The sequence below is a fragment of the Artibeus jamaicensis genome, unplaced genomic scaffold, assembly GCF_021234435.1.
Source record: "Artibeus jamaicensis isolate MK-2021 breed Jamaican fruit bat unplaced genomic scaffold, CSHL_Jam_final contig_471, whole genome shotgun sequence".
NCBI lineage: Eukaryota > Metazoa > Chordata > Mammalia > Chiroptera > Phyllostomidae > Artibeus > Artibeus jamaicensis.
Window position 1 is genome coordinate 5,981,284 of NW_026521850.1, and position 70,115 is coordinate 6,051,398.

The 70,115-nt window shown below is 51.2% G+C and overlaps 2 protein-coding genes and 1 pseudogene across 7 annotated transcripts; 1 reads left to right on the top strand and 2 right to left on the bottom strand.

Moving 5' to 3' along the window:
* Positions 1-412: 412 nt before the first annotated feature.
* Positions 413-35,407, bottom strand: SLC25A25 (solute carrier family 25 member 25). 6 transcript variants are annotated; one of them, XM_037154157.2, is made up of 11 exons: positions 35,059-35,407; positions 8,121-8,247; positions 7,945-8,032; positions 7,243-7,278; positions 6,903-7,014; positions 5,499-5,657; positions 3,904-4,056; positions 3,471-3,578; positions 3,208-3,375; positions 2,566-2,716; positions 413-2,459 (listed from the first exon to the last, which is right to left on the bottom strand). In XM_037154157.2, exons 1-11 carry the CDS (start codon positions 35,311-35,313, stop codon positions 2,275-2,277), a joined length of 1,542 nt encoding a protein of 513 aa, XP_037010052.2. In that variant the 5' UTR covers positions 35,314-35,407; the 3' UTR covers positions 413-2,274. The 6 variants fall into 6 exon arrangements, with proteins under 6 accessions (XP_037010052.2, XP_037010188.2, XP_037010319.2 ...); XM_037154293.2 differs by lacking the exon at positions 35,059-35,407 and adding an exon at positions 16,158-16,754; XM_037154424.2 differs by lacking the exon at positions 35,059-35,407 and adding an exon at positions 10,488-10,771.
* Positions 35,408-35,458: 51 nt separating this feature from the next.
* Positions 35,459-41,141, top strand: NAIF1 (nuclear apoptosis inducing factor 1). Its single transcript, XM_037154600.2, has 2 exons — positions 35,459-37,011; positions 38,696-41,141. The coding sequence occupies exons 1-2, from the start codon at positions 36,501-36,503 to the stop codon at positions 39,166-39,168; spliced, it is 984 nt and encodes a 327-aa protein (XP_037010495.1). The 5' UTR covers positions 35,459-36,500; the 3' UTR covers positions 39,169-41,141.
* Positions 41,142-50,062: 8,921 nt separating this feature from the next.
* Positions 50,063-51,429, bottom strand: LOC119065288 (ferritin light chain-like; annotated as a pseudogene).
* Positions 51,430-70,115: the final 18,686 nt, after the last annotated feature.

Here is a 70,115-nt window from a genome sequence, read left to right on the forward strand (position 1 = left end):
TTATTCTTTGGGTATTGGGCACTGTTAGGGCTGCAAACACAGCCCCGGGTGACAGGCAGAAAGTAAATAAAGCCAGGTGGGGCTCCAACATCCCTTAGCAAGAGGGGCAGGAGCAACTGGGAGGCTGGGGAGGGCAGCTGCAGCCGCTCCAAGCAGGAGGGAGTGACTAGCTCTGCCTGAGAGGCTGAACCAGAGGGGAGCTGAGAGGCACCACCTGACTCAGCAATTGGAGGGCATGGCAGCCTGGGGAGTGCACCCCAAACACAACGGACACACATTCAACAGATGGAGCGTCTCCCAGAAACACAGAGGGGGTGGCTTTCTTGTTTTCTGTGATGAGAAAACTGGGTTCATTTTCCATGTGAACACCCACACCAACTAAGTCCAGATCAGACAAATCACGGCTCTGCCATCAGCTTTGAAACAACTTTATTAGAAGGCTATTTTCAATGACAACTTCCAATTCTGTCTTAATTTGCTTTTTCACCAATTCCAGTTATAAGTCTATTTATTTATATAGAACAGTGAATTTTGCATTGATCTTTGCATCCCATTTAAATCGTTCGCAGCGGGCCATTCTGGTGGGATGGAAAGTGCGAGGTGAGGCTGCAAACTGGCCGCATTACTGAGCAGGGCAGCAGGTGGGGGGAAGCCGGGAGGGAGGAGCCCCCTTGGGCCAGGGGCGGGGCCGGGGTAGGCAGCTGGCCACCCTCTCCTCTGACCCCCATCTCAAACTCACAGTGATAGGCACCTTGCTGCCCTGTCATTCAGAAACGGGGAAATACAGAAATCCTTCTGGTCGGAAAAAGGGTTTGGACTTCTGTCTTCCATGGAACTGAGACCTCACCCACGCCTCCTGCCCCCAATCCAACCCTCAGACCCTAAGGCTTCCTGGCTGCACGACCCCACCCCCCAGCCTGCCCTTCTCTCGTGTGGGCAGTGGCTGAAGGTCGCTCCCACAGCCTCCCTTTCTCTCTTTGCCCTACCTCTCAGGTGTTGGGTGGTACCAGTTATGGTGCCACAATCAACCATGAACATAAATATGAGTAAAAAATGAACTTGAAAATGACAGGCTATTAAACAAATCTATAAAAATAGTTAGGACATAACTCTGTTCAAATAAATACGAAATAAATAGGCTCCACGCAGCGCGGTAGGTGCATCAGTGGAATGTGAGGCTGGTCCCACTTTGCCCCATTTGGGATCAGACATGAATCCCCAGGGGCATCGGAAACAGACTTTAATGCAGTCGGCCGAGCTGTCTACTTGCTGTCTTCCCTCTGAAGCACAGAACTTGCACACCTGTCCCGCTGGTCTTTCTGAACAGAGCCTCTTTCTCAACAATGCACAGTTAAGGCCGTCCATCCCTTTTCCTTCTCTCACTGGGGCCATGTGGACGCAGGGCAGAAACTGGCCTTCCGGCCACACCACCATGGTGCCCCACAGCCTTCATGCCACCACAGGGACAGAGCTGGTTCTGAGCTAATGCCAGTCCTGCAAGAGTCCGGGGCCAGCTCCGAGCACCAGGGGACCCCAAGCAGCACGGGGCAGAAGCCTCCGGGTTTCAGGACCAGCACGCACCTCTCTGGAAGCCATGCGCCTGGGCACCAGGCAGCCAATGGTGGGGCTGGGTTTTGCCCCTGCATGCACACACGCATCGGTGCCCAGGTGAGGGTGAGCACACAGCCAGACTCCTCCCTGTTCCCTGTGCAACCTAGCCACAGGCGATGCTGTCAGGGCGGTGACGTCAGGTGGAAGCATCTGTCCCCTTTCGTGGACTGAGGGGAGAGGAGTGAGGCGGGTCACAGGAGTGGGCTGGTAGCCCTCCTTCTCCCATTTGAAAACAGCAGTGAGGAAGAAGCGAAGTGGGCATGGTGAAGATGCCCGGCAGGCCAGAGGGCGAGAGCCCTCGGCCGAGGGTCTGGGCGGGAGGAAACGGTGGAAGAACTAAGCTGGCCTCCAAGCCCTGCTGTTTGGCAGGCGCTGTAGGAAACATCCTGTCCCTACTGTGCATAAGCCTGTGTCCTGCTGACCCCTGGGCCTGAGGAGTACCCTCAGGTGTCCCCTGGGGCGGATGCAAGGGTCGGCCACAGTCAGCAGGACCAACCCAGGGGGCCTGCCGGCCCCCCCACCCCGCACGGGCACTTCCCAGTGTTCTCACAGCTCGGCTTCAGTCAGCTTAGTGTCGGCGCATTCACAGAATGAGATGGCTCCACCTCCTGGGCCACAGGCCCAGGATCGCGAGTCTGTCGGGCAGGGCCGGCCTCCCTCCTGTCACCGAGACTGCACGCCCAGCGTGACCTTCAGGTTCTCGTACACCACGTAGCTGATGCTCACAGCTGGGATCACCTTCATGAAATTGGGCGCCAGCCCCCGGTACAGGCCGAAGGCTCCCTCGGTCCGCAGGATGTGTCTGAAGAGGCTGCTCATGGTCACCTCCGGAGCGCCCTCAATGGAGGCTGCGAGGAGAGAGGTCGCCCGTCAGGGGCCTTACAGCAGCTCCTCCCCGGATCCCAACCTGCCCGGGGAGGCGGGCCCCTGGGACCGGCTTAGGACCGGCCTTACCTTGGGCCTGCATCCGGGTCCTGACCAGAGCCAGTGGGTAGCTGGCCAGCTGGCCACAGGTGCTGGACATGGTGCCACAGGCCAGGAGCACAAACACTCCAGGGTCTGCGCTGTTCACTGCATAACGCTGCAGCCAGGCATTCTTGAGTGTCTGTGAGGGGAAAGGGCACAGGGGTGAGCCAAAGTGCCTGTGAGCCCCGGGGTGGGGGTGGGGGGCAGGAAGAGGTTGGGGGGTTGGCGGAGACCCAGTCATTGGATCCGCATCACATGGCACCGGCATCCTGAAGCCACTGTAACCCGATTCTCTTGGCCTGGGCTGGCTGAGCTCCTGGCCCGCCTGCCCTTTTTTTCTGCTGTCACTAGGGATTCGTAGGCAGGACAGGAAATGGAGATGAGGCAGGGAGAGCACCCCTCCCCCCCAGGGCTCTGGAGATCTGCCTGCCAAGCCTCTAGGGGGCAAAACCTGGGGGCAGCCAGGGGCAGGAGACCCTTGTCATAAACGGATGAATCTGAAGGAGACATTCCCTGGTGCTGGTTCCTTGTCCCAGCCATCGCCAGTGGTCTATAGGCGAGTACGTGGTGAGGAGGGGGTTTCTGAATCTCTTCTGGCAGTTCAGGGGCCTGAGCCTTGCAGGGTCTCACCTCGTAGACAGCGAGGTCGATCCCAGCGTAGGGGATGATCCCCAGCATGTTGGGGACATAGCCTTTGTAGAAGGCGGCCACCCCTTCTCTGGCCAGGATCTTCCGGGCACAGTCCAGCATGCCTGAGTACTGGCCTGTCTTGCGTAGGGCCATCCGGGTCTTCAGAACCTGCAGAACCCAACCGAAGCGACAGAAGCATGAGCACAGCCCACCTCTCTCCCTCAAGTCCACGCACACTGCCCAGGACCAAAGGGGCCCCTCACCTCCATCGGGTAGATGCTGCTCTGCGCGATGGCCCCCGCCAAGGACCCTGCCACAAGTCTCTCGTGAATCCTCAGAGTCTCCTGGTCACTCCCGACAAGACGCTTGATCTACAACAGGAAGCCAACAGACTGATGCACCCTGGAGACCTGCACCCCCGCCCCGCCCCTCCTCACAGAGCCGGCAGGGTTAGCTGAGACACGGTGTCCCTGGCCCATCTGATGTTTTCCAGGAGTGGAAGGAACTGGCCCACAGTGCAAACGTCAGCAGAGCTGGGGTCAGACCCAGGCCTCCCGAGTGCCCCCCAGCCTGCTGCCCTTTGGGCATGATGACCGACTCCAGGTTCTGGGGCATCCTCGGGGCAGAGACCTGGGCCCAGGGGACGCTCAGCAGGTAGCAGCCAACTGACAACTCCCTGGGGAACCGGCTCCTCACCTGCTCATAGGCCATGAATTTGATGGCTGACTCAGGGGCAATTTTGAGGACATTGATGCCGTTGCCACGCCAGAGTGACTTGGTCCCACCCTCTCGGATCATCTGGGTGAAGCCTCCCACGATGCACATGCTGTTGCTGCGGGAGGCGTGGACCTGGGGAGGCGAGGACGAGGGTCAGAAAGGACTCGGGGCCACGGGGCTGCCGCCACCCGACCAGAGCCTTTTCTCACTGTCAGCCCCCAAGGATGACAGACAGGCTCTTCCCTGAGACAAATACGGCCACTGCAGGGCCGGCTAGGTCTCACCAGGCGCCTACTGTGTGCCAACACCATGCTAAACGCCTCCGCAATGAATACTTTTTTAAATGAGAAGAATGGAGCTCTTTATCATGGAAAAGTTTCAAACACGCATGACAGCACAGAGAATTATACAATAAGCGCCCATGGACCCGTGATCAGCTTCCACCGTCATGACGCCAGAGCCAAGCCATGTCCCCATGCCGCCCCACCCCCAGTGGGTTACTTTAAAGCATATGGCAGGACAGCCCTGGCTGGTGTGGCTCAGTGGACTGAGTGCAGGCCTGTGAACTAAAAGGCCACAGGTTCAATTCCCACTCAGGACACAGGCCTGGGTTACAGACCAGGTCCCCAGTTGGGGGCGCGCAAGAGGCAACTGATCCATCTATCTCCCTCCCTTCCCCTCTCTCTAAAAATAAATAAAAAATCTTTTTAAAAAGTAAACGAATAGAGTATACAGCAGGACTGTCATTTCATACAAGCCAAATACTTTCAATGTCCACAGCATCCCTAGGAATGTGGTAAAGAAAACAAAGAGAAGAGGGAGGTGATGTGCTACCAGCCCCTTTGGCTCAGAGGAATGAATTCCTGGGGGTCAAGTGACTTGTCCAAGGTCACACAACAGTGACTGCAGGCTGGGGAGGGTCAGATTCCGGGCAGAGAGCTCTTCTCCTTGAACTGCTCCACTTCCAAGGGGAGGTCACAATACCCTCAACAGGCTTCAGAACAAGGCAGGCGCAGGAGGGCAAAGGGGAAGGGGAGGATGACATCATTTCTGAGCAGGAAAGTGCCAGAACAAACAAGGGGACAAAGGGCATCTGGCCACTGTTCAGGAGGTGCTGAAGTCCAATGGCGCATACTTGCTCGGGGTGATTTTGCAACCCTGCCCCTGACGTTGGTCTAGCTTATCTCCGTCCTGTGGACATGGAGTCAGACATGTAGCCATGACAATGGTGCCCAGGCCAGGCGAGCATGTGCTCACAACGTTCCCCGTGTGTGAGGGAAGTGCGTATGGAAGGGTTCCTGCCACACCCTGTTCTCACCGCTTCACCTGTGCACTGTGTGGCCCTGTGATGTGACCCCTGACTTAAAGGCTCAGATAAAACTACGTCAGCTATGTGCAAAAGGTGACCCAGGCCTGGACCTCCCGTTGCCCTTGTCTGGCAGGAATTCCCATCCCATTTATTGGGGCAGGAAAATATGGGCCCAAAGCAGGGCCTTAGACAAGGGCGGGAGACCAACCCACGGAAGAGCCTCAGGGTGGAAACCAGGAGGTGCGGGGCCTGTTCTCCCACGTACCTGCATGAGCACTTTGAGTCGGTCCAGGGGCGCTGTGCAGGTTCTGGATACAGCCCCAGCCCCACCTCCGGCCACCAGGTGTCTCCACCACATCCCCGTCTGTCTCTCCTCCACTGTGAACTCATCAGGGACTGTCAGATTCTCACCCACATCAAAGATCTGTGAGGAAGACCAACCAGGATCAAACAAACAGGTCCTGGTGCCTGTGGCAAAGCTGGTGGTGGACAGCAAGGTCCATAATGTTTCGCTGTCTAGAATGGCCGACACCCTGAGGGGCCACCCAGAAGGCGAAAATGCCAGGTGGCTGGGACAGCGATACACCTGCCCCCACCTTGCACTCTGAAGGTGGCAAAGCTCTGTTCCCTGCCCATGGCCTTGGAGAGGCCCAGGCAAGGAATGTGAGAGCGCAGCTGGAAGGAAGCAGTTACAAAACCCCGTGAGACAGCCTGCCCATGGCTGCCAGGGAGCTCCTGCAAGAACAGCTTGCATGGGGATTTCGGCGGAGGGGCGCCAGGCTGGCTGCACTGAAGTGATCTAGCCACGGGTAAAATCCTCCTGAAACCCGCTGTGTAACCAGACCATGCTGGCGGAACATTATGTAACTCCTCAGCTGCGTATCGCTCTCTCTTCTGAGTGGCACCCTGCCTGGCCAGATAGTGCCAGCTCTGCTCCAGCCTGGGACTGTAGGACAGACCCACAGGTCAGCGGTCCATATACTTTCACCTGACAAAGGTGCCAGGTGTCCCTGGAGGGTGAGGCCCTGGCCTGGGAGCTGCAGGAGACAGACCAGGAGGGCCCCTCGGCCTAAGTGGATCCCACTGAAACTGGGGGTGTTCGGCAAAGACCAGCAGGGAGGGCTGCACCCTGCGTGAAGGGGGCTCGAGGGCAGGGAGGCAACAGGGCCCCTGCTGGTGAGGGTGCTGATCTGTATTTCTCAGTGATAGCTTTGATGAAGTGAGGGAGCAGGGATGCAGGGAGGGAACGTGTCCCTTTGCCGTGGAGAGGAATGGCACACAAAATGGGTTGGTCGGGGGAGGACTCTGACAGCAAGTGCCATTTGTTCCCCGGAGAGAGCCCCTGGCTCTGCTCGCACTGGCTTGAGAGGGGGTCTGAAGTGAGCCTTGAAGGACGGGCAGCCTGTGCGGATGGGCGGACACGTCTGGTGGAGGGACCACGTGTTCGGGGACTGGTCAGACTGTTCAGATGGGCCGGAGCATGGGAGACAGAGGGGGCACGCGGAGGGCTCTGTGGGGCTGGTAGAAGAGTGGACAGTGTCGCTGTCAGGGGGGTGGGAAGCAAGCAGGGACCCCTACCCTGGGGATGGGGACTGATGCTAGACAAAGGGGACCCCATGAAACCGAGGCGGGGAGAAACCGCCTCGGGCCGTGGGAACGCGGGGCTCACCGTGGAATGCTTCCAGTACAGGATGATCTCGGGGATGTTTTCCACGGGGTGCAGAAGGTGGTAGTCTCTCCACTCGTTCCAGTCAATGGTCATCGTGCCGTTCTTGTCCATGCTGCAAGAGGGGTGCACGGTTGCCCACGTGGGAACAGGCCCCGCCCGTCAGCCGCACTGCCCTCCTCCCGGTGAGCCCAGGGCGGGCCTGTGGCCGCCGAGGAGAGAAAGCAGGCTGGCTCCACAGGTCACTTTGCACAAAGATGGCATACACGGCCCACGAGAACCCCTTCTCATCAGGCACAGAGGTGAGGGGGGAGGCAGTCACCAGGGTGACGGGGATACTTACTAGGTGACAGGGCCCCAGAAGTGGCCCGTCCGTATTCTGACAGACAGACAAAGGAGGATGCAGAGGAGAGAGGAGAAACAACACAAATAAGTGCTCCAAGCAGACGTGAGCGAGGCAGCCGCACGGCCCAGCACAAGGACGCACCCCACAGCAGCCGGGGAGTGGGCACAGGAGGCTGCTGGCCAGCACCGGCCAGCCCCGGGTCACAGTGATGTGGACAGGCTCGGCCAGGAAGGGAAGCTGCTCTGGGGGCTATTCTGTGCAGCTCCCCGGCATGGCACAGCCATGCCGCCCCCAGGACCACCGCTCCCCTTCGACCTGCCTTTTGGGGTAGCACACCGGACTACCGTGTCATGTCTGCCTTAGGGGAGGGCTGCCTCGGGAGTCCCTTCCCCTTCACAGCCAGGTAAAGAAGGCTGTTCCTCGCTCACCTTTCACCTACTTGAAACCTCCCCCCTCCCCACTACCCTGGTCTCTTTCAGGGTCACTGGTGCCTGGGCACACTTCCAGGTGACTACTGGTTCTTCTGATGAGAGCTGGAACCTGGGGAGTGGTTACTTATTCATCCCTTCAAACTACCAGAAGCCAAAGTTCAGACAACAGGATCAGTAACACAGAGAATGACACCAGAGTTAGTGCAAGGACGCTTCTTTCGTCACACTGTTTCATTACACCAGTTACAGAGACAGGCTAAGCACGCACCTCTTGAGAATTTTTTCTGCCTGTTGCTCTGATATCTTGACCCCCAGGTCCCGCAGGGACTGCATGATCTCCTGAGCATCGATGCGCCCTGCAAGGACAAAGGCTGTGAGCTGCCAGCCAGGCCCAGGCAGTGCCCGAGGCCGGGCCAGCTGGGGCCCCCCCGAGGTGGTGCTCACCATCATTCTTTTTGTCCAAACTCTTGAACACCAGCCTCAGTTTCTTCTCATGATCTTGGAGATAATGGACGAACTCTTCAAAGTCTAGTTGCCCATCGAGGTCTTTATCACCAGCTTGTACAATTTTCTATGAAACAAAAGTAAAGTCTTGTCCTTTAGCTCACGCACGAGCCTGTCCCTTGGGGGACCCTGTTCCCAGGAAACAATTGTGCTAACCTGTGAACAGAGCCCTCGTGACCCAAGAGGCTTCCCCTGCTCTAGTCCCTAAGCCACCACTCAAATCCCCAAGGGCTGGCCAGAACCCAAGCACAAGCCCACCTTTGCTTTCCTCACAAGCAAAGAGAAGAAGGTGCTCCCCGCCCCCACCCCCACCCCAGGAGCCATGGCAGGCTGGGTGAGTTTTCATTCCAATAGTTCTAAAGACCAGCTCCGTGTACCGCCGGAGTCAGCTGCTTGGCTCCCCTGCAGCTGTGCGCCTGGCCCCGGGCCGCAGCCCACATGCTCTCTGCCCAAATGTGTGGCGAGCCCCAGAGCCCAGATTCCCCCTGGAACGCTGCAGCTTTCTCTTTTCATCCCCACACGTGGCGGTGCCCCAGACCAGTCAGGTGGCTGGGGAGAAGGTGTGGGGCAGAGCTGGCCCCTGCCAATGCCTGCGCGGCAGAAATACAGCCAGAGAGAACTCGAGGCTGGAGAAGCAGTGAGAGCCACAGGGAGCTATTTCGGAGCATGTGCCTGACGGGGGAGGCTGGTGACATAACCAACCTGAGCTCCCTCAGCCAGGCACCGAGTGGCAGGGGAGCTCTGCTTAGTTCGGTGCCCTGAGAGGCCAGAAGAGACCTTGCGGCTCTAGGTTCTAACCTGGGTCCTGCTAAATGTACTATGGCTAGCGATCCGCTGAATCCTCACGATCAAGCTGTAGGGACCCAGGCACCATCACTTCCCCACTTTACAGAGAAGGAAACAGAAGCTCGGAGAGGTTAAGCGATTTATCCCAGGTCACATAGCTAGGGAAGTGGTGGGCGGGATTCAAGCCAGGCTTGTTGGACTCCAGGGCCACCTCCCTAGAGATCCTGCTGCCACCTGAAAGGTTAATCTCAAGAAGGTGGGGGACATGCATGAGTCACTCCAACCCAGCAACACCCCGAAAACAGGAACAGAAATCTCCTAAGGAAGATGATTGTAATCTTCCTGTGACCAAATCTCTTGGTGAGAATCCATTCACTATCTGCAAACCAATATGGGTTTCAAGTCTCAGACCAGTGGGCTTGGAAACTGACAGACTGCCGGCTCTCCAGTGATTACCATCAGGTGCTCTTGGGGCCACCTGACTGCTCTCTGTGATTGCTCAGCCACCAAGGGTGCTTGGAGGAGGCCTGGGCAGACACCGTGTCACCTAACATGATCTCAAGAGCAATGCAGTGGGTGTGGCCGGAATGTGAGACCAATGCTGGTATTTTACCTACTATCCGAAGTTATGCTAACTTCCTGAGACATCTGCGCTCTAGATTTGTGGCAGGAGCGGAAACAGACTCTCCTGCTGTTTAGGGAGGAGGTGAATGGCAGGAACAAAGCTCTTTGGCATCAACACAAACCACGAGCCCCTTTGGGGTGGGCGTGCTGTGATAGAGGCGTGCTCAGGACAGCTTATTTCAAAATCATCTCCCACTCCTTGCTTCTACTTCAGAACGACTGGACCTATTTCTGTCTCCTTCCCTTGATACACAAATCAGCACCCCCTGCACACCATCTGCTCTGTGCCCCCACGGACCCTTAGGTATGGCATGGAACCAGATTAACAGAGAAGCTGGGATAAGCCCTTTTTAGGAGGCAAGCAACCTCCACAGGTCTTTCCCTGTCTTTAAAATGGTAATGATTTCTGCTGCCTCTCTGTTCCAAAGGAGCATCTGGGAGGCTTCCCATACCTCTGAGTGCTGGTTTGGTTCACCCAGGGCTCAGCCAGGCCAGCTCCAGCCTCTGCAGCTCCGGTCCCAACTCCTGAGCCTCCAATGAGAAGCCTCTCCCCTGCTGTGTCCTCCTGGTATCCTCCCTCCAGCTCGGAGCAACACCCCACAGCAGCTGGATTGTACCCCCTTCTCAGGAAACCCTCTCCCTCCCCCAACAAGAGGATTCCTTTCCATCTCTCCCACAAGCGGCTTCCCTATAATTCAAGACTTGGAAGTCACACGAAAGTCAGTCATTCCTGTGAAGTAGACCTTTTGCCAGCTATAGCCACATGACAACCGAGAAAAAACGCTCCCATATCACAGGTGACCCCCTACCCACACTCATCCATTAACTTCACCATCACTGCTGAAATACCCGCTGCCTTTCCAGGCGCAGCCTGGCCAGCCAGGGCCCTGTACACACCTGCTTCCACTGGCGGAAGGTGGAGAACTCCTGGGAGGGGATAAAGACGCTGAGCTTGAAGATGGACTTCAGCTCGGAGGGAAGGCCCTTGGACTCAAAGTACTGGAACTCGGTCTGGGCCTCCCCGATGAGCGGCACGTACAGGCACAGGCAGAGCATGCTGACGCGAGAGCCGCACCGGCGGCAGCGGGAGCGGTTCGGGCAGCGGGAGCGGCTGGCAGCGTGGAGAATGGGGAATGCTGCTGGCCAGCAAGCTGCACAAGATATGCCGGGGCACGGCTGTCATTGGCTGCTCAGGCCCCGCCCTCTACTTAATTGAAAAACTCGCTCTAAGTCCAGCCAACAGCCAATGAGCACAAAGCCCTAGATTGCTCAAGAGAGAGACGCGTAAGGATCAGATCTGCCGTCACGCTCCCACTCCCTCCCGGGGTGGAGGGGGTGGGGGGCGGGTTTAACTCTAACAAGAAAGGCAGAGCTAGCCGCCTGCCCTGCCTCGGTACCATGTCCAAACAAACCTTCACCCTCAAGCTGCCAACCGCGCCAAATGAACAAATAGACATTTTCCACAAGGTCCCCAAACACGTCACACAATGCGGCGAGTTTCTCCCCTTCGTCAGTCATTCCCGACAGAAAAAGAAGTGGATGCAGAGGCCGAATCGATGCCCCCTAACAACGGCCCAGTTTAGCTGTGAGAGTAGAAGTGTGCGTGTGGGGGGGGGGCGTGGGGGACGGCCGTGTCCCCAGCCACCCGTGAAGTGGCCACACCGCGCCCTCCTCAATCGCAGCGGCGGGCCGAGCCCTGGATTCAGGCTGCTGTGTCTCCACGGCCTTCTTGGCACAGCTCCCACCGGCTCCCGTGACCCTTTCCAGGCCACTCCACGCGCAAGCATTTCGGAAGCCACCTACTCCCCTGCAGGCTTCCCAGGGGATCCCACAGCACCGAGGAGCTGACGTGTCGGGGCAGGGGTGAGGACAGGTTAGGCTAAAAGGTCGCTGTGCTAAGGGACACGCTGGCAGTACCCACCTGGGGCCAGCAGCCTTCCAGCCTGCACCTGCACGCATGGACGTGTGACGCTTTACATCAACTGAAATGAAAAGTTCAGTTCCTTGGTGGCATAGCCACAGCCCAATGCTCCACAGCTGCAGGCACTCAGCATGGCCACCATCACAGAAAGCTCCAGAACGACCCTTTGAGGTGAGGCTGAGAGGAAATCTCAGGTCCTGCAAAGCCGAGACCTGATCTTCGCTTCGGGGCGATCCCAGGGGAGAAGCCTGCATCTCTACCTCATCCCCTCCCCACAGGAAGTGGCAGAGACTCCTGCTGCGGAGGAAGAGAGGAAGAGAGACGTCACGGCGACGGGAAGGAAGGCGGCGGCACCACTTCCTAATACAGACCGATGCGCACCGGCCGGAGGACCCGAATGGACGGCCACCCTGGGGGGACCAACCAAAGGGGAATTTCTTACCACACTAAAAAGCTCTTCGTGAAGAGCTTGAAAACAGGATTTTAAAAATAAGATGCTGAGGCTTACGCAGCATAGCATGAAGCAGATTTAAAAAATTCGTAGAACATTCCTGCCTCTCTAAAAGGGATGGATCCCTGGTGATGCGTCCCTGTAAACTGACCTTGGGCTTCACTGGGGTGGGTCCAGAGGCCACGCAGACAGAGTCCCACTTAAACCCCAGGACACTGAGCTGTCTGATCCAGAATGTTCTGTTTTGGGGCTATTTTTATCTCTATAGCTGCGATCCTTGAAGGCAGGAGGCTACTGTTTCCAGCGCTGGTACCTCCTGGTGCAGAAGGAGCCCTTACCTTGACCATGGAAGGTGCTGGCTATAAACAGCTTCTGAATGAATGAATTGGGCCTGGCAGGCCTCTGAGACCCCGATTTCACCAACCTCAACAAGATACTAAATTATTATTATTATTTTCATTTTAAAGGAGGTTCACATGAATAAATTCCTTTGTTAAATTATTCACATTTGCTTCTGAAACAAAAATAAATTACTGAGAGCTTTGATCATTTCAGTGATGGCTGCAGTCATTCCAAACAGCAAATATTTTGACCAAATAAGAAGTCAACTGGAGCTGTTCATTTCCTAATACACTGTATTTTTCAAATAATTTTGGTTACTGTACCCCTGAGTTTTTTTCTTTTTGTACCACTGAGTTTCATGATATATTTACAAGACAAATCTGAGAACAGATTTGAAAACAAAACTGAATAAAAGGGAAACCTGTATTCAACATATAAGGAAAAATTACTAAAACACGAATCCACTAAAAAGAGCAATTATTTTCTATAAAAAATAGAATGGAATTTCCCTGATTATAACAAAGCTCATTACTTTACAGACCAACGGTCTCAGGAAATGTTCTCTGAAAAATTCTGCGTGTGCCTGCCAAGGTGTTATTTTTCAATGCCAACACTAATCCAATTCTGACGTTAATTTTTAACCGCAGTTATAACTTAATGGTACTATGCAGCTGTAATCAAGTCCAACGGAACACTGTCCCGGGACAAACGCAAACTGGTGTTTAATGACCCACCGCCCTGAGTTCCAGTCGCCCCACAGCTCCATTTTCACGGACACACCGGGGATTCTTCCTTCCAAGGTGAGCCGATCTCCAGGCGCCAGTATCCAAACTACACGCTTTCTCCCTGGAATTATCCAGGGCCTGGCTCTCACGACACCAGCCACTTAAAACACCACCCAAACCCGACACAGCCTAAAGGAGATTTCAGAATTCGCTTCCAAAGAGCTGCTGTCAGGTGACACTGAGCACTGAGGGGGGCAGCACCCCAGATTGGAAGGTGGCAGGAGTGCGGGAGAGGCAGAACCCGAGCAAGTCGAAGCTCAGCCTCAGTTAAAAAACAATCACCAACAACTGTATCTGGGTCGCTGCCTCTGAGCGAACACAAGGAAAACAAACCCGGAAGACTAATGATGCAGGGCCGGAGTCCGTTCTGCTGCTTTGCGCCAGCGCAGGCGCTTTAAGGTCCCGCGGACCTCGCTGTCTCTCCCCCTCCTCTCCTCTCCCCTTCTCTGCGCTCTAATTCTAATTTTGTGACCCAGATCTATTTTCGTTTCCTCTCCGTAGCAATTAGCATTCAGGAATAATGACAGCAACTTCAGATCCCTCCAAATTTAGTGGCATCAGGTTTCATCAGCTTGGTACTGGTCCTCCCAGAGCATCTTCTCATCCTCAAATTGGCCAATGGCACCACAAGTTTTCCTCGTTCTACCACTCTGCTTCACGCCTGCAAAACAGGTGCTTCCGGTAGGTGCCAGAATATGGTGAGTAAGGCCAGGGCAGGTAGACTACCTTAGGGAGTGTAGCAGTAGGTCATAAAGTATTCCCCCCCTCCTCTGCAATGTCTCAGAGCAAGCCAAAATATTAATATTCAAAGGAGCCTTGCCAGCGTCAGGTAGCTCTAGCCCCACCCACCCACACAGCTCTCGAGAACCTCATTTGCTGCTGGGGCCACAGTGTCATTTGACCATCAGGTTGCCATGACAGCCCAGGGTAGCCTGTTTCCAATGAAACCTGCCTACATTTGGCAATCAGACAAACAATAAACAAAATTTTCTGGTCTTCCGAGAAGATAGCCCCTGAGGATCTGAATGCCTGGCTGCCGCTAAGGGTACCTCCCCCTCCAGACTAAGGGCTTTCTTCACCAGCAGATTAACTGTCAGAGGAAGATAAAGGGGAAACTGGAACAGTTCCTAGAAAAAAAGCTCACAGCCACCTGACTCACTAGCAGACATATTTAGACAGAGGAAGTGAGAGCCAAACAGAGTCGTGCAGCTGGGAAACTGAGAAGCCTGAGAACCAACGTGAACTTCTCTCTGAGGCCCCTGTAGTGTTTGGGGAGCCTCTTCCTGAGAAAAAGGGTAAGGCTGGGCCCCAGGGACCAGCGGTCACAAACCCAGAAGCCCACCTTCAACAGTAGCTGCTCCGGGAAAGGGCACAGGCTGCAGTTGTCCCTGCTGTTCCAAGACTCCCTTTATCTGCTTTTCACGAGTCCACACTGCCCAGGAGTGTTTGCCTTCTTGCTTCAAACCAAACCAACTGATCCGCCCCCCTCTTGGGGCCCCCCCCCCCCGCCCAGCCAGCTGACCCATCTCCCTGCTCACTCAGTGAAAGGTGTGGGTCTCAGGTTCAGCCCCCCCCCCCTTTCAATCTTGATTCTAAGGAACAACAGACCAGGAACTAAGCTGTTCTGAACAGAAAGTTCTGATGTGAGGCCACCCCGGGGAAGGGCTGGCAAGAGGTGCCTGTGAGTCTGGAAGACGGAGCAGTTAATTATTCAAATCATAAGTAGGTGACTTCAGAAGGGAGCCAGCCAACCCCTCAACTCCTTGGCCACAAGGCAAGCTAATCTGGAGATAAAAGTTCCTCTCGAGAGACTGTACCAGCTCGGTTTTTAAGTTCATCTGAAATAATGAAAAGGTAGGAAGTAGTACCCCTCGGAGCACATCTCAAGCACAATACAGACCCAGAGACCCTGCCGACCAGAACGAGCTCATTACAGACTAAGGGGTCTCCTCAGTGCTCCATCTTAAAAGACAGCAAAAGTAGTTGCATCAAAGGTCCCTCCCACTTAGCCAAGGAAAAACGAACATTTATCTCTTAAACGTAGCAATTCAACTCAACGGACATTTTTTAGGAATCTACACCTGGACACAGGGTCAAATCTCCTTTTCTAGTTGCATTTTAGTCCTGAGAAAGAAGAAGAGATTCAAAGGAACCAAAGCTCAGGAAGTGAACAAGGTCACTCCTACTGCAGGCCGGGGAAAACTCAGCCCCACAGCCTCCCTGTTCTGATCCTGGGAACTCGACCGGTCCCAATGCAAACTGCTTTCTCAAGGGAAAGCGAGGCCACTCAGGGTGCAGCCCCAGACAGACCAGGGTGAAATCCCACCACCAGCCCTCCTTAGCTGTTTAACCCTGGGCAAATGACTTACCCCGTCTGCACCTCAGCTTCCTCACCTATGAAGTGGGGGTGCCACCACTCCCCCCCGCTCTTGGGTGGATCAGACGATAACCCACGCTCAGGACACGAGATGGGTGGGAGGCCCTGGCACTCAGAAGAACCGCAGACCCAAGAGAGGCAAGGGCCTCTGCACCCCAAAACTCCAGCCTCTCCTCTGATCACCCCCTTCCTTCCAGACCCAAAGGCCCTCTGCCCCACAAGGCGAGGGGTCTGACCTTTGGGAGGCAGGACAGTCTGGCCCTGCCCAGCTCTGGGCTGTTGGCTTCAACTTTGAAAGTCTATTTTGTTGCCTGCTTAGCTCGGCCCTCGCTGAATTATTCAGATACGCTAAGGCATAAGACAGACCGTAGTGTTTGTCCCTTACTTTCCGATGGCGTTCTAGGGCCAAACTGACAAATCAAAGGCAGATCTTCCATTGCTTTCAACCTTCCTTCCCCAATGGCCACACTGAAGTGGTCATAATAGGGTAGTAAAGCTTTTACAGGAGCCACAGGAAGATGCTGGGCTGAAGATTTCCATTTCCTTATTGTCTAACTCTTCTTCCCCGCCCCCGACACCAAACTGATTTATTTACAGCTCCACTCTTCCTCCCCACACTCCAGTTTTTTCCCCAGGAAAATGTTCCTAGACCGGCCCCTCAACTCAGAGGCCCTCTTGAGGTTGCCGTTACCTTAGGAAACTGCTCTGCAGGTCCGACCACCAGCAAAATGGTGGGTCTCTTTTCTGTGGTCTCAGCCCTGCCGTCCCGTTTCCCCAAAAAGCTCGACATCTGGTCTCCCTGAGGAGGAGCCGGGGTGCCTCTGACTTCGTTACTGCTCCCCTCTCTGGAGCCTTGGCACCCAGCCCTGGGGAAAAAGCTAGACAGAACATGCCACAGCATCTGCAGCATCACGGCTTCCTCCCAACGTCGCTGACGGTGACCGGTCACTTTGGAGGAGGAATGTCACCACAAGGCCAAGGGTCGCTGGCTACACAGCTGCGGGGAGGGCTAGCCTGGGGAGCTGGAGGGCCGGGAGCTCGGCATGCGGCGGCTGTCTCCTGCTCTTTCAGGTCTGCTAGCACTGCCCTCGTGCCTGGCCTGAGAAACAGCTCCCTCTCCGAGAGGCCCTGCCGGCTTGCTGGCTGCGAGAGGGGAGCTGCTGGAGCTTCTTCAATAAAAACTCACTTCTGGAGGTGGACGGTTAACAAATGTTTGGCTTTTTTAAAAAAGGAAAAAGCAGTCACCCAACAGACCTCTCCCGGAGGCAGAAGCAACTTCGAGCTCCCAATTATTCAACTGTCTTCGCTGAACTAATGACTATCACACGAGCGAGAACCCGAGCATCCAGCCTGCATTCTCACTGCAGCAGGGCGCGTCCAATCACCTCTGCCGACACTACCAAGTTCATTATCCCAACCAGCAACATTCCTCCAATCACAGGCAGCCGATTCCCAGCCCGCAGCCCGGCACTTCTGCAGGGAGGTGCCCATGGCAACCTCCAGCTGAGCTTCTTGGCTTGCCAAATGCAGCCGGCGCTCGCACGCTCGAAGGAGCCCAACTTTCTCCTCTGTGCCTGCGTTGTTTCTGGGATGGCATTCACCATCGAGTTTTACATGACCAAGAGTCCCTGGCAGCGTTTCCTAGGACACCTAGCAACACTTCCCTTGTTCCAGGATCCCATTCTCCCTCACCATGTGTAACACAACACACGCCGTATCATAGCTACTTCTCCCGTCTCCCCCACACACGGAGAGCCGCTGGGGGACAGGGACCGAGTGACAGATTTTTCTACCTCCAGCACCCGGCACCAAGCACAGATTAAGTCTGCAGGCTAAAGTGAGCAAGTGACCATGAATACAAGGGAATTGCTCAATTGTTTCTTATTTTACTAGCAGACACATTTACTAGCAGGGACCCAAACTGTCATCCCTCACAAAGGTGACCTTTTGATGCAGTGTTCATAACCATTATTTTAAAAACGCAAACGTATAAAAAGTTTAGCAAACTGCGGAAAAGTATTATGCTTCTTCCATATGCTGCTATGAGTGTGCACATCAGTAAAACCTCTCCAAAGAGCAATTTAGTCACATCTACCAACATTTTAAAAGCACAAACCCACCCTCACTGGTACGGCTCAGTGGATAGAGTGCCAGCCTGAGAACCGGAAGGTCCCCAATTTGATCCCCAGTCAGGGCACATGCCTGGGTTGTGGACCAGGTCCCCAGTTGGGAGCTTGCTAGAGGCAACTGATCCAGGTATCCCTCACACATTGAGGTTTCTCTCCCTCTTTCTCTCTCCCGTCCCATCTCTCTAAAAAGAAATAATGTCTTTTTTTAAAAAAAAAGCACAAACCCTTTGACATGGCAGTTCCACGATAAATAATTTATCCTGTAGATACATTTGCAAACTTGAGAAGCTACACACACATACACCCGATACATGTGTGATCACATATAAGGGCATTTTTTGCAGCCTTGCTTCTAATAGCCCAAGTTTGGAAACAACGTGGAGTGCTCTAACGGGGCAGTGGGGACATAAACAATGGCACACGCATACAGTGGAACCCCACACAGCTGTTCAAAAGAATTAGGCAGCTCTGCACCTACTTCGTGAAAAATCATATAAATGAAGCAGCTTCATAATGGAGGCGGGGCTGCCACCCCAGGGGACTGCCTTGCCAGTCTCACTCCTGAAACCTCAGACTGTTAAAACCGGGCAAATCAACCTTTGGACTGGGCCTAAAGCATCGCTGTATTCCAAACTACTACTTGTTATGACTACCTAACCGAAAATTAAAGACCTCTTTAGAATTAGCGTGTAAGCTTATCTGCAGGTCTAGAAATTCCTTCCTGGGCTTATTAGCACCCATAGAAATGCCTTCCTTCTATTCACGTAATCATACTCCTTCCCTTTCTCATAAATATCCTTTGCTTTTACCTTCTAATCGGATCACTATTTGGGTTTCTGCCTGAATTAGTGCTTCCAAATAGCTGTTGTTTTTTTTTTAATCTCAAATAAACTCTTGGCGCCTATCATTTTTAAGTTCCACTCTAAAGGAATGATTTGAAAATACCTTGCTAAATGGAAGAAAACAAGGTGCAGAAGAAGGCGGGTAGGATGCTGCCATTCATTTCTGAGCTTGTACACGTGAAGGGTGTCTCTGGAAGGACGCACTAAAAGTGAAGAGAGGGTTTGGGGCAGGGAGGAAACTTGGGGGTTTGAGGGGAGAAAGGCAGGCGGAAGATTTACTTTCACTGAACATCCTCATATCATGAATCAAGCATGTATGACCAGGCACACACACACACACACACACACACACAACATGGCACAGCAAAGTGGCCCAGATAAGAATGACCTTATCTAAATGCAGTTGTGGCCCTGGCTGGTTTGGCTCAGTGGGTTGAAAGGTTGCTGGTTAGAGTCCCGGTCAGGGCACGTGCCTGGGTTGTGGGCCAGGTCCCCAGTTGGGGGCGTGTGCGAAACAATCAATTGATGTCTCTCTCCCTCCCCTTCTCCTTTCTCCCTCTCTAAAAAGAAATGAAATTTAAAAATAATTAAATAAAATAAAAGCAGTTTTGTATGTTGATTAAATGTATAGTCTTTGGAACCAGACCCCAGGTTCAGGTTCAAGTCCTGGTCATGACTTACTAGCTGTGTGATCTCAGTCAAGTTACTTTACCTCTCTGTGCAAAATGGAAATAGTAACAGAACCATAATGTTACTTCACAGAGTAGGTTAAAGACTAAATTAGATAATATGTAAAGCTCTCAGAGCAGTATATACAGCATTCAATAAGTGAACAAAAAAGGGGCTCTGTAATAAACCTGACAATCTCAGTGACCAAAAGTAACCCCACCAACAGTCTGAACGTAAAAATTCCTAACTGGAACATGCCATGGTGGGTAGTCACGCCCAGACCTATAGCTTCCCAAGGAAAGATCAGTCTTAAGCTTAAGTGAGCTCTATCCATTGTTCTTATACATCCAGGATAACACGCCTTTGAAATGTTAGAGTAATTTTCTCTTCCCGACCCCCTGGCGGCAAACGCTGGCACCAGAGCACAGACCACAGAACCCCTCATTGTTATCTGGCTGCCTGCGCAACATCTCTGTGTGCCCTAGGTGTGAATCATTAACTATCCTGTCCCACTGATGGAAAAGAAGCATCTGTTTCATCATTTTGCTTTTTACCCAACCCTAGAGATTCCCCTGCTTTGCTTTCTCCTGCCTCCTTAACCGACCCCCAGTGTTTTTCGTGTAACCCTCTCTAGGTCTTAGTCTTTGACTCCAGTGCATAAGATAAGCTGCAAAGCTGCAATTCTCTGAAGCATTTTCTCAATCCATTTAACACTTGCTTCTGGTCATGTCCTAAAAAATTTGGCTTAAATAAACTCTTATAAAACTTTTCTACAGGTTTTGGACATTCATAACTGTTAGTGATTTTATTATCATTATCTAGAAAATGACTGTGAGTTCATGCAACCGATTTGTTTGTTTTGTTTCCTTTGTTTTTTAAAAAATATTTTATTTTTAGAGAGAGGGGAAGGGAAGGAGAAAGAGAGGGAGAGAAACATCAATGTGTGATTGCCTCTCATGTGCCCCATACTGGGACCTGGCCTGCAACCCAGGCATGTGCCCTGACTAGGAATTGAACCAGTGACCCTTTGCTTCACAGGCCCGTGCTCAACCCACTGAGCTACACCAGCCAGGTGTTTCCTTTGTTTTTAAACTGGGCGCTGCCCCCAGTGACCTTTTATGTGTAGCCTGCCCTCAATCTGGTCATCTTTTCAGTTCCTTTCTTCTTCCATTTATGAGCATCTCTGTGTACCCAGGTCACTGGCTCCTTTAACAAAGGAAACCCGGAGGGATCAGAAAGCATAGTCAGCAACAAGGGGGCTGCTTTGCAAATAAGGAGTTTTAATCCTGTTAAAGAGAAAAATTCCAGCTCCAAAACAGTGTCTCTCGTGCTAAAAGCCCACAACACTAAACCTAGATTTAATACCTGATCTAATTGCTGTTTAAACCTCTCCCACAAACACAATCGTAGCCAACCAGTCTGGAATTTTCTGGTCAAGCACCAGTAGGGTTCTGTCACCTGCGCCTTTTCCGTGGTGCCCCTATAGGAAGAAGAGGCAGGAGACAATCTGCGTGGTAAAACCCTTGCCATCCACCCCTCGAAGATGTCCTGGTCTAAAAATTATCCTTCCTTTTCCTTTGTTAATAGTTCCCTTGCCTCCTACCCTCCTTCCTTTAAAAAACTTCCATTTTGGCCCTGGCTGGTGTGGCTCAGTGGACTGAGTACCGACCTGTGAACCAAAGGAATGAGGGTTCAATTTCCAGTCAGGGCACATGCCTGGGCTGCAGGCCAGGTCCCCAGTAGAGGACGCGCGAGAGGCAACCACAGGGAGAGAAGTTGGTGTTTCTCTCCCTCTCCTCCCTCCCTTCCCCTCTCTAAAAATAAACAAATAAAAACTAACCCCCCCCCACAAAACCCAAACAAACCACAAACTTTAAAAACCTTCCATTTTGTACAACCCCCTGGAGAGCCCTTCTAGTTGCTAGATGGGACACAAAATTGCTTAATAAAGCTAGTTAGATCTCCAAATTTACTCAGCTGAATTTTTGTTTTTTAACAATACTGAGAAGAGCCGGTCTAGAGCCAAAAACCCGAACTAACAAGTAACCCTTTCACGAAGACAAATCATGTTTTTATGCACCAAAAGTCCCGCAGAATGGAGAAGACAGGGATGTCTTGGGCCTGTACACATCACAGAACTGAGTTATGAATTTGGGGGGTTCCAGCCAAGATGGCGTTACAGGGACCGATTCACCTTCCTGCCAATGACAATTAAACGTCCAGACCAAATACACGAAATGATGGTTTACGAGACACTGGACGACTTCAGGTGACAAAGGACAGTGACTCGTGGGGGAGGTATACAAATGAGCTGAGCCCACAACTGCCCCAGCTTCCTGGCTGGGGTTTCCAGCCTACAGGAGAGAGGGAGGGTACTGAGGCGGAGCCCAAAAGTTCCCCCAAGTTGAAGAGGCAGAGGCAGGGGCGGGGCCAGGGGGCAGGGGGCTGGGGTTTCCAGGGCCCCGTACTGAGCAGGAGGGAGCTGTAGAGAGGTGTGGGTTCTGTAGTCCGGCTCAGGCACCCCGGAGCCATAGCACATGCATGTGAGGAAACAGCCTGAGGGTGGGAAAAGAACCAGGCATCCTGACACAAAGGCCAGGTCCTGTTCCCACCGCCAGCCAGAGTAGAAACCCCTTCATAGAGCAAGGTTCAGAAAGGGCACTCAGAAGGCTTAGCCTCAGCAGCGAGACAAAACTAGCCGCACACTAAATGCTGCTCTTGCCTAACAAAACTTTCAAAAGCCCTAAAAAGCTCAAACTATTTCCAAATAAATGCATCCCAGAATGAAGCTCAAGAACATTTATAGAAACACAAAAATACCCAGGAACCAAAAAGATCCAATAAAAAATTAACAGGAATGAACCTGGGCCAGTGTGGATCACTTGGTGGGAGCATCTTCCCCCAAACCAAAAGGTCTCCGATTCAACTCCCAGTCAGGCACGTACAGCACTTAGGTTGCAGGTTTGGTTCCAGTTGGGGAGCATAAGAGAGGCGACCAGTTGATGTTTTTATCTCACATTGATGTTTCTCTTCCCCCTTCCCAGCGGGAACCCATTCCAACTCACCCAGAGGAGCTGCCCAGGTGTAAGTGGCCCCAGGGCATCTTAAACAACCAGGCGGAAAGCTGTCTCAGGTCTACCACCAGTTTCACTGCTTACTCCCCACCTGTCTTAGAATTATTTTCAGAACACGTACTGTCAAAGGGACAACCATCTTTTTTTTTTATATTGAGAAATGAAGCCGGATTTTATTTGACAGAGAGCCAGACTGACTTGAAAATGAAGGCTGGCTGGGCCAGTCAGGCTCCACGGAGGACATTTTCATATACATTGAATGAGTCAAAACTGCAAACTAAGGTTTTGAGCAAAACCAAAACCAGAACCAAAACTGACAAAAAACATCTAAAGCAGATGTACCATATGCCAGTAATTATATCTCTGCAGCTCTTAAACTTATGATACAAATTTGTGGATGCCAACTTGAATATGTCCAAGAAGGTACCTGTTTTCTAGATTCTTTTAGGACGGTATAGAGACAAGAGTCTGAAGGATCTCTTATAACCATATATGGCAGCGATTTACTATTTCAGAGGCACAGCTGCAGCAGGTAACTACGCCCCCCCCCACCCCGCCCCGACATGAATCAGCGGATGCTATGAGCCGTCCCTTGCAGCCCTACTCCAGCTGGGTTTCAGGGTGGAAGGGAGGACTATGCAACCTCCTTCTGCCCGTGACTCAGCCCCAATTAGAATGGAGAGGAGTCAAGCACTTGGGTCATTTGGCACATAGGAAACCAAGGCAGAGAAGATAACTGCCATGATAAGAAAAGGTGAAATCCCTTTAACCTTTTTCTTCCTGGTTTGTTTCCTCCCCTCCCCATACATTTATTATAGAGAGAGAGAGGAAGGGAGAGGGAAAGAGAGAGAAACATCAACCCATTGCCCCACTGATCCACGTACCCACCGGTGGACTCAAACTTGTGCTCTGACCAGGGGTAAAACCTGAATGTGAGCACATCGGGATGACACTCTCGCGACAGGCCCTGAAATCCTCTTTTTAAAAAAAAGATATATTTTATTGATTATGTCACTACAGTTGTCCTATTCCTCCCTTCATTCCTCTCCACCCTGCACACCACTCCCCCACCATTCCCCCCCTTTCGTTTATGTCCATGTGTTACAAGTTCTTTAGATTCTATATTTTCCACACTATTCTTGCCCTCCCCCTGTCTATTTTCTACCTACCATCTATGCTACTTATTTTCTGTACCTTCTCCCCCCTTCTCCTCCTCCCACTCCCCTGTTGCTAACCCTCCATGTGATCTCCATTTCTATGGTTCTGCTCCTGATCTAGCTGTCCTCTTAGTTTGCTTTTGTTTTAGGTGTGGTTGTTAATAACCATAAGTTTGCTGTCCTTTCACTGTTCATATTTTTTATCTTCTTTTTCTTAGATAAGTCCCTTTAACATTTCATATAATAAGGGCTTGGTGATGATGAACTCCTTGAACTTGACCTTATCTGAGAAGCACTTCATCTGCCCTTCCATTCTAAATGAAAGCTTTGTTGGATAGAGCAATCTTGGTTGTAGGTCTTTGGATTTCATGACTTGGAATACTTCTTTCCAGACCCTTCTTGCCTGTAAGGTCTCTTTTGAGAAATCCGCTGACAGTCTGATGGGAACTCCTTTGTAGGTGACTGTCCCCTTATCTCTTGCTGCTTTTAGGATTCTCTCCTTCATTTTAATCTTGACTAATGTAATTATGATGTGCCTTGGTGTGTTCCTTCTTGGGTCCAACTTCTTTGGGATTCTCTGAGCTTCCTAGATTTCCTGGAAGTCTATTGCCTTTGCCAGATTGGGGAAGTTCTCCTTTCATATTTGTTCAAATAAGTTTTCCACTGGTGGCTGTTTCTCTTCCCCTTCTGGTACCCCTATAATTCGGATTTTGGAGTGTTTAAAGATGTCCTGGAGGTTTCTAAGCCTCTCCTCATTTTTTTGAATTCTTGTTTCTTCATTCTTTTCTGTTTGGTCATTTTTTTCTTCCTTTTGGTCCACTCCCTTGATTTGAGTCCCAGTTTCCTTTCCATCACTATTGGTTTCCTGTGCATTTCCCTTCATTTCAATTAGTTTAGCCTTCATTTGTTCCTCTAATTTGTGACTAAAATCAACCAATTCTGTAAGCATCCTGATCACCAGTGTTTTGAACTGTGCATCTGAAAGGTTAGCTATCTCTTGGTTGCTTAGATTTATTGGCGCTGGGGCTTTGAGCTGTTCTTAAGCCATAATGTTTTGGTCTGTTCACACCTGTTACGTATAAGGGGCAGAGCCCTAGGTGTTCACCAGAACGGGGCAACTCAGTCCCTGGGTTGTGACGCTGAATGTAGGGGTAGGGTCAGAGAGGGGCAATGGCATTTGTTCTGCTCTATCTCAGATTTCGGTCCCCTCTGCTGCTTCCCAGAAGCAAACCGGGCCCCCCTGGTGCCGGCTCCCCGGTGTGTGGGCCTCTCCAATGAACTCTCTGTGAGCCTTGGAGCCTCTCCCAGCACCTCGACTTCGAAAGTTTTTCCAATTGGTGCTTTCAGGCTCTAATTCCCACCACTGGGGCCCTAGCTGCATGGTCTGTCTCACTGCTCATTCCTTCGCCTGGTTTATCTGCACGAGAATGTGTGACTGAGGTCAGCCAGCCACGTTGCACCCTCACTGGGTGGGACCGTTGCCACCCCACACCTGGGATCCACCAGCCACTGCTTGTGCTCTTTCCTGCCCAACCCCGCTCCGCCACTGACTCCGCCCCTCTTACCGGTCTGGCTGAATGGTTCGTTGTTGTCGGACTTCCTTACAGTTCAATTTCCTGTGTTTTGGCTGCATTTTTGTTACTAAACTTTGTTGTCTTTAAACTTGGTTGAGCAAGGAGGTACAGTGTTTCCATCTACGCCTCCATCTTGGCCGGAAGTTGTCCTGAAATCCTCTTAATCTATTTCTGTTTTAGGAATTAAAACCAGACATTCTAGCTTTGGCACAAACTCCCTGAAGAAAACTCCTGTGAATGTGGAAGAGAAAAAGAAGTGTGTTACAGAGAAAACGGTCTCTTGGATGGCTTCTGTTTACTCCTGGTGAAAAGCCAGTCCCAGCAAGGTCCAAAGTTCAAGGTCAATGCCTACTAACAAAGATGTCTTTTTCTTTTATCTAAAAAAAAATTAGAAGTGTACAAAATTAACCTAGCTTTAGCTGGGTTAAGTGCAAGATTTTGAGTTGTAACATGTAAAGCAAAGTTTTGCAGAAGCAAGAGACGACCTAGAAACACGGTAAAATCTCTTCTTCTTCTGCTTTTATAAGAGCACGATCCTCCCTCAGATCACACACGTGCCAAGTGTGAGAGGCAGGGGAAGAATATGGTGTTGAGGCTGGCGTGGAAAACCCAGTCACCTGAAATGATCAGAGAAGTTTCAACCGATCCCAAATTGACCGGTGGGAACCACGCCGCCCACCCACGTTCTGCTTGCTTACTGCGGCTGCTTTATCTCACTCGAGTCTTCCCTTCTCCTACGGGAAAAGGCAAACCAGCAGACTTACTGAAGCAACACTAAATGTTTTGTTTCTTACAAGTGATTTCAGAATCATACGCTAAAACTGAGACAGCCCAAATGAGTGCAAACTCTCAGCAGCGACTTGCTCTGCACTAAAGGACAGTAGAGACAAGGTCGGGACAGGGGTAGGGGACCCACCCCACAGTGTCCTTCAGGGTGTGAAGGGCAGCCGGGAGCTGTAAGTGTATGAATCACTGGTTTAAACCAAGCCAGCTCTTAGGAACAAGTCAGGAAAGGCTTTTTTTAGCTATAAAACTATTTACCAGATACTATCTTTACTTTTTCTATACATTAAAGAGACTCTAGCACAAAGAATATACTCAAGATGTGAATAAAAAAGGGAGCCCTGGCTGGTGTGGCTCAGTGGCTTGAGTGCGGGCCTGTGAACCAAAGAGTTGCCAGTTTGGTTCCCAGTCAGGGCAGGTGCCTGGGCTGCAGGCCAGGTCCCCAGTGGGGGGTGTGCTACAGGCAACCACACAGTGATGTTTCTCTTCCTCTCTTTCTCCCTCCTTTCCCCTGTCTAAAATAAATAAATAAAATCTTTTTTTTAAAGGAAAAAACGTTTATTGTGTCTATGAATGCACCACTAAGGGGTGTAATGGTGATGTAATTTAATCTCGGGCAGTAAAACACGGAAACTGGACTGTACACCTTCGGAACCTTTCCAGCTCTAACATTCTGTGGATTCCAGCTCAGTCCCAAGGCATTAACCAGAGACGATGGCAGCATTTCACGTGGGAAGAGGGGGAAAGGTCAACGGGTTGATGAATGTGGACACCGTAGCAGGCTGACCTACAGATCAGTTGTGTCAGACCTACACACAAGGATTTAACAGTCTGTGCTTATTCTTGGTGATCCGAACCGTCTTCACTCCGCCCACTTCCCATGCCACCCCCCAACCACCACTGGCCTTTCCGTGGTCTTCGCGCGCTTTCTCACACAGTGTAAGTGGTTGGTTCTTTGTGTTTTAGAGCCGCATTTCAGACTCAGGGGCACAGAGGGGGCACTGGGGGAAAGCAGCCTGAGGCCAGGAGTTGATGGGATAAAGGAACTTTCCACAGAGGCAGGAACAGCCACTAGCTCGTTTCCCCTTTGACCCCGTGTAATTCAAGCTTCCAGGAAAGATGCACTCATGGATTGAAAGCAAATAAGCTTCTTGTGTCCTACCTTTGTTATTCACTTATTTACTTCAAAACAAAACCTTTCTTTTAGGTATTGTTTTGCATCTTTTAGACCCCACACTTAGGAGGAGTGTACCCACCCTTCCAGTACCCCCTCCTGATCACCTTCAGGGGTCTTACTGCCTGGATTCTGCTACTGGCTTTGCCTCCAACCAACCTAGCCCTACGCCTCAGCCCCACTTCTCAAAAATAATGCAGTGAGTGAGAAGACCTCCAAGGATTTTAACTAAGTTCTATGAGAAGCTTCCATTTTCACAACTCCCAAGTGAACTCTGTATTTGGGGAAAGACCACCCACGGCCCATTTCCATGCAGTGAAACGTTTGGGCCAAAGACACTGTGACGTGTAGTGACTCTACCGCTTCAATAACTTAACAAGAAACCTCCTGCCACTGGGAGGTTTTTCTTTCTTTTTTTGACGCTCTGCCTCAGGTTTTTTCCTACAAATAGCACAGGAGGACACCAACCCCATGTAGGCAGCGGCCTCTACTGTGGAGACTTCGTGGTGGCCGGGGCAACCTCGGGAGCCTGAGCAGGAGCTGCAGCCTGGGGCTTGGTGTGAGCCTTGGCCTTGGCCTTTGGAGGCAGAACTTGAGACCTTGGCTATGCTGGCAGAAGCACATTTCCCAAGCCTGGGGTGAGCAGTGTAGGTAAGTCCATTGAGCTTGTGGCAGCTGCCCTTTGGGATCCTGGGCTTGACCCCTTTGGGCTAACAAGGACCATGACAGCCTGGGCACATGCACCCATGGCCTTAGCGCTGTTGGCCTTCAATGCTTCAGGCCCTTCTTGCTGGGCTTCTTGGCAAAGTGCATGTTCCTCAGGAACTTGGTACAATTGGCGTCTTTGTGATTGAGGTTTCTCGATGCTGTTTCTCTGCCATTTTGGGGAGCTGGTTGTGCGTGGTGTGGTTCTTGCACTTGGCCGTATCTGGACCACAGCCTGTGGTTCCCAGGAAGCCTCTATTTTAATTTTCCTAATGTCCATAGGTCCCAGGGTCTCTGCAACCTACATCCCTCCCCCCAAACTGCTGAAGTCGGTCAGCTGCCAGGAGACTGACTCTGCCTGGGCATGACACAGCCGTCACTGCTGACACCCCCAGACTTTCTATTTCCTTCTGTTCCACTTCTCACCTGAGCAACCCAGGAAAAACGTAGATGATCATGACCAATTCTGGGCTTCTTATTTTCAAAGACTCAATGGAGGAAAAAGTCATTTTGTGTTAAACGCCTAAGTGTCAGACACTGTACCAGGCTCTTTACTTCACCTAATTTAATTCCCACCACAAACCGATGCAGTACCGAGCTTCAGATAAGGAGACAGACTTGGAGAGGTCGAGTAACTCTGCCACTCACATGGCTAGTGAGTGGCAGAAACAAAATTCGAACCCAGGTTTATGCCACAGAATCTGTGCCGTATGTGCTGTTTTTTAAAAAAGTTGTGGGGATGACATCAGCATCATGGTGGAATGAGGAGACTTCATTATTTCTCCCCTCACATTTACGAGTCAGACAACCAGAGCTCAGCAAGGATCCCCTGCTCCACACGGAAACACACCTGAAAGATCCACGCGTGGGGACACGTGAAGGTAGGAGTGCTGGGAGGAGTGGGGGAGGCAGGCTGAGGGGAAGGGCAGGGACAATGGCTGGAGCCCCCACTATGATTCCAGCAAGCGCAGCAGTCGGGGAGAAGTCAGGCCGAGGCAGCCGCATTACGGCCCCCAGCAGAAGAGGGGTGGAAGCGGTTCCCCCCATTGCAGGTCAACTTTCGAACATCCTCAGAACCTCAGAAAGAAATCCCAAGCCCTCATCTTCCCAGCTCTCCACTCCCCTCCCTCCCCAGGCTGAGGCAACCGCTAACCTAGTTTGTATCTCTAGCTTTCCGTATACTGGAATTTCATGCAAGTGGATCATATTATACATGGCTTTTTGGGACTGGCTTCTTTTACTTAGTGTAATGTTTCCAAGGAAGGTCTCTTAGTTAACCCCCTCGATACACTGCCTCAAGAGAGGACATAAAAGGCGTGAATGGCTTATCCTGTGAGAAGTGCATGATAAAACCCAGGTTTTAAAATTATTTATTTATTTATTTTTAGAAAGTGGCAAAAGGAGAGAGGGAGAGAAACATCAATCTGCAAGAGATACATTGATCTGTTGCCTCTCATGTGCCCCTGACTGGCGATCTGGCCTGCAACCCAAGCATGTGTTCTGACTGGGAATCAAACCAGAGACCTTTTGGTTCGCAGACCAGCGCTCAGTCCACTGAGCCACACCAGCCAGGGCAATCCACTGTTTTTCTAACAGCAGACTATAGGAAGACAAGATAGTTTTCAGATACGTAAAGGGCCCTTGGATCACTTTTGGACTTGGGCAAATGGGAAGCAGATACAAGCAGACAGACTTCAATCTGACATGAGCAAGTACTCACAGTGACCCCGACTAAGTCCACGTGGAATGGGCTGGCTGGCTATCTGCACAGTGACCCTGACTAAGTCCACGTGGAATGGGCTGGCTGGCTATCTGCAAAGGGTGCCCCAGGAAGGATGCTCCCCACCCGGGGTGAGGTGCTGGCCAGGAAGCCCTGCAACCAAATTCTTTGGTTCTGCCAAATTCCCATCAACATTGTTCACTGAATCCAACCTGCGGATGTACTCAGCTGGACTGGAAATCAATACCAGCAAAATATTTGTTTCTCTCAATCCCCCCGTGGTTTCCGTGAGCCTTCAACAACTAATGACTATTCAACATCAAAGGACAGAAACCTACTCAGGCTACATTCTTCTTTTTTACCTCGTCTTAGGATCAGGGACTTGACCCCACCTTTCCAAATATAAAGTTTTTTTTTTCTAGGCTTTCTTTTTTATTTAAATTTTTTTAAATTTTATTTGATTTTATTGATTATGCCATTACAGTTGTTCTATTCCCCCCTTCATTCCCCTCCACCCTGCACCCCCCGCCTCCACCATTCCCCCCCTTTAGTTTATGACCATGTGTTTCAAGTTCTTTAGATTCTATATTTCCCATACTATTCTTGCCCTCCCCCTATTTTCTACCTACTGTCTATGCTACTTATTTGCTGTACCTTCTCCCTCCTTCTCCTCCTCCCACTCCCCTGTTGCTAACCCTCCATGAGATCTCCATTTCTATGGTTCTGCTCCTGATCTAGCTGTCCTCTTAGTTTGCTTTTGTTTTAGGTGTGGTTGTTAATAACTGTGAGTTTGCTGTCCTTTCACTGTTCATCTTTTTATTTTCTTTTTCTTAGATAAGTCCCTTGAACATTTCATATAATAAGGGCTTGGTGATGATGAACTCCTTGAATCTGATCTTATCTGAGAAGCACTTCATCTGCCCTTCCATTCTAAATGAAAGTTTTGTTGGACAGAGTAATCTTGGTTGTAGGTCTTTGGATTTCATAACTTGGAATACCTCTTTCCAGACCCTTCTTGCCTGTAAGGTCTCTTTTGAGAAATCCGCTGACAGTCTGATGGGAACTCCTTTGTAGGTGACTGTCCCCTTATCTCTTGCTGCTTTTAGGATTCTCTCCTTCACTTTAATCTTGGCTAATGTAATTATGATGTGCCTTGGTGTGTTTCTTCTTGGGTCCAACTTCTTTGGGATTCTCTGAGCTTCCTGGATTTCCTGGAAGTCTATTGCCTTTGCCAGATTGGGGAAGTTCTCCTTTCGTATTTGTTCAAATAAGTTTTCCACTGGTGGCTGTTTCTCTTCCCCTTCTGATACCCCTATAATTCGGATGTTGGAGTGTTTAAAGATGTCCTGGAGGTTCCTAAGCCTCTCCTCATTTTTTTGAATTCTTGTTTCTTCATATTTTCCTGTTTGGTCATTTTTTTCTTCCTTCTGGTCCACTCCCTTGATTTGAGTCCCAGTTTCCTTTCCATCACTACTGGTTTCCTGTGCATTTCCATTCATTTCAATTAGTTTAGCCTTCATATGTTCCTCTCATTTGTAACTAAAATCAACCAGTTCTGTGAGCATCTTGATCACCAGTGTTTTGAACTGTGCATCTGAAAGTTTTGCTATTTCTTCATTACCTAGAGTTATGGGCTCTGGGGCTTTGAGATCTTCTCGCGCCATTTTTGGTCTGTTTGTGTCCGTTAAGTATGAGGAGCGGAGCCTGAAGTGTTCACCAGGGTAGGGCTGCTCAGGTTGCTGGGTTGTGATGCTGTATGTGGGGGTGGGGTCCGAGCGGGGAAATGGCAGTCCTCTCTACTGCTTCCCACTGCTGGGGCCTGCTCGGTCCCGTCTCACTGCTCATTCCTTCGCTGGTCTATCTGCGCAAGAATGTGTGACCACAGTCAACCTGTCCCCCTGTGCCCTCGCTGGGTCAACCTGTCGCTCACTGGGTCCACCCGTTGCAACCCCACACCTGGGATCCTCGCGCCTGAGTCCATCTGACCAAGTTTTCCTGTGCAACCCTGCTCTGCCAGCTGCTGGTTTCGCCCCTTACCAGTCAGGCAGAAGAATTCATTGTTATCAGACTTCTGAAAAGTTCAATTTTCTGTGTTTTGGCTGTGTTTTCTGCTGCTAATATTTTGTTGTCTCTAAACTTGGTTGTGTGAGAAAGCACGGCATCTCCACCTATGCCTCCATCTTGGCGGAAGCCTCAAGTATTTTTTTTTAATCTTCCTTTTAAAAAAATCATACCTTTCTTTCTAAAGATTTTATTTATTTATTTTCAGACAGAGGGAAGGAAGGGAGAAAGAGAGGGAGAGAAACATCCTTGTGTGAGAGAAACATCCAACAGTTGCCCCCAACTGGGGACCTGGCCCACAACCCAGATGAGCACCCTGATGGGGAATTGAACCTGCGACCTTTTGGTTCGCAGCTGGCACTCAAATCCACTGAGCCACACTAGCCAGGGCAAAAAAGAAAATCGTATCTTGATGATAATTCGAGCTAGGAACCAATGTATTGCAACAGTATAACACAGTCAGCAATCCAAGCTGCAAACAGCATTTTTCTTTTTCTAATGGGTCATTATATTATATCAAATGACATCGAATCGACAGAGATTGCCTCATGGGCACTGCTCAGGTCAAGGAGAAATGAGGGCCTGGTGGATTCTCACTCTTTGACAGGACAACTCTGGAGAATCTTGAAACCTATTTCAGAAAAAACAGACGTGGCTCTGTAAACTGGTTTCTCCTCATCTTTCTCTAGTTCTCCCAAAAGCCCAGGTATGAATGCTCATCATGTCCCGCAGAAAGGATGGGACAGGTAAAGCGGAGTGGAGCCCAAATCTGAAGTTGGTTCCAGTCCTTCCTCTGGTCCAATTCCTTACTGATCAAATGAGTTTTGAGGTTGCTTTATAGTCTTTTTGAACCTCTGTTCCTTCCTCTGTAAAATGGGCTGAAATTCCAGTCTTGCCTATTTCACAAAGTTATTGTGAGGCTTAAACTAGCTGGTGCACACGCAAGTCTCTAAATGAGCAAATCCCACCATCTTCTAGAATCCTCGCCCAGCCCCTTAGGAGAGCCCCAGAAGCCTCAGCCAATGGAACAACTGTTGACCTTTGACCCAGCTTGCATTCTTCTTCTGATTGGCTGTCTGAGTTATAACCTTTATTTTAAATTTGTTTTTAAGACAGAGATTTTGTTTGGTCACATGAAATGCCTTAAATAGGAACGCTATAATTAGCTCCAGCTGAAGCCTCACTTCCCAAAGTCACTACTGCTGTCGTCATCTTTTTTCTTGCTTTAATAAACCCTTCCCTTCTTTTGTCCCAGGATGGGCTCCTTGCTCACAAGTCCTTTACAAAGAAAATTTCCCTGGCTGGCTGCCATTGGTTTTTCTGCCCACTTCCGCTTTAAGTAATTTTTCCTCGATAGTTCCAATTTCTTTCAGGAGGGGGAAAATATAAAAAGGCAGGTGCCAAAAAATTAGTTCATTTCTCAAGAAAACTTGACCCAACCTGTTGCAAGCTAGCAAGAGGCTTTGACAGTCACGTGGCTTGGGTTCACCCATCACCCACTGACAAGCCTTCAGAGCTGATCCCTGAGCAAACCCTAGCATTTCAGACCGGCTGGTCCTGAGGGTCAGATGAGGCAGCTGCCAAAGTTTGATGATGTATTTTTCAACGCCTATTCCCATGGCAGATGACCCACTTCTAGAGAAAAGGGCTCCCCAACTCTCTTTTGGTTTTGCTAGTTCTGCAAAACTGTAGCATCGCTCTTGTGATACTCTTTAAACAGGAAGTGGTATGGGGATTCTCGAGGCAGGGTGCCTTCCTGTTGCCCAGTTATTTACAACACAGCAGACTCTCTCTCTCTCAATACAATACTTAAACCATTCGCCAGAAGACTAACTTGTACTCCTCTACAGGTAACAAACGAATAAAATGGATCATTCCCATTCTCAAAGCTGTATAATAATTTAACTTATTCAAAAGCTGTTAAGAGTTGTAGAACTACAGTCCATACTAAATCCACACACCAAAGGAATAAAAAAGAACTGTTTCATAGCACAGATCTTAGATCAGGCATGGAGTCAACAAATTTCAGAGACAATGTGACCAAGGGGCTAGGCAGCTTTTGGTTAATCAAAAAGCCTTCTTTCAACACTGGAAAGGAGAACGGCTTTTTCCTTATTTGCCCTTAGAAATCTGCTGCCAAAACAAAAATGGATTAGGACCAGTATCAGATGTGCCGTGAACTGCAGAAACATGGTGACTCTAATCGAGGCAGTGGGCATAGAATAAATACTGAACACACTCCCGCAGCCGGATGCCCTTGATGTGCCTGGTGGCATACGCAAAGCAGGCAGGTTCACAGAAGCAGAGAGGTAAACCTGGGCCCATACCTTCCTGAGCCCATAAGGCATAACAGACCCTCTGAATTTAGCCACGCTGTCTTTCCAAGTGATTTATTCATCAGGTATATGTGGGAAAATATTGAGCTCCCATGGCCATTTTACATAAAACTTGCTTAAATTTTGTAAAATTTGTCCCTAAACCTCTTGGATTTAACCTGATGGCTCTATTTTGCATAGGGTTACCCTTGGTCCTCTTCCTAAGCAGATCATAAGTAGGTTAAATACCTTGGACGTTAATCCAAGACACCTTGGACATGAGTTAAAAACACCTTATGTGCACCTGCCTGACCAAAAAATCGGCCTATGGTAACTCTCTGGCATTTTACCAGATTTTTTCCACACTTGGCTGTGAGATTCTCGACTTGTGTGTACAAAGGGACCAGACCTAGAAGAGAAACAGGTTACTAGGTAAAGTCCTCAGCAGTCCCCTCCAGGCTGTAAATCAAGCTAAGCCACAAGTACATGAAATACTCAGGAAAGGGAAGCTACAGCTCCCAAGTCAGATGGAAAAACATACCATGAGAGAAGGGGAAGAAACAGCCCCTGTTTGAGATTCTTATAAAGAAAGGACAGCACTTCTCTTCCTGGCAGGCCTGGAGATGTCCTTCCTCCGACCCCCACGTCCCCCTCAGAGCCCACTGCCCAACAAGAGTAAGACAGCCCCTCCTCGGTGTATAACACTTTCACTTGAGGAAGTATTTTCCCCTAGATTCTTTATGTCCTGCAACCCTGCCAGAGATCATAACCCCATCTTCTGGGCAGGCATGTCTACACCAGGAGACCTGTCACTCCTCACCACCCACGCCTGTCACAGACCTGCCGAAAATCCCAGTTCCCATTTTTCCAACTCCCACATGCTTCTGAGAGGAACCAGATCAGGGCCCACAGGCTGGCATGGAAACCAGACGGGAAGGGAGGGGGCGCCACTGGGAGAGGATGGATGAACCCAGTAGTGGTGGATAGGGGGTGCATCAAGCTTGGCCCTCAGGTCGGGAGGTGGGGAAAGGCAGACTTCTGATACCTGACCTTCTACTTTGGGGAAAACCGGAGCAGGAAGGGCCTTTTTTTCATCAGAAGGCTTGGAGGGTGCCCACTGTGCCCACGAAGAGCCTTTCCCCCTGACCCAAGCGCCCACAGAGGTCAAGAAGGAGCTCCATTCCCACCACCACTTGAATAGAGTACTCATCTGTTACTTGGGGGGTCCCACCCAGCCCGAGAGGCCGTCCAGCAGACCTGCCACGCTCCAGGGGACAGCCCAAGAATCCAGGCGTTCAGACCTGTCACCCTGCGGCCCAGAACTGTCACTCGACCCTTCCTGTAGTCTGGGACACCTCCCCGCCCACGCGGACTGTGCGCGCCGCCTACCCGGAGCTCGCCCTCGGTGCGGTGCAGTCCCAGGCGTCGCAGTCCCACAGCCAGGTCGTTGACACACAAGCCGCCGTCACGGTTGACATCGAGCGTCTGGAAGAGGCTCCACAGGCGCAGCCGATGGTCCGGGCCCCCGCAGACGGCGCCGCCGCACGGGTCTACAGACGCCGGTGATGAGGCGGACGAGGAGGCGGCGGCGGCGGCGTCTGGCGGCGAGGAAGCCACACAGCGGCACAACACACTGCTCACCATCGGGCGCGAGGCAGGGGCGCCAGGCGGCAAGGAGAACGCGGAAGACAGCGGGTATCCCGTACGGCGAGCGCGAATTCCGAGTTGCCGGCAAACTGGCCGGGGGCGGGGGGGCAGTTTCCGGGAGCTCCGCCTCGCCGCCCCGCCTTTTATGGCCACGCCCCTAGGCTTGCCTCTGACCAGTCACAGGCCCGGACCACCACCCAGAGGGGCGGAAACCTCCTCAAGGACTGCCCATATCTTCCGTGACTGCTAGGATCAATGGGGAGAGTTGGGCGATTCCGGCTCTGCCTGGGGCCGATTCAAACGGAGAGAGGTGGAGATTGGCTGAGTCGGGCCGAAGAGAGGAAATCACGTCGCTATACGCAGAAGTTATATGATGGGCAGGAGGAAGGCCCCGTGTCCAGTTTTCATTGAGTAATTCTGTTTAGACTTCGGAATCGTGAGGATGGGAGGAGAGGTCGTGTACGAAGAGGTCGTATAGTCTTCGGTAGGAAAATAGAAGTTGTGTGAGGAGTAATTGTGAACTGCAGCTCAAACTAGTTTGCGCCAGCGGGTGGAATTAAAAATTAGTTGGCCAACGGCTCAAGCCGAAAGCACTAGAGATCATCAGGAGGCCAGGTTTTGATCATGTAATTCCCTATACCACCAGTAAAATAGCTGAATTTAATAGCGTAATAGTAATACAAATAATTGAACGACAACGATTTTTCACTGGATGTTAATAAAGACCCAGTGGGCGGAGCGCTCTGTAGCGACAGACACACCTTTAGACCAACAATGAGGCCAATTCCAGTAAGTGGGCGTGTTCTGTAGCTGAGCGATAGATCAAAAGAACCAGTGAGCGACTTGACACTGAATCGCTACCAACTGGGAGGGCGGGTTCCCCCGGTGAAGCGCTGGGAGGCGGGAAGAGGGGAAGTGGGCGGATCTCCGCACACCCCGGCGGAAGAGGCAGATTCAGGAAGCCATTACGCAGCTGGCTGGCCGCGGCTGGGCAGGTCAGCGCTGGGCCCTACGCACTTTGCGTAACAAGGGGGGTTACCAAAGACCTGGAGCTTGGCCTTGGGCTAGCCCAGCCTATCTCATGTTGGAGGGTGGGTGAGGGGAGAGACTGAGGAAGAACAGAAGGGGAATTGGACGGTTGAAGGGATTATAATTTCTTCAGAAAGAAGGGGTAGGGAGAGGCCATGGCCGTCCCAGCCAAGAAGAGGAAGATGAACTTCTCCGAGCGAGAGGTGGAGATCATTGTGGAGGAGCTGGAACTGAAGAAGCACCTGCTGGTGAACCACTTCAACGCCGGGGTCCCTCTGGCTGCCAAGAGCGCGGCCTGGCATAGCATCCTGAGAAGGGTTAACGCTGTGGCCACCTGCCGCAGAGAGCTGCCTGAGGTCAAGAAGAAGTGGTCTGACCTTAAAACTGAGGTCCGCCGCAAGGTCGCCCAGGTCCGGGCGGCTGTGGAGGGTGGTGAGGCCCCAGGGCCCACTGAGGAAGATGGAGCTGGTGGGCCAGGGACAGGTGGTAGCAGTAGTGGCGGTGGCCCGACTGTAGCCCCAGTACTGCTCACCCCCATGCAACAGCGCATCTGCAATCTGCTGGGCGAGGCCACCATCATCAGCCTGCCCAGTACCACAGAGATCCACCCCGTGGCCCTCGGACCCCCGGCTACTGCAGCCGCAGCCACGGTCACCCTGACACAGAGTGAGTGACCTCTCCTGCCCAGTCCAGCGTACATAAATGGGAAGGGCCTGCAAGAGATGGGGCAGCCTGGGGAAGGTTGACTGTAAAGGGTCAAAAGTCAGATGGGAGTCTTGGAAGACCATGAGGCCTTCCAAGAGCTCCCCGGACAGAAGTGAACTTGTTCTCTCTGGGCCTCCCTCAGCACTTGTGATGAGCTGGATTGCTCTCAACTATGTTTTGCCACCATTCATTTCCATGACTGAACTGCGTGGTCCTTGAAGGCAGAGACCATGTTCATATCCCTACAGGACTTAGCACAGGGCCTGGCACATAGTGGCAGGCAGGATATATCTGCCTTGAATGAATGGATAGATGGGAATGGTAATGCCCAAGCTAGACGTGGATTCCAGGCAGAGCCATTTGGGGTTTTCAGTGTGGCCAACATTCATGAGACACAGTTGAGGAGCTTCATGGTTCCTGGTATTAATCTCACTCATTTGTTCATCAAATAGTAGCACTTACTCTGTGCCAGACCCTGTGCTTGGCACTGGGACAGCTTACCACGCTGTCTAAGACAGAGGCCGGTTATAGTCTAATAGGACAGATAAGACATAGATGAGTAACTGCACTGTCAGTTGGGAGAACCTAAGAACTCAGAAGAGAAAGGGACCTTCTTGGTTGGGGTGGGCACTCACAGCTGATTGTGGCATTGAAGGGTAGAGAAGACTTCCTATGCAGAGGGCTGAAACAGCCCACTGAGAATCCCTTCAAAGGTTGTCAACTGTGAATAGCAATGGAGCTGGCTTGGGTTGAACTTTTTAGTTTAGATAAGGGTTTTCATCGGTATCTGTGTAACTGCTTCTTTGGGCTGGGTTATGAGCTGTACTTATCACTGATTCTTGGCGGGGCTTTGGTGAATTGGGTGTGAGTGCCATCCTCTGCGGTGCCATGTTTCTCAAGGATATTGAGGTGGGACAGGGGACCCAACACTGGCCTAAATCCATTTAGGCCACTTCTGGAACAGGAAGGACCTTTAGGTATTCCATTGACCAGGGTGATCAAGGAGACAGGGAATCATTTATTGGGCACTTTGCCACCCCTGTCCCTCCCCCTTTTCTGCTTGGCTAAATGAGACCACCAGCCAAAAAGGCAGTGAAGGAGGTAGGACCAGTGTAGCCACAAACAGCTCCTGCAGGTAGGGGCCTGCTGTGTACTGGCACCACAGGGAGCATGTGGCCCTGCCTTTGGTCAGTGGCGTTGGTGAGACCTGGGTTCATTTCCTGCACCTGCTGAAAAAAGCTGTGTGACCTTAGGCAAGTCACTCCATGTTTCTGAAAGTCATCCCATTTCCTCATTTCTGAAAATGAACGTGACAGGTCCTACCTTTCGGTGTTGTGAGGATCCGTTGAGCCAATGAATGCAAAGGGCTTACTTAGCACAGTGCCTGGCACATAGCACATGCTCCAGATTTTTGGTTAGTATTATCATTAGCATCTTTGCTTTTGCCAGATCTGGGACTGACCCCTTGGTTACCAAGGAGAATAAGACTCTAAAACTCCTTAGAATCTAGATTTAGTTCGGTGCGTCAATAAAGCATAGGAGGCTTGAATTCCCCAGCACGGGTCTTAAGGTCCCCTTCCCCACACCACTGGCCAGCTTTGCTCTTTCTAGAAAGTGACCTGCCACTGCCTTTGCTCTTCCACAGTCCCCACAGAGACCACCTATCACACACTGGAAGAGGGAGTGGTCGAGTACTGCACGGCGGAGGCCCCCCCACCCCTGCCGGCAGAGGCCCCCGTGGAGATGATCACCCAGCACGCTGACCCCTCAGTCAAGCCACAGGCTCTCAAGAGCCGCATCGCCCTCAACTCAGCCAAGCTGATCCAGGAGCAGCGCGTCACCAATCTGCACGTGAAGGAGATCGCCCAGCACCTGGAGCAGCAGAACGACCTGCTGCAGATGATCCGCCGCTCACAGGAGGTGCAGGCCTGCGCCCAGGAGCGCCAGGCCCAGGCCATGGAGGGCACCCAGGCGGCCCTGAGTGTCCTTATCCAGGTCCTCCGGCCCATGATCAAAGATTTCCGCCGCTACCTGCAGAGTAACACACCCAGCCCTGCTCCTGCCTCAGACCCTGGACAGATGGCCCAGAATGGGCAGCCAGACAGCATCATCCAGTGAGGGCAGGCTTTGAGCCAGTCCTCTGCTCTGATTGGATGACATGGCCGTGGTCTTGTAAGTGGGTTCTGTGACTGGCCTTTGGCTAGGGCCGGCCGCGTGGACAGCTCCCTCTTGAATAGACATTGAGGAGGTCCACTGTTTTCGAGAAAGAAAGGAGACTGGGAAGAGGAACTTGCTGGGACCCTGGGATCCTGGGACCCAAGCCCTCTAACCCCCACCGTTCAGCTGCCTTGTCAAGAACCCGAAGACTAGTCAGGCGCTGGCGATGGAACACGTGTTGTCGTGAGCCAGGGCTTGTGCCATGACCCAGCCTCAGTCAGGACACTGGGAAGGAAGGCCCTCACTGGGGAATCATCACACAGCCACACAGCAAGGGGAGGGGTGTCTGTGCTGAATGCCCAACCCTCAAGTGCCATCTTCCAAGTAAGATAACGTCAGCGGTGCTGGAAGTAGCATGGTGGTATCTCCTTCCTCCCGTGGGAGGCAGAGTGACTGGGCCTGAGGAGAAACCCGTCTCTTTTCCCCTCACTGCGCCTCCGTTCTCCGGGGACTCTGTTCAACATCCGAGCCCTTTCCTCCTCACTCTGCGCACAGCAGGGGCCCTTAGTAGTGCTTGGGCTGCCTCTGTGATACGCTGAGGATATGACTCCCTGGGTGCGGGAATGCCGTGCGTGGTGGGGGAGGCTGGGCCACCACCTGATCTTCCACTGCGTCCCCGTCGGCCCTTTAGTGGCTTGTCCCATCAGCTTTTGACTCAGGTCAAGCATCAGGCTTTGGGTGCTGTACATTTTAGAGAAAGCAAGCCAGCGTGGACACGTGTTGCCCCACTGCAGTGGGTCTGTGGTGACCTGTCGGCTCCTTCCAGAAGCCTCGCTTCAAGCCAATTGTATTTATTCTGTCCGTGAACCCCTCCTGGGAAGGCCTCCAGGTTCTCCGAGGGCCACTCTGGCCACGCCCTTCTTCCTTCTCTACTGAATGCACATTTCCAAATCTGGGAAGAAAAGAAAAGAAAAAGCCTGCTCCGCATCACACCCTGGACAATGTTCACACATTATTTGGAGCCTTGAGTTCTGTAGAGAACCCTGCTGGCTGGCCGGGTGAATCTGCAGGCCTGGCCGGCCCTGAATGTCCTCGGTGGGAATGTCGCCGACCTAAGAATTGGGACCTTTGATTTCTGTGCTGGGGGAGAGCACAGAGACCCTGGAGTCCTGAAAGAGGTGGTGGTCCCTGTTCTGTCCCAATACTTTCTCCCGTTTGAGGGGAGTCTACCCAGATGGCATTGGTCTGTTCCATTTTCAGAGCAAAATAGGTTGACTCGATTACCAAGACTCTTCCACCTTTCAGGTCATTTCCCAAATTTGCTGTCTTGCTGCTGGTGCCTTGACCACATGTGACTGACTGATGGTTACAGCTCAAGGCTCCAGATCTCAGCTAAACAAAGAAGGTGCTGCCCTTCTGGGTACATGCATTTAGAACTCAGCTCCATTACTGCACTTACGGAAAGGTGCCCCCAAAGACGGTTGGGAGGTGACTCCCGAGCCACCAATCTCTCTGTGGAGGACATGTGCAGGGCCAGCTACAGAGCCCTGGAGAGAAAGCAGGCCTGCGAGGGGGTCGGGTGGCCAAAGAAAGGCTCTTCTCAGCGTGGCTGGACAGCGGCAGCCCCCTGCAACCTGGGCACATCTCCCTCCAAGGGCCGTGATGGCTCCAGCAGCGTGGCTGCAGGCGCTTCCTGAGGATTTTCGATGTGATTTGGTTTTTCTCTGGGGTTGGCGATCTGAGCTGATACGGTGTCTGTTCCGATTGACTATACAGAAGAAGGAAGCCTGGATCACTTAAACTGGTTCTTTCCGGGTCATAATTTTAAATTAAAGAAATACCACTTTTTTATACCCACGTCTGTGTCTTTATTGGTTGTCTATAGAAGAGAGACGGGTTGGCGGAAAGCAGGCGCTGGCACACCGCGGCCCACAGGGCCGATCTGGCCCCTGCCTGTCTCTGTAATAAAGTTTTATTGGAACGGAGTCACAGCCCTTCATTTACTCAGTGTCTTTGGCTGCTTTTGTGCTACGGTAGCATGCAGTCGAGCAGTTGTGACAGAGACATTTGGCCCACAAAGTCAAAATATTTACTCTCTGGCTCTTTATAGAAAAAACTGCCTATTCCCGGTCTAAGGCAGTGTTTTGGTCTCCGAATAGAATTACCTGGGGTGTTGGTCTGACATACCCTTGGCTTCACCCCAAACCTGAAAAAGACTCTTGAAGAGACAGCTCTAAGAATATACATAGTAAACAAGCTTCGTGAGTGATTCTGATCCAGACTGAAGGTCAGGAACTTTTTAGCTCGGACTGGAAGAGTTCAACTGAGCTGCAGTGGGGATCAGGCCCCAGGGAGGGCTGGTTCTCAGGAGGTTCTCCAAAGCAGAGATTCTCACCTAAGATTGGTCTTCATTCTGGAGGGATCCCAGCCTTCCTGGACATAGTTATCACTTTCTCTGGTCATTAGTAATCATAAGGACTCTGGGCCTTATAAGTATTACCTTATTGACTCCTTGTAACAGTCCCATGAATTAGGTACTAGTAATGGACTCAGTTTGCAGATGAGAACACTAAGGATCAGAGAGGTTAAACAATTTGCCTAAGGTCACACAGCTACCTTATTTCCTGGGGTGAAATTTCCATTTCCATTCTCTCAACGATTGCTCTTAACTACTTTAACCTTGCAGCCTGTAGAAGTGAAGTTAGCTAGAAGTAATTTGAACCTGACCTTGAAGAGTTTCTAAGTCAAAGGAGGAGGTCTAGAAGACAGTTTTGTTATTGTTCTTGGCACTTGAAAGGGAACACTGACCTCTCCTATTCACTGCAGGCTTTGGACTTATTTATATGAAGAGTGAAAAGGGTGAATTAACCGAATTAAACCCACACACCTTAGTGGTACTGGTGGAGGACTGTCACTCTTAGAAGGATAATTTTTTGGAGTTCTTTCTGAAATGTGGAGTTTCACATTGTTAAAAGGAATAATTCCAGGAATAATTCCAAAATGGTGTCACTTATGCTAAAAGCCCATGATACCAAACCTACATTTAATACCTGATCTAATAGCTACTTTAATCTCTTCCAGAAATGTAATCTTAGTCTAGAATTTTCTGGTCAAGCACCAGTAAGATAATCTGCCACCTGGGCCCACTCTGTTCCCCACAACCACCCCCCCTGCCCCCCTCCGCGCCCCCCCTCCCCCCCGCTGATAGAAAGAAGAGGAATTCTGCCTGATATCCACCCCCCCCCCCAGAGATGTTCTGGTCTAAAAATAATCCTTCCTTTTTTTTTGTTAATAGAGAAACGCATTCTCCCTTGCCCCTCACCCTTCTTCCTATAAAAACCTTCCATTTTGTGCCGCCCCTTGGGGCACCCTTCTAGTTGCTAGATGGGCTAGCCTACTGGTGAATCACTAAAACCAAGTAGACCTTCAGATTTACTCAGTTGAATTTTGGTTTCTAATAACAAAGGAAAATACCTCTAAGCCACTGAAGCTTGCTACTTCAAGCATTGCAATCATCTACATTTTTTAAAAAGATTTTATTTATTTTTAAGGACGGGAAGAGAAGGAAGGAAACACTGATCAGTTGCCTCTCATGTGTCCCCAACTGGGGACCTGGCCTGCAACCCAGACATGTGCCCTGACTGAGAATCGAACCAGTGACCTTTCATTTCATAGGCTGGTACTCAATCCACTGAGCCACGCCAGCTAGGGTGAAACCTCCTACGTTTTAATCTATGTATTCTGATGGCAGTCTTTCAAAGAGATGGCCTTTGCGAACTGTGTTTCTTATTCCATAGAGTTGGCACCACAGGCCCGAGAGGCAGGGCTGCCTTGTGGGAAGGTCTGCTCCACTACTTACTACTCACTGTCTCAACCATTCCGGGGCCCCAGTTTTCTCAATCCCAAAATAGGAGTGATGAATGATAGTACCTATTTGACAGGGTACAAGGGTAGTACCCTTGGGTGGAAATAGCTACCATTTATTGAGCCATTACTATGTCCAGGTTCTGTTCTGAACAGTATGCTTAGAACACACTGTTCTAAGCACACTATGTATGAACACATTTTATGAGATCATGGTGGTAAAACACAGCCTAGACCTTAGCCTGCATTCAGTAAATACTGGCCATGCTCATCAGTATTACAAATTCTGATACCCCAAGCAGAAATAGGGAGTCTTTTTCTGGAGGTCACAATGGGAGCTTTGTTGCAAGTGATTGGAGTCAGATTACAAAAGAGGTGACCCTGGAACTAGAGAGTGCAGGGCACAGGGAGCAGCGAAGACTGGCTGGGGTGCCAGGCAGCCTGGGGCATGGGCGCCAAGGCTGGTCCAGGGAGGAGCTGGACCCTGGGAGGCCCTTGCTACGAGTGCTCTGAAAGAACTGGGTCAAGCAAGTTGTCAGAAGCTGGCTGCCATGTGTCACAGCAGGCCATTAAGAGTACAAGTCAAAATGAGAGTAACGGTCAAACCTGCAATCACTTACTGGGATGAAATAAGCAAGAGGAGAAAGTGCCAGCTCCCGCGGTGTTCCATTTCCCCACGGGACAGCACCAGACAGGAATCAGATGTGTTGCAGATGGGGACTCATCTCAGCACTGAGGGAACCCCCGACACAACTCTCTTGCTGTTTTCTGGACTTGTGGGTGTGTGTTGGGGACAAAGAGAGCGGGGAAGGTCTAGCAGTGGAAAAGTACTGAGTCAGAGCAAAGTCTCCCCACAGCTCCCAATAAGGAGTCCTTGGCAAAGGTACCTGGGGAAGGCTCCGGTCGACAGCCCCCAAGATAGAGGAGTTGCATGGAGGCACCTGGGCCAGGAACGCAGCTACGCGTAAGAGCTCGGCCAGCCAGGGGGCCTGCCTCCTTGACTGCAGGTGCCCTCAGGGACTGCAGTGCCCTGGCTGTGCCCCAAGTCTGGTGTGGAGAGGGCAGTGTCCCCCCGGAGGCCTGCGTGTAAAACCCCTGTAATAATCTATGGCCGGGCCTGAAAGATTTCACAGAGTTGTGTGCCGGGAGCTGGACTCCTCACACGTGTGCGCCAGGTCTTTGGAGTCAGCTAGCTTCTCACTCACTAGCTGTTTGCCCTGGCATGGGGTCCTTTAATATCCCCGAGCCTTGGCTTCCTCATCTAGAAATCATTCTCTAACGAGTCCTTCTCTAATGACATTTACGTGAGAAGTTAACAAGGTAGTACCTACAGAACACTTAGCGCAGTGCCTGTGGGCTCGTGGTAGGTGCTCAATAATGGTGGCTGCATGTGTCAGTGAGCTAGTGCTGTGTAACAAACTCCTCCAAAGCTCAGAGACTTAAAGCAGCAATCATTTGTTTGCACATGACTTTGCAGTTTGACCAGGGCTCAGAAGGAACAGCTCGTCTCTGTTTCTCGGAGTATCCACCGGGCAGCTCAACTGTGCCTGGGGGACCCACTTCTAAGATGGCTCACTCACGTGTCTTGCAAGTGGATGCTGGATATGGGCTGGGCATGCAGCTGAGACTGTCGTCAGGGGCCAGGAGTTGGGGCGGGCACCTCAGTTCTCTACGTGGGCCTCACCCTGCAGCTGCCTGGGCTCCCTCGCAGCACCGTGGCTGGAGTTCCGAGAAGAAGGAAGTGGAAATTGCCAGTTCTCTTAAAGGTCAGGCTTAGGTCTGGCACGACATCACTCTGTCATATTCTCGTGCAGTCTCAGGCCAGCCCAGATGCAGGGGTAGCAGAATAGACATGGGATGGAGGTGTGGCTCAGGCATAAAAGGAGCGGAAGAACTGATGGTGACCATCTTTGGAAACGAGTCGACACACTGCTTTTATTATCAGTTGGGGTCAGGACTCCAGACGCATTAAAGACAGCTTCTCTCACATGCCTGGGGGAGTAGGCACTCCTTCCAGTCCACCAATCACGAGGCAAGGGAAACTTGGAAAGTCCCCCAGATTTTGAAAGAGAACCCATTGAAGCTACTTTCCACTACCAGTAGCTTTGAATCAAGTGATTAGGAAGAAAACTTTGGCAGGATGGGGACGCTTTAACTCCATGGCCACAGCCGGAAATCTTTGTGCATTAGAAAGGGCCCAGGACCTAGGAGGGGCCCATCTGGGCAGACCTGCCTGAGAAGGCCTTCTGAGCCCTGGAGAAATTTTAGACAACTGGTGGAAGGTGGCAAGGTGGTTGCTATGGGTAACGGGCAGGGATACACCCACTCTTTTGTTTAGAGCTGATGACCTAAACTTGAGATGGGTATTTACAGAGAGGGATGTGGTCTGGACATGGCCTGTTCCGCATAGAGGCCACGCTGGAATGTGCCAGTTCTCTGCCAAATCAGGTCACCTTCTCCCTCCCACTTCATCCCCCTGGCCAACTCCCGAGAGGCCCTTCCCGGCCACCTGCCAGCCCAGGTAGGCCCCCTCCTGCAGTGCACTCACACAGCTCCCAGAACCGTGTCCTCTCTCATCCCGCGTGAACTTGCTTGTTTTTGAACTGATCCCCTCCCTGGGAACCCCACAGCTTCAGAGACCTTTAGCCCAGCTCTGTGAACGGCACATCCATTCCCCAGCTGCCCGAGATGGAAGCACAGGGGACCTCCTAGATTCTTCCTGCAGTCTCACCCCGCACATCCGCACATCCGCTGGTTGTTCAGACTCCTCCTCCCGGCATCCTTCAAACCTCTCCTGACTCCCCTCCTCCTCCTACTCCCATGGACCTCCTCTCACCTGAGTTACCCACAGCGGCCCCCTCCCAGGCCTCCCTGCCCCCAGGCCTTTCTGAGGACAGTCTTCAGGCCCCGCTCCCTGTCCCACCCCTGGAGTGACTTCCCTTATCCCTCAGGGTGAAGTATAAGCTTCTGAACATGACCTACAGAGCCTTGCAGGGCCCAATGCTGCTTCCCACCCTGTATTTCGTTCAGCCACACTGGAAGTTTACTTCCTTGTCAATTGTTTACTTCATCTCAGTAAAACTGGGGACAATTTTCCCAAAAAGGGGAAAAAAAGGAAGTTCACTTTCTTAAACACGTCAGGCTCTTTTTCTACCCTTCAAACCTTTGCCTTTGCTGTTCCCCTCACTGCGAACAACTTTCTTCCTCGCCACTTTCCTAACTCCTATTCATCTTTTGCATCAGCGTGGGATCACTTCCTCCAGGGAGCCTCCTGGGGTCACACCCTGTGATCCCTCTCACACGTGCATCACACTGTACTGTAATCGCCTGTTTAATGTCCGGATCCTGCTGGAGGGGGTTTCTGGAGCTCAGCACCATGATCATCTGGGGCTGGATCATTCCCCGTCCAGGGGTCCGTTGTAGGGTGTTTAGCAGCATCCCTGACCTCTGGACACTGGGCACCAGTAGCAGTTCCCTCTCCAGTTGTGATGATCAGAAATGTCTCCAGACATCGCCAGATGGCCCGGGGGATGGGCCAAATCGCCCCAGAGAATCACAATGGCCTAACAGCAACAGCTTCCCCACTTTTCATAGTTATCTTGAGTTTTATTTGAAATTGCCTTGTTTTTACATTTCTTTTTTCCCCATTTTTTAAATGGAATTTTTTGGAGTGGCATTGGTTAATAAAATGATCTAGGTTTCAGGTTTACAACCTTCTATTGTGTGTTCACCACCCGAAGTCTCCGCCCATCACCACTTGCACCTGTCTTACTCATAGTTACTCTCCAAGGGCATAGCGCAGTCCCCAAACAGGTGCTTAATACTTTCCACTGGGGTGTTGGTTGAATTGAACGCCGAGCACATTTCTGGAAGATGTGTTCCACTTGCCCCATTGATAGGCCAACAGACAGACGGCGAGACGTGCCTTTTTGGCATGTCCTTCTCAGAGGCCAGAGCTGGGAGTCTCCCCCAGGTGTGCCTGGCAGCGCAGCGCCCTCTTCATGAGTCAGCGTCCATGAATCAGGCTTCCGGAGCTGTGACAGGTGCCTCAGGCGCCCGCCTAGAGTAGCTCACTCACCCGTGTGCTGTGACCTTGGGCAGGTGGCACCTCCCCACTGGGCTGTCCCCTCCGCTGCAGTCCTTGCTTCTGAAGTTGCTGAGAGGATTAGACCAAATAATCGAAGCAGAAAAGGATGGGAGGGATTGTGCACAGGTGGCTGGCAGCCCCAGGGCCCCCCACAGGGCCCGGCCCCTGGGAAGTGAAGAAATGAAGACACAGCCTTCAGCTGCTCAGATGGGCTCCTTGGCTCAGATGACAAGTCCCTCCCCCCGGCCCCCCGCATCTGCCCCAGGTTGGCTAGATGGAGGCTGAACTAGGAAAGGCTGACGGGCAGGAATGTGGGTCCGGCCTGCCAGACATCCTTTTTTTCACAAAAGCAGCCAGGAATCTGGGCTTTTATGTAACACGTCCCAGTTTAAACATATTGACTAGCAGACATTTGTAAATCTTGAGCAAGCCAAACAAAACACACCTGTGGACTGCCTTCAATCCATGAAAGTCAGCTCGCAAGCTCTGTACTTAACTCTTTGGGGGCTGCCTTGTACCCCCGGGAGGAGCCAGAGGAAGGCAGCTGGAGGCAGAGCTGGTGGGCAGAGAGCCTGGGTGCCAGATCCTTCTTTCTCTTGCGCCTCAGTCTCCCCATCATATGATGGGGGGTGGCCATCCTATCTGGAACTGTCCCTAGTAAGGGTGCCCCTCCTGAATGCCACTCCTTTGCTCAGGCTGGGCCTGACTCACTGGGAGGACCTGGGCTGGGTCCTTTGCCTTGCTTAAAGCTGAGTCAGTCTTGGCAAATGTGGCCACCTGACTGTCAGGAACTAAGCACAAGTGGGACTGTCTGCCATAGGGGGCCCTGACCAAGGGAGAGGCTGGTAGGAGCCCTGTCATTAGGCAGGCAGGCCTCCAACAGGGTCCTGTATGGGTGGGTGGTTGGGCCAAAAGGCTTTCATGATTTCTGCTGGCTGTCTTTAGCACCTACTTAGCACCAAGGGCTCCTCCTGACTGCGGGGTACCCTGGTTTTGTTTGGAGGAATCATACTTCCTTCACTCTCAGTCCACGCAGTTTGAAGGAAGGATCCAATTCTGGCTTCAGTGGTAAGGACGGGCTCCAGGACTGGTCCATGAGAGTAGCGCATCCCTCTGCCCACAGTGATTGGTTAAGGGTGAACACATGATCCAATCAGACCAATGAGAGTCTGCCATTAGATTTTTTTGTTGTTGTTCTTTCCGATGAAGTTTCCAAGCTGGTGGGATGGAAACCTGAGGCTCTGGGGAGGTCACCCCATGGAGAAAGCTCACCTAACAGTGAAGCCAACCTAGGTGAGGCTAAACAGAGGATGGAGAAAGATTTCGGCTTGGGTGTGAGTACTTGAACCCTGCAGTTCCTGAAGCTACATCTGCCCTCCTAGATTCATCATTTACAGCACCTGCAAATCTCCAGCGTTGCTTATGCCATTTAAAAAATGATTTTATTTATTCATTTTTAGAGAGAGGTGAAGAGAAGGAGAATGAGAGGGAGAGGATCACCAATGTGCGGTTGCCTCTCGTGCGCCCTGCACCAGGGACCTGGCCCGCAACCCAGGCATGTGTCCTGACTGGGAATCGAACTGACAACCCCTTGGTTTGCAGCCCACGCTCAGTCCATTGAGCTACACCAGCCAGGGCTGCTTATGTTATTTTAAGCAAGTGTTTGTCATTCAAAGTTGAAAGAGTCCTAAAGCTTTTTCCCATGATAAGAATCTGTGATTCAGATTCCAAGTCAAAGTATCTTCAGAGTATTTGCCCAGACCAGCTGTTTCTTGCGTTGTAAACCACGGGATTTCAGCTTTAGAACCATCAGAATTGTAAATGCCCATTTCTGAGCCCTACCTTGGACCAATGGAAAGAGCCTGGTGGTGCTGGGCAAGTGTGTGGGCGTCTGAGGCATTTTAACAAGCTCACATATGATTCTGACTAAATCCTAAATTCCCAAACCCTGGCCCACTTCTGCTCCTCCTCCTTTCCACTCTCCTCCTCCTTGTTTGAATCGTATCTGCCCATCTGGACACAGCTGATTGGATGAGGCAAGCATACCTGGGCCAAAACCGGGCCAATCGGGTTTCTTTACCCCAAATTTGGAACTGGTATCCAGAGAAGGCTCAGTCCTTGTGGCTGCTTGAACCTTCTTATACCTCACATACCAGGAAGTAGAAAAGGTTGCTGTCCTAGGGGGAGGAATGAGGGAACACACCAGGAGAGCCAGGGCTGACAGAGTCCCACGTAAGTGACCGTGGTTCCATAAAGCTCTTAGCCATGATCCCTGGCCCCAGTCCCCTTCCCCACTGCCTGCAGGAACCCTGTATGTTTATAGCTCCTTCCACTTTTTGCACTAATGTGGGTGATTTCTGTTACTTGTAACCGTGAGCCCCTTGCCTAAGATGTAGTTCATTCCTCGAGGTCCCAGTTTCCTTGGCTGTAAAATGACCAGCGTTGTGATCTGCCCCTATGCATCGGGTCCCCACAGAAGAGCCCCCTCTTAACGACTCCTTCCATCAGAAGGACTTGGTGACATGGGGTATGGGTGGCAGAAGGCTTTCGTTCAACAGTGCTTCTCTAACTCTGGTGTGCAGAGAAATTACCTGGAGTCTCTGTAAAATGCAGAAGTGGAAGTGTGATCATTGGGCGGGTTTGGTGGGGCCCGGTTATCTGTTATTTTTCTTTACAGTTTTTTTGAGTATCATCAACATGCAATTAACTCCATATACTTAACATTTTGATGAGTCTGCATGTGTATCTGTGAAACCATCGCCACAATCCAGACAATGAGAATGTCATGAAAATCTCCATCCCTATCAAGTTTGTCGGTGCTTCCTTTCTTTTCTTTCCTTTGCTGCAAAAATTTTTATTGTTTCCATTTGGTCCAAGGCATGAGAGAGGGCTCCAGGAATTGGCTCAGACAAAAGCCAGACAACACAGGGGGCAGAAGGGTCCCCAAAGACCTCTGGGCTCCAACAGCTCCTGGTCATGCTTGAGCATGAGCCTTTCAAAGAGTCGCTCACCCAGCCCAGCCTGGGGGCCAGCCAGCCTGCGGAGGCGAGTCAGGTGGTCACCCTTCTTCTTGAGGAGTGTCACCTGCTCACCCAGGAAGTGGCTCTCCAGGAAGTCGCAGAGCTGAGAATCTATGCAGGCAGAACCCAGTGACCCAGCACGCAAAGGGCCTGGTCAGGTTCTTCTCTAGGACCATGGCGGCTTCCATGGTGACCTGAGTTTCACCGCATATGGCTTGGCGTAGCTTCTGCACATCCTGGAAGCGGGGGAGGCCACTGTGCTGGTTTTGCATCTTTAAGTGATGCTCAGTGTCCTCGCACTTCTCCTTAGGCAACTCTCGGAGGAGGTGGCCCGTGCCCGCCAGAGCCACATTGTCTCGGTGGAAGTAGAAGCCCAGAGAGAGGTAGGTGTGGGAGGCCTGCAGATGCAGGTTGACCAGGTGGTCGACAGGGCTTCCACCTTGGTGGAATAATTCTGATGAATTTGGGAGCTCACAGCTGCTTAGTAATTAGTTAAACTAAAACAAACAAAACCAAACCAAACCAAACCAGTACTGGCTGGTCCGGGAGGGAGAGGGTGGCCGGGATGGCTCTGAAGGCAGTAACTGGAAGGGAGGTTGGAGGGTGGTTGGAGGCTGGGAGGAGGGGCGTCCCTCGGTCTGCTCCAACCAAGCACTGTGGAAGCAAGAGACAAATTGGGGGACCTATGGGGGCTCTGCTCTTGGTGCCCCTTATGACCATCCCTTCCTTCCTACTCTCTCCCCCCTCTTCCCAAAGCATCCACTGGTCTGCTCTCTGTCACTATAGGCCCATTTATGTTTTTGTGTCCCAGAGCTTTTCCTGAATGAAATCACTCAGCAGCCTCTCTTCCTTTGGTTTTTTTCACGCAGCCTGGTTGTTTTGAGGCGCATCCCTGCAGATGTGTGTATCAGTAGAGTCTGCTCTTTTAGCTGAGTAGGCTCTGCTACAATTTGTGTACCTAGTCAGTCACATATGGATGGATATTTTAGTAATTGCCAATAGTTAGCTACCACAAACACGGCGCCTGGGAACCCTCGTGTAAAAGTCTTTGTGGGGACACGTGCTTTCATTCCCCTGGCTAAGGACCCGAGAGTGGAATGGCTGGACTGTACAGTTAGTGTGCGTTTTGCGTTTTAAAAAACTGCCATACAGTTTTTCGAAATGGTTGCAACATTTATATCCCTCCCCACCGAGAGCGCAGGGGAGTCCCGGTGGATACACGTTCTTGTCCACACTCGGCTGGGTTTCCATGAACCATTCTAGCAGGTGTGAAGCAGTGTCTCATCTTGGTTTTAACTGGCGTTTCCCTAAGACCAATGGGGTGGCGATTTGCCATCTGTGTATCTTCAATGGGGTGTCTATTCTATTTAAATCGCCTTCTACTCTGGCTGGTGTGCCTCAGTGGATTGAGTGCTGGCCTGTGAACCTAAGGGTTGCCGGTTCGATTCCCAGTCAGGGCACATGCCTGGGTTGTGGGCCGGATCCCCAGTGGGGAGGACAACAGCGGCAAATACACATCCATGTTCCTCTCCCTGTCTTTCCCCCTCCCTCCCCCTCTCTAAAAATAAATAAAAACGTTTTTTAAAAAATTGCCTTCTTAGTAATGTGTTTGTATATCTAAAGACGGACGTTTTGCCAGCTATAGTTTTGTAAATACTTTCCTCCAGTCTGTGTATTCCTTTTCATTCCCTACCAAATGCCACAGTTTACTTTGGCGCACGTCGAATCTGAGGACCTCTCTTCAGGAACAAACAGTGCAAGAAAAGATGGGGGTGGTGGGGAAAGAGGTGCTGGCCTGCCGGACTAGCCAAAATAAAAAGAGGGCCCTCAGGCCTTGCTGGTGACATAGGAGACAAACCCTCCTCCCACCCCGAGCGCACTCCGAAAGCAGTGGGAACTGGAGCAGTGTCCTAGGATGATTTGCTGATGGTTCACCCAGATCTTTAAATGTGGGTTCCTTTGGCTCAGCAAATTCAGTTCTAGGAATTTTTCCTTGAGAAATAATTACCCAAGAGCAGTCAGTTGTCTGCCCCTGGAACTTAGGTCCTGGGGTTATGCTTGTGGGAGGGGCCGCAGACACCCCCGGCTGGGCTACACCGGACCGTGGCACGGTGCCCTCGTGTGCTCAGAGCCCTTTCGCCGCCGTCTGGCCTGGGTGGAAGGCTCAGAGGGGCTGGAATTTGATCCGCCCCCAGCAGGGCATCTGGGGGAAAGTGCAGTGCCAGACCCAGGCTTCGCCCCACTGCATCGGGGTCCGGCTCCACTCTGAGCCTGGCCTGGCCTCAGAGGCTCTGGTAGGCAGGCTGCATCCAGCACCACCGGCGTAAACTGGGAACCTGGGACGCTTGGCTGACACCACTACCTGGCACCTAGGACGGGACAGCCCTTTGTCCTCCAAGCACCAGTAGTTTCCCTGGGACTCAGGGAGGTGGGGCCATGGCCAAGGTCAGGCCAGGACTGTTGAGGCTGGGTGAAAAAGGGAGCTGGGAGCCTGCAGATCTGGGTTCTGGATGAGCCCCTGTCCCGCTGTGCGACTTGGGGCCAGCCTGTTCCCCTTCCTGGGCCCCAGCCTCCTCAGCTGGACAGTGAAAAGGGGAATCAGACCATCAACCCCCTCTGGCCTCTCCAGGGAGGATGGAAAGCATGGGTGCTGGAACCAGCCAGGCCTGAGTTCCATTTCTGTCTCCATCACCTTCTGTGGCTTGGTATGTTATTAGCCTCTTCATACCTCAGTTCCTGACTCAGCTCGAACCCCTGCAATGGCTTCCCATTGTGCTTTGGAAAAGGGCCTCAGGATCTGCCCAACCCCCACCCCTCCAGCTCCAGCTCCAGCTCTGGCCACTGGCCCTTCACTCATCACCCGCCAGCCACACTGGAGCCCCCAGGCCCCTCCCCCTGACCCTGGGGCCTTTGCTGACACTTCCCTCCACCTTGTACATCTTCCGCCTCTCGCCCTAGCTGGCCCTATTCCTTCATCAGAGCTCAGATGCCACTTCCTCAGGGAAGCCTTCTGCTGACCCCTCTCACAGCACAACTGTGCCATTGAACAGTTACATCTGTGTGATTATCTGCTTGATGACTGTCGCTACGTAGCACTGTGAGCTCCCTGAGAGCAGGGATGAGACAGTCTGGTTCTCGGCAGTGTTTCCTGTCTCTCGCATGATTCTCGAGTAGAGTACGATCCCCAGGAACTTTTAAAAATATTTTATTTATTTAGTTTTAGAGAGAGGGGAAGAGAGGGAGAGAAACATTGCTGTGCAAGAGAAGCATCTATCGGTTGCCTCTCACACCCCCAACCAGGGACCTGGCCCGCAACCCAGGCTAGTGCTCTGGCTGGGAATCGAACCTATGACTTGTCAGTTTACCTGATGATGCCCAACCCCCTGCGCCACACCAGTCAGGGCCACCCCAGCGATTTTGTTAAACAAACAGCACTAACAGCATATTATCCATCCTAAGATTGGTTTCCATCCCAATTTTAACTTGTCTGAAATCAGGATGCATTTTACAGCTGCGGTGACCAGGTGGCAGCCACGACTTATTTGTCAACACCTGCACAGGCACCTCAGTAGTTGCTGCTTGGAAGGACATCCCTGGGACAAGAGTGCATCCTCTGAGGAAGAGCCCTTGATGACACAGGACAATATGGTCAGGAAGAACGCAGACCTCGGTGACTCGGAATAAATAGTGTTGCAGCAAAGTCAGACCCTGCACAGGCAGACGGGGCAGGAGCATTGTCACTGAATTACTTTGGCCAAAGTTTTACTTTTATGTATGCACCATAGTGATACAGGATAAAAATGTCTACATTTAAAAGAATGCCTTCCATAAGCATAAAAAATTTCTAAGTGATAAAGAAGTGCTGTATCGTATTTTACTGGGCAGTGCTTTTTTCTCTTCTAGTGGTACAAAAATAAATGATGCATCTTTCAAGCGAAAGTGTGTTAGATTTCATCCAATACTGTAATTTCTGCCTTAGTAGGGTTGCGGGCACGCCACAGGCAGACACCCACTTAGGGCGCAGAGCTCCGGACAGCCACGAGCGACCCTCTGCCCGCAGCGGGGCCTTTCCAGCCCGTAGTTTCAAGAATCTGGGCTCCGAGAAGCCGTGTGGAATGTCGTTCTCCATATGTCCCGTAGGTGGCGCCAGACAACCACAATCAGGCGCAGCTCCTGGTGTGCCGAGAGCATTCCAAGCTGGAGGGTGAGGTTGGAGGGACGTGTGAGGGGCGGGGCGGGGGGTGCCTTGCCCTGGTGTGGAGAGCTCTTTCGCCGCCCCAGAGAGAGGACATGGGCAGTTCTACCAGCTTGTCTAGGCCAGAGGCGGCTCTGGGTGTGGAGAGTGCTTAGGGACAGACGTCAAGGGCCCTGCCCTGTTGTGTGCGTGATTCTGGCTCCCCTTCCCTTTCTGGCCTCAGTCTCCCTCCCAAACAGTGAGGGCAGCAGGGCCCGCAAACCTGAGCTCTGCTGGGGTCGGTGTCGTTCAGTTGGTTGGGCGTTGTCCCACAAAGCGAAAGGTCAGCATTTCCATCCTGAGTTCAGGGCGCATGCCTGGGTTGCTGGTTCTGGCCCAGGTCAGGGTGTGTATGAGGAGAAAATGATCTGCTTCTCACGTCGAGGTTTCTCTCCCTCTCTTCCCCCCTCTCTAAAAATAAATAAATAAAATCTAAAACACAAGCAAGCAAACAAACAAAAAAACTCAGAGCCCTGACAGTGCAGGTCTGAGGTGGCAGCCCTTCGCCTGACCTTGCCACTTCCCTGGGAGGTCATGACCCTTCCCTTACTCCCTGGATTGGGAAACTGAGGCCCTAAAAGATGAAATGACTTCCCTAAGGCTATGCAACTGTGAGCGGTTGGAGCCAAGCTGGGTCAGCTCACTGTTTCTGCCCTGTGCGTGCAACCTCCCATGACGGAAGGGAATGCAACACGGGGTGGGAGAGAGTTTCCCGCCAGAGAAAATGCGCTAAGAGAAGTTCCTCCGTAAGGTGATGGATTCATCACACAACCCTAACGCACCTCCCTCCTGAAACTACAGTAAAGAGATTTTTTAAATGCCTATGCTTTCTTAGAAAGGACACAAAAAAGCACAAATTACAAATGAAAAACTTGATACATTGGACTCTATGAAAATTTTAAACTTTTGCTCTTCTGAAGTCATGATTAAGGGAATGAACGGGCAAGCCACAGACTGGGAGGGAAATATTTGCAGCATGTGTGTGACAAAGGACTTGTCTCCAGAATGTACAGACAGTGTCTTTCCTCAGCAGGAACACAAACAACTTCATTTAAAATGGGCCTAATAGCCCTGGCTGGTGTAGCTCAGTAGATTGAGTACAAGCCTGAGAACCAAAATGTCTCCGGTTCGATTCCCAGTCAGGGCATGTGCCTGGGTCGTGGACCAGGTCCCAGCAGGGGACACACGAGACAACCACACATGGATGTTTCTCTCCCTCTCTTTCTTCCTCCCTTCCCTTCTCTAAAAATAAATAAATAAAATATTTTTAAAAAATGGGCAAAATACTTAAAGTTACTTCACAAAAGAAGATATAGGAATAGACATAGGCACTTTATAATAAGATGCTTGACATCATTCGTCGTAAGGGAAGTGCAAAGGAAAACCGCAAGGAGATACCTGCCCCCAAAGCCCACGGGGAAGGCTAAACTTTAATCTCAGGTGTGGGTGAGGGAGGGCAGGGTGCAAACGGAGCTCTCCTGTCCTGCTGGCAGTGATGCGACCTGGAACAACCACTTTAGTAAACAACTTTGTAGTTCCTATAAAGTGAAACTTACACCCACCGTACACCCAGCAGCTGGCTCTGAAGCATTGACGGAAAAGCAACGCGAACAGGTCCACCTAAAGACTCGGTCGGGAGCGGTCACAGCAGCATCACTCGTAACAGGCGAAAACAGCGCGCACGTCCGTCCAGGGCGCGTGGTCCACAGCCTGCTGTGTCCACACGATACTTGTCAGTAAAAAGCGTTGAGTTAGTGAACGAGGTGCATTAATTTCAAAGTAACGATGCTGAGTGAAGGAAGCCCAACAAAAACAAGTTTATACTGTGTGGTTCCATTTAGGTAAAATCCCGGCAAGTGCAAACTAGTCTCCAGGGACAGAAAGCACCTCGGTGGTTGGGGTCGGGGTGGGGGCAGGGACAGGATCACAGAGGTGCGTGAGGAACTCACGGAAGTTCGGGCCTAGTCACTCTGGATTGCGGTGGCCGTTTCACGGGCGGTCGCACACATCCACACCTGCCGAATCGTACATTTCAAACACTCGAGGTTTATTCTTCATCAATTATGTCTCAATAAAGCTGTAATAAAGACTAGTTCTTGCCTGGCCAAGTTGCTCAATGGGTTGAAGCTTTACCCCATACACCAGTTTGCGGGTTCAATTCCTGGTCAGGGCACACACCTAGGTTGCGGGTTCGATCCCTGGTTGGGGGCGTAGAGCAGGCAGCGGATGGATCTTTCTCTCTCATATTGATGTTTCTCCCTCCCGCTCTCCTTCCCTCCCTCTCCCTTTCTTTCTCTCTAAGCATGTCCTTGGGTGAGGATTAAAAAAAAAAACAAAACTAACTGTGGCTTGTATGTCTGAAAGGTCACCAGTTCAAGTCCAAGTCAGGGCACATGCCTGGGTTGCAGGTGGGGTCCCCAGTTGGGGACTTACGAGAGGCAACTGATCCATGTTTCTCTCCCTCTCTCCCTCCCCTTCCCTCTCTCTCAAGGTAAATCAATAAAATCTTTTTTTAAATGTAAATGCAGAAGAGTGACTTTTTGATTGAAGTATTGAATGTATTCGGAGAGTCGCATGAAGGAGGGTACACACCTGAAGTGGGACTAGATTTGCACCACAGCATCACCTTCACAGAGGGTGACGGGTGACCTGGGGGATGGGCGGGGCGCCACGCGCTCCTTGATCACAACAGGTGGGCAGTGCCGACAGGTAGATGGGGAGGGCGTGGACTCCTGAACGAAGGTATCAAAACCCGAAGTGTGTGCTCCTTACTCGGCAACATGAGGAGTGTCAGTGCTGGGAGACGACCAGCTCAAAGTGTCGAAAGTGGCTTCTCGTGGGACCGTGGCACAGGGAAACCAGGAACAGACAGACAGGAAGCTGCCCTGTGTCGGTATCTTCCTTTCAACACAGGCTGATTTTGCTCTCGGTGCCTATATGGTATTTGACCAATTCGAAGCTGCCCATTTGTTCACATCTTTAAAGTCAACATGCAGCCCTGGCTGGTGTAGCTCGGTGGACTGAGCGTGGGCCTGCGAACCAAATGATCGCAGTTCAATTCCCAGTTGGGGCACATGTCTGGGTTGCGGGCCGGTTCCCGGCAGGGGACACACGAGAGGCAACCATACATTGATATTGCTCTCCCTCTCTCCTTCCCTTCCCCTCTAAAGATAAAGAAATAGAATCTTAACAAAAAATAAAATCAAGATGCATCTACTTATAGCCCATAGTGCACCTGACAGCTATAATTGGCAATGTTTTTATTATTTATTTATTAAAAAAAAGATTTTATGTATTTATTTTTTAGAAAGAAGAGAAGGGAAGGAGAGTGAGAGGGAGAGAAACATCAATGTGTGGCTGCCTCTCAAGTGCCTCCCACTGGGAACTGGCCTGCAACCCAGGCATGTGCCCTGACTGGGAATCAAACCAGCGACCCTTTGGCTCGCAGGCCCACGTGCAATCCACTGAGCCACACCAGCCAGGGCGGCAGTGTTTTTAATGGTGTGTGTTACCATAGGTAATAGATTCACTGACGTGTGGCATCGTTTTGATAAAATAATTATTTCAAAGGAAAAAATGTGCTCACTGGAACAGCTGCTGTTTGTTGAACTCCTGCTGTAGGTCAGGCACTGTGCTTCCTGCCCATGTTTTTGTTTAACGTTCAACACGATCCTGGATTATTATTCAAATTTCGGAGACAAGAAAATGGAGGCTCAGTGAGGTTAAGTGACTTCCTTAATGTCACCCAGCCAGTAAGTGACGAGCATGCGTCAGACTGCGGCTGTCTGACCCCCGCAGGGGGTCTGTGGCCTCTGTGCTGACCACCTTGAAAGAGCTTCTCCCAGTCCTGGTGGTTGTAAGGCCCAGAGAGAGACAGGGGTTTGCTCAGAATCACACAGCGAGAATGAGGCAGAGTTGGACCTAGGCTTGTGTCCAGTGCCTTCCTCTTGAACCTGGTTTTGCCCCTTCTTATTGTCCCCCCAGGCTCAGGACACCACTGAGAGCTTGCAGCTCCAAATACAAGGGACACTTAGGAGACCTGGGCAGAGCCCTGGGAGGTGGACCAAGGGAGGGCAGGGCCTGCTACCTGGGGGCTCAGCAAACCTATGTCCTGAGAACAGAGCTGTGAGTGTCAGAAACAGCAGGCCCTGGTTGGTGTGGCTCAGTGGACTGAGCACTGGCCTGCTAACTGAAAGGTCGCTGGTTCGATTCCCTGTCAAGGCACATGCCTGGATTGCAGGCTGGGCCCCCCAGTTGAGGGCGTGTTGTTAACTCACACATTGATGTTTCTCTTCCTCTCTTTCTCTCTCCCTTCCTCTCTCTGAGAAGAAATAAATAAAATCTTAGGGAAAACGTGATCAGCAGCCCCACAGGGGAAGCCCGCGAGCACTGGTTGGAGGGAATTCGGGAGGGGGCACCAGAGGCTTGTCTGGGAGCTGCACTTACACAGCAAGCTCACTCCTTTCGTGCATTGCTGTGTGTGTTGGGGGCACCTGGCGCACAGGGGTGGTGATTGTGGTGGGGAGGGGGAGAAATCTGGCCGAGCCAGTCCACCTGCTTCGCCTTCTCTCTTGGAAGAGAGTTGCTCCCACCCCCCAGTGCTGCAAAGAGCCCGAGCCACCATTTCCCAAGCGGCCATCTTACCGGCCCTCCTAACAGAGGCCCAGAGAGGCCCAGCCGCGCATCTGCAGCCACACAGCGAGGAGCCTAGCTCCGGGGCGGGTGCTCTGACTCGCGGCGCCGCTGCCCCTCCCACAGCGTTTGCGTGCGTCTCTGACGGTACCTGTCTCTTTCGGGCGCAGCCCCATAAAGCCACATCCTGTTTCTCGCGGTGGCTCACAGATAATTTTCGATAACGGGCATCAGGAGCTGAAGTCTGTCGGGAGGCCCTGCCCCCTCTTTCCTTCCTCTCTCCTCTGGCCCCGCTGGAGAGCGCCCCCCCTCCCGCGCAGCCCCCCCCCCCCCACACACACACACAGCCAGGGCCTGCCTGTGGCATTTGCAGCGTTTTCACACCTCGTGCCTTTGAGCCTCACTTTCCTCTTCTGGCAAATAGGAGGAAGGATAGGGCTGAGCTTATCCGGCTCTTTGGAGGCTGGATGAGCTGCCGCGTGTTCTGTGTACAGCGCTGCACTCCTGGGACTGTGAGAGGAGTCTGGGGACACGGGTGTGACTCCTGGTTCTGTCACCGTGCCTCTCTGCCTCTCTGTGCCTCAGTTTCCTCCTGTATGATAGGCGTGGTGGCCCTGCCCCACCATCCATTTACCCAAAGCAAGTCCTGGACCGGGATGGACGTTGTTGTGATTCGTGGTTGTCATCAGTGCTCAGCCTCCTTGAGCCTCTCCTCCCATCGGAAAACAAGCCCTCGAATATGTGGAATCTACTGAGCAAACTGAACTAACAGGCAAAACGGGGACAGACTCATGGATGGAGAACAGATGACAGCTAGTGGGCGGGGCTTAGAGGGTGGAGGGATTGAGCAAAAAGGAAAAAGGACTCATGGACCCGGCCGACAGTGCGGTGACTGCTGGGGGAAGGGCAGTTAAGCAGACTAAATGGTAATGGAAAAAGTATAATAAAGAGTGTATATTTTTTTAAAAATGAAAGAAAGAAGCCATCTGGAAAACTCATACCAAGTCTCCCCTGTTCCTGAAAGCACTAAGAATCCTTGAGTCCAGGGACCCCTGCAGTCACTGCCTCCTTCATCTGCAAAATGGGCACAAGGGCCGTCTCGGCCTCACTCTGGGGCGATGAGAACTCAGTGAATCGATGTGTGTGCATTTCCCGGGGCGGGGTGGGGGGATTCATTCAGCAGAAACCCCCTACCCACAGGTGTGCAACGGGAAGTGAGCAAGGAGGTTCGCTGCAGCAGGTTAGGAATGGAGACCCGAGGGGAAATCTCGCTGTTCCATCCGTGGGCACCTGCGGGGACGGCCTGCTGGACAGCCCCGGTGCTCCTCCGAGCCTGCTCTGCAGCCCCGGGAAGCAAGCCCCTCCCACAGGTCCCAGAGCTGATGTGACCGACCAGTGGCGGGGTGGCCTGGCATCATGTGTCACTTCTGAGATGAGGCTATAGAAGTCTGTGGCTTCCATCTTGGGCTCTCGCCTTGCTTGCCCTGGGGAAGCAGCTGTCAGATCGTGGGGAGGCTGTGACTTCCCCCGAGGAACCGAAGTCTGCAGCCGCAGCCAGCAAGGAACCAAGGCCTGTAACGGGCACAGGAGTGAGATCGGGAGCCAATTCTCCAGCCCTTTGGGAGGTGGCAGCCACAGCCGAGAGCGTCGCTGGATTCTTGTGAGCGGTGAGAGCCAGAACCACCCAGCTGGGCCACTCCCGGATTCCAGACATGCAGGATCTCTGAGATGACAGATGTTTGTTGTTCGAAAGTGCTGCGCATTGGGGCGATCTGTTACGGAGCAGTGAATAATGGACATGGGACCCCAGGAAATCCATTTAGCGTACCTGTGTCACAAAACGCCAGCTAAGTGTCAAAGGGCACGTGTCCAAACTAGAGCGGTATCCAAGGTATGGTGCTAAGTCAGGAGAAACTGAGGAACAATGTGTGTTGTGTGATGCTTTTTGTATGAAAATATGCTGTCACTGCAGAGCAAAAAAACAATCTGGAAGCATCCATCTGAATTATAACACCTGTTATCTCTCTTGCAGAAGCAGGCAGGGAGCATGGGGGATGTTCATGCACTTCTGTGATGTTTGAACATTTTTCAAATGTAGCTGTCTTAGTTTGGTAAACTGGTAGAAAAATACAATAATTTTGAAAAGACTTGCCCAAGATGAGTCTGCTGGAAAAAACAAAACAAAACAAAACAATAAATTGGCTTCAAAACTGATAACCCTTAAAACCTTGGAGTTTAACAGATTAGGCATTGATTTCTCAGTCTTGTCAAGTTCAATGGGGGGGAGGGGAAGGACCATGCTCCATGGAGTCCTGGGGACCTGGCTGGCTGAGGCTCTGCTATTGCCACATGTGGCTTCCCAGTGGCCCTGGGCGTAGATATCAGCTGGCAGCTGGGGATATGAGAGGGGTGAGGATGAAGTAAGAGATTTTTCACAGGTCGGGTCCGGAAACGATGCCTGGTCACTTCTGCCCACAGTCCACTTGGCCAGAACTCAGTGACCATCTCTGGTCCTGCCCAATGACCTCAGGACCATCTGCCCCTGAGCCCCGAGGTTGCCTGTCCACTTTCAGTGCGCTGTCCCATCTGAGAGCCTCTCAGCCAAAGGGACATTAGGACGAGGCCCTCCTGCCGTCCCCAGATGCTGCTGCCAGCGGGAGGAAGGAAGTGCTGATGCGGTACATTCTAGAAGGGTTAAGTCTCCCCTGAAGAGGCCCAGCCTGTCCGGTGGGGTCTGTCATTCAGGAACACAGCCTTCAGACCTGCTGCCTCCCCTTCCCAGGGACAGAGCCCATCGCCTGGGGTGGGGTCGCATGAGGATGAACCAGAAGTCACAGAGCCCCAGGAAGAATGCAAACCAGTGTGGAGAGGGCAAAGCCAGTGTTCCTAACCCTACTCCATGTCACTCATCCATCCATTCATTCATTCAGCACGTTTGCCGACCACCTACTCTGTGCCAGACTCTGTCCTGAGGATAGTGGGGAAAAACCCCAAATGACCAAGTCCTTTCCCTCATAGAGCTTGTGCTTAGGGAGTGGGAAACAGAAAATAATAATAACAACAACACCAGCAGCAAACACATGAGGTCTGTCCAGAAAGTATCCAGCAGATACTGGATGACCAATAAAGACATTTATTGAAGAAGATACAAGAAACACTGTACACAGGACAATGACATCTCAGTCCCCTTCAAAGTTATGGCCTTCTTGAGAAAACCTGGTTCATTGGTAGCAGTTTGAACCAAGTCATTAGCAACTGCAGCCCAGGTTCCTTCTTCTCTGGTAGGAGAAGCCACAGAATGAATTTTGTCACAACACGTTTCATGCCAAGATCCCATGTCATAATATCAGACACAGCAGTTTCTGGAATCCCTGGACCGGCTTCTAGTTCTCGCCTGTCAGTCGCTGATCTCTGGTGATTGCAGCCTGTACATGGTCAACGTTCTCAGGTGCTCTGCTTGCTGCAGGCCTTCCAGAACCCGGGTCACTTCCAACAGATTCTCCACCACCTTTGAAGCATTTGTGCCAGCCTTTTATTTGTGCTTCCCTCCTTGCATTGTCCCTGAAAGCCTTCTGAATCATCCGAATAGTTTCTGCGGAGGAATATTTAAGCTTAACGGAAAATTTGATGCAGTTCTGTTGCTCTACTGGCTCAGTCATTTTGAACGTGAAGGCCACTCAGTACACATGCTCACTCAATGGCGTCTACCGCCCCCACTAACCAGTACAGTGAAGTGGTCATTGTTCACGCATGTGCATTCCAGCCCACTGTCCTCGGCTGCGATGTTACATCGATGTAGTGGAAACTATTTTCCTTATATTAACAATGGTGGACCTTTTTCCAGACAGACACAGGGTACTTACAATGTGCCAGGCATAGGCCAGGTTCTTTATACATTCTTTAAGTTCTCCCAACAGTCCTAAGATTCAGTGCATTATTATTATTCCCCACAGATGAGGCGGTTGAGGCCTAGAGGGACTAGATAACCTGTCCACAGGCAGAGCTAGTGTGTGGCATAGGCAGAGTTCAAACCAGAGTCCAAGGGGTTTTTTCCCAGTTTTTAAATTTTTATTTTTAAAATTTTATTTATTTTTAGATTTAGAGTGAGGGGAAGAGAGGGAGAAAGAGAGGGAGAGAAACATCAATGTGTGGTTGCCTCTCACACGCCCCCTACTGGGGACCTGGACTGCAACCCAGGCTCCTGCCCTGACTGGGAATTGAACCTGCGACCCTGCGACCCTTTGGTTCTCAGGCCCACGCTCAATCCACCGAGCCACACCAGCCAGGGCTATATCTTTTCAAATTAATGTTTTCCATTTCTTCAGATAAATACCCAGAAGTGGGATTGCTGGATCATATAGTAGTTCTTAGTTTTGGGGGGACCCTCCACACTGTTTTCCACAGTGGTTGTACCAGTTTACATTCCCACCAAGAGCGCATGAGTGTCCCATCACTTTTTCCTTAATGAACTTTTTGATTTTGGAATAATGCTAGATTTACAGAAAGCTGCAAAGATAATACATAGTTTTTATATACCCCTCACCCAGTTCCCCTAATGCTATCATCTTAATTTACCATGGACGTTTGCCAAGAGAAACCAACTTGGACACAATGTTATCCAAGTAGTTCATTAACTAAACTGCAGCCTTTATTCGGATTTCACTCATTTTTACCCTAAAGTCCTTTCTCTGTCCCAGGGCCCAATCCGGACGCCGCATGATGTTTTGCCATGCCTCCCATATTTTTCTCTGGCCTGTGACAGTTTCTCAGTCTTTGTTTGCTCTTCATAACCTTGAGTTTTGAGGAGTCCTGGCCAAGTATTCTGTAAAATGTCCCTCAAGTTTGGGCTTGTCTTCTCACAACTGTGTTGGGGTTATAGATTTGGGGGTAGGCTACGGCAGAAGTGGGTGAAGCGCCCTCCTCACTGTGTTAGTGGGTACACGACACCCACGGGATGTCACCTGTGACATTAACCTTCTTTTGGTTAAGACAATGTCTGACAGGTTTCTTCACAGTCAAGTCATGATTTGTTTTAAAAAATCCTTTCTGGCCCTGGCCTGTGGCTCAGTGGATTGAGTGCTGGCCTGTGAACCACGGGGTTGCTGGTTTGATTCCCAGCCAGGGCACCTGCCTGGGTTGCAGGCCAGGTCCCCAGCAGAGGATGTGCAAGAGGCAACCACACAGTAATGTTTCTCTCCCTCTTTCTTTTTCTCTTTTCCTCTCTTCCCCTCGCTCTAAAAATAAATAAATAAAATATTTTTTAAAGTTTTTAATTCTTTCTTATTTTATTATTTTCCCTTCCTTGAGGACATGCTTACTGATTTTAGAGAAAGGGAAGGGAGGGAGACAGAGAGGAAGAGAAACATCGATGTGAGAGAGAAACGTCAGTTGGTTGCCTCTCATAGGTGCTCCAACCAGAACTGGACCCACAACCTCAGCTTGTGCCCTGACCCGGAATCAAAACTGTGACCTTTTGGTTTATGTGATAATGCTCCAACCAACGGAGCCACACTGGCCAGGGCTAAAATCCTTTCTTTTGTTTAAAAAAATTATAAATATAAATATATATATACTTATATATATATTTCTTTCTTTTATAAAGAAAAATATGGGTGGGCTTTTTTTTTTTTTGGTGATGCTTAGGATTCCAGATCAAAGACAGGAATTATTTATTACTTTAATTTTGTTTATTTATCTTTAGGAGAAAAGGGAAGGGAAGGAGAGAAGGAGAGAAATATCAATGTATGGTTCTTCTGGTGCACCCAGTTCCTGCTGGGAACTGGCCCCTGCTGGGAATTGGCCAGCAACCCAGGCATGTGCCCTGATGGGGAATCGAACCGCGATCTTTTGGTTCGCAGGCCCATGCTCAATCCACTGAGCTACACCAGCCAGGAAAATATGGGTGTTTTTGTTTAGTGATTTGAGAGAGAAATATTGATTTGGTTTTCCACTCATCCATGCATTTACCGGTTGATTCTTATATGCGCCTTGCCTAGGAATCGAACCTGCAACCTTGGTGTAGCAAGATAATGCTCTAACCAGCCGAGCTACTCAGCCAGGGCTGTAAGATTATAATTTTTTCCCCTTTTACATACTCCATTCTTTGGAAGCAGATTACTAAGTCCAGCCTGTACTTAACAGGTGCATAATTAAACTTCAGCTCCTGAGAGGACTGTCATAATTATTTAATATTCTTCTGTAAGGAGAATTTGTCACTAATCTCCCAATTATTATTTTTATTCAACCATTTACTTGTATCAGTCTGGATCATGTATGTTTTTTAATACTTTGAGTCGTAATTCAATACTATGTTATTTATCTTGATGCTCAAATTGTCCTGGCTTTGGCCATTGGACGCTCTTTCAGGTGGGCTGTGGTGTGCCCTTGACACACCCCGGCCATCTGTTCTATGAGCATTTCCTTGCGTTCTGGCCCTGAAAGGTGCTCCAGGCTCGTCTTATACGGTCCCTATCTTAGTCTTAGAATCAGCCTTTGCTCAGAGCCTTGACTGCGTTACTGGAGAGCGGAATTTGGAAACCGGCATCTGAGCCCGGGTCTTAGCCGTCCGCTGCTACTAGGGAGTCCCACAGGCCTTCTCAGCCATCCCGTGACTTTCACTTTTTTTTTTTTTAAGTTAATTAGTTTTTAGAAAGAGGGGAAGGGAGGGAGAAAGAGGGAGAGAAGCACCGAGGTGCCAGAGAAACATCAATTGGTTGCCTCTTGCACGCCCCCTACTGGGGACCTAGCCCACAACTCAGGCCTGACCTGAGTTGTGTGCCCTGACCTGGAATCCAACTGGCGCCCTTTTGGTTTGCAGGACGATGCCCAACTCACTGAGCCACATCAGTCAGGGCCCATGACCTTCGTTGTACCGATTCATTCAGCGCTGGTCCTGGGGTTCAGCCCACTGTCACAGGGTGGGGAGCACACAGAGGCATGAATACCAGGAGACGGGGTCACCTGGAGCCATCTTGAAGGCTGCCTCCCACAGCAACTTAAACCAAGATGAGCTGTTGCAGAGGTGGGGACACCTGCTCGTGTGCATCCACAGGGGACAGGCAGGGACAGCACGCAGTGTGAGCAGGAATGAGGAAGGCCTTTCCTCGCTGACAGGCAACGATTGGCAAGATCCTGTGGAGTGGGGCCACGCTGTGGTATCAGACTTTCTTTTTTTAACGAGAGAAAAAAAACCCAGGACATATATTTGTATGTGTGTAAACTATTCTCAGAAAGACGCACAAGAAGCTCATAACACTGAGTTCTCAGTGGGAATTGTATAACTGTATCTATATTTACCTATCTACTTTTATATACCTCACATATTTTTTGGAACAATGTGAAACTATTATCTGTTCTAAACATTACATTAAAAAAACTTTAAAAAGGACCTGTGATGGCAAGCAAAGGACAAACCTTGGCGGTTTCCCTGTGGTTTGGAAGAAGAAATGTAGCAAGCAGGCCAGGACTCTGGGGAGCAAAGCAGGCTGAGCTCTTCATGGTGAAGGGGCAACCTCATTCCCCCAAAACGTCAGCACCTGCCACCTTCGGTCTGGGTGGCAGTCAGAAGGCTGCTGCTCTTGTAGTTTGGCTGGTGCTCAGTTTGGTGCTGTGTGGTGCAGTGGCCAGGAATACCAGACTCAGGAGCTCGAATGCATCTGTCCAAATCCTGGCTCTGTCCCTTCACAGCTGGGTGACCCTGGGCAAACGACTCAGGTCTCTGAGCCTCAGTCTCCCCTTCTGTAAAATGGAGGCAATAATAGTCCCTACCTCATAGGTGGTGGTGATAAGTATTTGGTGAGTTAATACATGCCAGGTGCCTAGAGCAGGGGATCAATGAACAAAGCTCAGTACAGCCCTCAAGTGCATACATATTTAGGGAACAGAATCACTGAAACCAGCTATGTCCCCCCTGGAGCTCTGTGAGATTTCCCCCTTTTAAATGGTCACATGTGTTATTGGAGCTGCAGGAACGCTGGGCTTGCACACGCACACGGCCCCTGCCGAGCCCACCTGTTCACATGGGAACTGGCGCTATCTGCCCTGTCCTGCCTCCTCGTCTTCCCCAATGCAGACAGAGCCGTGAGCCCTGCAGGGCAGAGAGGGTCCATTTGCTATGGCATCCCTGCTGCCCAGCCTGGAGCCTGGCCCAAACAAGCGTCCCGTAAACATCTGGCGGCTACATGAGTGCAAGCAGACATGAATAAACGGAAAATCTAGCAGTGTGTGCACATGACCGTGTCGTGCGTCCTCCCCTCTGCTGATCACGGAAGGCTTCCAGGAGGAAGTGGGGTGGTGGTTGTGGTGAGGGGGGTGTTCTAGGCAGAGGGGACAGCGTGTACAAAGATGTGGAGACCGGGCAGCATTCTATTACTTCGGGGATGTGAAAGTAGGTTAATCAGAGTGGGAGTCACAGGTCGTGAGCAGAGGTGAAGTGGGGCAGGTGAGCAGGGCCTAGACCACTCACCATCAGGAGGAGGTCGGACTTTGCCCTGAGCAGGAGGGGAGACAGCCTGGGATGGGACATCTGAGGCCAGATGGGAGTGGAGACAGCCCCCCACTGAGCTGGTGCCCTCCCCACCCTGGGCTGCATGTTGCTGTGTTGGCTTTGGGCAAGTTGCCTTTTCTTTCTGGGTCTTAGTTCTTTCATCCGTGAAATGGGCACCAGGTCCTTATGAGGGTGGACACTGGACCCGACCACAGTGCCCATTCCCCTGGTCTATCTGCTGGCTGGCAGGCTAGTCTGGCATCTGTATTACACTCTCAAAACGTCCCCAACCTTCAACTCAGTGGTTCCTTCTCCAAGAACTTACCCCGAGATACAAATCTCGTGAACAGATTTGGCCAGTAGACTGTTCATCAGGATGTGGCCTGCCATGGCAGAACCGCGGAGACAGCCTGCATCCGCAGGAGCGGGAACCTGCGCTGCTAGAAGTCGTACTGAAAATTTTGACCTACTGACATGCAAAGGTTGTCACAGTTCATTAAAAATTTTATTGTAAAACTAATCCATCTCACTTTCAACAATGTTTAAAGAAAAGCATCAAGTAAAAACTGAAAGGTCCCCCTCTATCTACCCATCTCTCCTCCTGAAAGTTAGCCAGTCAGCAGCTTGTTAAGTGACCTTTCAGACTGAATGTATCAATGCAAACACAAACGCACAAATGCACACGTCCATATGGATACTATGTAACTATATGGAAGATGATCTTTTTATTAGTAACACACCTGGTTTCTCTTTTTGTTTTGATTTTACTAAGTGCCATGTGTTGTCATGCTTACACTGCTTAGGAAGTAGAGGATGTGCATAGTTTCTTTTTAACATTTTTTTATTGATTGATTTTAGAGAGACCGAGAAAGAGAGGGAGACAGAAACATCGATTGGTTGTTCCACTCACTCGTGCATTCACTGGTTGGTTCCTGCCTGTGCCCCAGCTCAGGGTTGGACCCGCAAGCCCGGCTCAGTGGGATGACGCTCCAGCCAAGGGAGCTACCGAGCCGGGCCAAAGTACCCACGCTGGGGTGCAGTAGCCATGCTGTAAGGAAGCTCGGGGAGGCTGCAGAACGATTGGAGGTCACAGGGGAGCGGCCCTGGAGGCCGAGAGGCCGCCTTGAAAGTTCCAGTCCAGCCAAGCTCCCAGCTGAATGTAACCACCTGAGTGAGCCCGTCCGACGCCTCGTGGAGCCAAAGGACTGGCCGGTTTGGGGGTGGTTGGTTACTCAGCAGCAGGTCATAGAAACATAGATTGTTCTGCAATGTCGATAAATCTTAATATCAATACACACATATGTCATGAACGTGCTCCCACGTCAGTTCGTATTGATCAGTTCGTTTATTTTAATGACTGCATGGTTTTCCGTGGGGCCAATGAAGCATAACTTCCTTGTCCGTCTCCTACGGACGGACATTAGGTGGTCCCCGATTGTTTGTCAGAACAAAACAGTGCTACTTCCTTGTGTGAACAGCATTGCCATCTGACACTACAGTGTCTTTAGGATAAATTTCCAGAAGCAAAATTGCTGAGTCAAAGGGGTCACACTCCAAAAGTTTTCACAGATATTGCCGGATCACCCTCCAGAATGGTCTTACCCATTTTCTCTCCCACCATAATGGCTAAAGGAGGCAGGCTCCCAAGCTTTGTCCATGTCTGGGGTGACCCAGTCTGAACAGCCACTTACATTCAGCAGCATCAGCCAGAGTGAGCATGTGAAAATGTTACAGAAGTGGCTGGGCGGGGTGAGGGCCCGGCCTGTAGGGAAGGTCTGCTGCGGCTGCAGGGATCGGGGTCTGGGGCCCCAGCTCTGCCCCTGCCCCCGCCCCCACCCCGCCTCGGTTCCTTCCTCTTCTGCCTGGGTAGCTGTGCTCAGCACATCCTCTTTCAGCGCTGCCCTTGAAGGCACTTCCCAAGCAGACCTGCCTCATGGACAGGCCCAAGTTCCTCCAGCCTTGACCCCCACTCACAGTGACCCTCTGGCTCCTATGGGCTGCGGCCCCAGGCCCTGACTCTGGCAGAGAGGATCCTTCCAGGTTCACAGCATGGCTTTGCACAGACCTCGTTAGCTACTCTGGGCTGACACCTGCTTTTGACAAGATGCAGGTGATACCAATATTAACCTGAGGGCTCTGTTTATCCCTCCAGCAAATAGGTTTGCTTTTATTATTTCATTCCTTGTTTTAAGAAGATTTTATTTCTTTTTAGAGACAGAGAGGGAAAGGAAGGAGAAAGAGAGGGAGATAAATATCAGTTGGTTGCCTCTTGCACGCCCCCAACCTGGGGACCGGGAATTGAACTAGCAGCCTTTCAGTCTGCAGGCCAGTGCTCAATACACTGAGCCGCACCAGCCAGGGCTCAATAGTTTCCCTGTTTGTCTGCCTATCTCTCTATCTCTTCAGCAAACATCTGGAGAGGCTTTCTGGCCTCTGAGCCCCCATGGTCCAGTGGGAGGCAGAGAGTGAGCAGGTAACCACAGAGCTGTGCATTTTTTATGCACTGACATTTGGGCATATGCCCCCTGAAATCCAGCAGAAGTCCACGAGATGCTGATTTAAGGAGGAGGGTTAGATGGCCATCGA

What these genes read in the sequence shown, in the direction of transcription:
- NAIF1 (XM_037154600.2), top strand. Translation starts at nt 36,501, where the DNA reads ATGGCCGTCCCAGCCAAGAAGAGGAAGATGAACTTCTCCGAGCGAGAG. An exon ending in CACGGTCACCCTGACACAGA is followed by an intron (nt 37,012 to 38,695) that starts GTGAGTGACCTC and finishes GCTCTTCCACAG; the next exon opens with TCCCCACAGAGACCACCTAT.
- SLC25A25 (XM_037154157.2), bottom strand. Translation starts at nt 35,313, where the DNA reads ATGGTGAGCAGTGTGTTGTGCCGCTGTGTGGCTTCCTCGCCGCCAGAC. An exon ending in TTTGGACAAAAAGAATGATG is followed by an intron (nt 8,033 to 8,120) that starts GTGAGCACCACC and finishes TTGTCCTTGCAG; the next exon opens with GGCGCATCGATGCTCAGGAG. An exon ending in GCAGAAAAAATTCTCAAGAG is followed by an intron (nt 7,279 to 7,944) that starts GTGCGTGCTTAG and finishes TCTGTCTGTCAG; the next exon opens with AATACGGACGGGCCACTTCT.